At 36.9% G+C, this 69,744-nt stretch overlaps 2 protein-coding genes across 3 annotated transcripts in view; one reads left to right on the top strand and one right to left on the bottom strand.

Annotated features, from left to right (window-relative positions):
* LOC121431453 (putative N-acetylated-alpha-linked acidic dipeptidase) overlaps positions 1 to 7,225 on the top strand; it is a 12,109-nt gene extending 4,884 nt beyond the window's left edge. Inside the window, exons 7-12 of the mRNA XM_041629031.1 lie at positions 1,790 to 1,878; positions 2,910 to 3,000; positions 3,934 to 4,192; positions 5,538 to 5,619; positions 6,214 to 6,309; positions 6,998 to 7,225. Coding sequence (XP_041484965.1) covers positions 1,790 to 1,878; positions 2,910 to 3,000; positions 3,934 to 4,192; positions 5,538 to 5,619; positions 6,214 to 6,309; positions 6,998 to 7,181 — 801 coding nt within the window. The 3' untranslated portion in view covers positions 7,182 to 7,225. The remainder of the gene's footprint in view (positions 1 to 1,789; positions 1,879 to 2,909; positions 3,001 to 3,933; positions 4,193 to 5,537; positions 5,620 to 6,213; positions 6,310 to 6,997) is intronic.
* Positions 7,226 to 14,141: 6,916 nt separating this feature from the next.
* LOC121419746 (N-acetylated-alpha-linked acidic dipeptidase 2-like) lies at positions 14,142 to 50,199 on the bottom strand. Of its 2 annotated transcripts, XM_041614213.1 has the most exons (20): positions 50,094 to 50,199; positions 35,553 to 35,785; positions 32,776 to 32,935; positions 32,035 to 32,169; positions 30,939 to 31,067; positions 29,002 to 29,182; positions 26,518 to 26,611; positions 25,738 to 25,833; positions 24,171 to 24,256; positions 21,914 to 22,033; positions 20,444 to 20,526; positions 19,729 to 19,792; positions 19,111 to 19,178; positions 18,369 to 18,451; positions 17,767 to 17,857; positions 16,929 to 17,187; positions 15,791 to 15,872; positions 15,143 to 15,235; positions 14,335 to 14,568; positions 14,142 to 14,206 (listed from the first exon to the last, which is right to left on the bottom strand). In XM_041614213.1, exons 2-19 carry the CDS (start codon positions 35,753 to 35,755, stop codon positions 14,364 to 14,366), a joined length of 2,232 nt encoding a protein of 743 aa, XP_041470147.1. In that variant the 5' UTR covers positions 35,756 to 35,785; positions 50,094 to 50,199; the 3' UTR covers positions 14,142 to 14,206; positions 14,335 to 14,363. The 2 variants fall into 2 exon arrangements, with proteins under 2 accessions (XP_041470147.1, XP_041470140.1); XM_041614206.1 differs by lacking the exon at positions 14,142 to 14,206 and having other exon boundaries at positions 14,225 to 14,568.
* Positions 50,200 to 69,744: the final 19,545 nt, after the last annotated feature.

Here is a 69,744-nt window from a genome sequence, read left to right on the forward strand (position 1 = left end):
ACGGGAGCTAAATCGATTTCCACCCGAACAGATTTATATATATATATGTATATATATACATATATATATATATATATATATATATATACATACAGTGCGTATCAAAAAAGTTTACACTCCTGTAAAATCCTGTAAAATTATACATTTGTATTATCTTGAAGATATTTCCACATTTTAATATTGGTACAGATCCATTAAAGCAAATGACGATAACTGTCGAAAAATATTTCCGATTGAGTGAGCACCACTTACTTTTGAATAGTTAGTGAAAAATGATTTGTGCAGAACTTTCAAATAGTTATGCGAATAAAAAAAGACCTTAATAATAATAATAATAATAATAATATGTATATTTACCCAGGGAAGCCGCTTCAGTTCCGAAAACTGTTCTCCCAGCGGGCCCTGCTATTATTATTACCCCGGCTTTAGCTGGGCTGCCTAGGCGCTCAAAGCATTCAAGGAATTTCTTCCTACCGGGTACCCATTCATCTCACCTGGGTTGAGTGCAGCACAGTGTGGATAAATTTCTTGCTGAAAGAAATTACGCCATGGCTGGGATTCGAACCCACGACCCTCTGTTTCAAAGTCCGAAGACTAATCCACTGGGCCACAACGCTCCACAACGCTCCTTAATCAAGAAAAACACGTGGAATTTAGCTAGTAAAATTGATTTGAAGATATTTTTTTTACATTATTTAACCTGTTTCATTGTCCAAAACACTTTGAAGAGTTCATCGCACCCCACCCCACTCCCCAACACACCGAGGCCATAGTGATGATATTTGCTTAACACTGAACTGTGATTCACGTTAAATGGCTTAGGCTTGATTTTCATTTCGTTAATCATTGTCAAGCTTGGAAAAGTGTGGAGAAACAAGTATTGAATAAATATGAAATGTAAACCCACTTGAAATGATAAAAAGTTAGTGAAAAAATGCTGAAGATGTCTGATATAAACTTTTGTTCAGATTCAGTTATGTCCTCAGATCCAGCTGGCACTAAAAGGGTAAAGGTTGTGCTTGCAGGTGTTGAAATTTCAATTTGGGCGGCAAAATTGTTACAAAATGCTTGAATGTATTCGTTTTATTTCAAGTGACTAAAAAAGCAAGGGAAATGTATGAGAAATATTTCGCAGGGTAAGTTTGATTTCGCCCTTTCCCCTTGACACAGCGTGAAAACGAGCATTTCTGCACAAACAGATATCTGCGAACTTTATAAAAATGGACAGTGCTCACTCAAGTGTAATATTCTGTTAAAACTTTTACTTTCATTGTATAGATGAGACCTAGACCCAAGATTACATGTGAAAGAAATTACCCACATGTTGTATATTTTTTAATTCCGAGGGCTTTTTTAAATTGTAATTTTTTTTTGATACGCACTGTATATATATTTGTACAAATGTATGTATGTTAGACGTGGAAACTTGAATGTACCATATCGCATTTCAAAATATTTGGGAGAAGGTTAGCAAAAATTGATTTCAAATTTGAGTTTATCTTCAAAAGGAGATAAATCCAAAAGGTATTATTCCAAAAATGAGCTAAATCCACTATATTGTAATTTAAGGACTTATAGAATGATATCCTCGACGTATTCATGCACCTGAAAAAAAAGCTTGTTACCAGACATCAAGTTAAAACTAATTTGCTCTTGGCCTAGGATAAGTTTTAGTGGGGTCCATAACTGCTCTTTTGCATTTAGGGAGTATTAAGCAACAATTTCCCAAATTAAATTCCAATTAGCCAAGAGTCGGACTTGGGCCATTCTTATATTTATTTGTGTCTAGATACCTGATCCTGATCCTGAAGGCAATCGTCAAACTATTTATGATACCTGGAAAGCACGAGGTACACTGAATGAGGACGATGAGCCATAGTGAGTATCAACCCCGAATTCTGGGCCCCGTCTAACAAAGAATTACGATTGATCCAATAAACCACAACTATGGAAAGTCGGTAATGTCATAATCTTAAAAGCGTGTTTGTTCAACACATTTTCTAGATACAAATGTTGATGCCCATTCATAGATTTATGGTTGTTTTTAATATTCAGTGTGCTAATCTTCGTTTACAGAGGACATTGTGCAAATTTCCTGAGGAAAATTTATGACATTGATGGATTTCCAGATACTTGAGGTTGATCGGATCAATTGTAACTCTTTGTAAGACGGGGCCCTAACTCTGGCTTAATTTAAACCAAGGTTAAGTCTGGATTCAAGTTATAGATATTCTTCTCTTTCGAATTATGGCACAAGTAATATCAGCTCCAACACCCGAATACCCCATTTGGAGCCAATGAACGAACGCATGTTCTTTTACAGTTATGATTCATTACAATAATTGTGGAATTTAGCAACGTAAAAACAAAAAACCTGTAATAAATTCCAATTTATATATATATATATATATATATATATATATATATATATATATATATATATATATATATATATAACAAGGTAATGCTGATGATAATGCTTTGATTGGCAATAAAGTTTTTATTATTCACTCGAAATTTCGACGACCCTCCGCCTTCTTCAGGTGTTTACAATATGGTATCAACATGATAGTTCCTTGTAAAATTCGAAATTCCTCACTTTGCCAAAACTCCATAGAGATGCGTGTTGTAAGATAGATTTCAGTGGAAAATCAATATGATATTTCCTAAGTAAAATTCGAAATTCCTAATGTCTCCTGGGTAAAATTCAAACTTTGAAAAAAAACCTCATAGACATACGTGTTATAAGACAGATTTTGGTTTGAAAAAAACTGAAGTCAGAACCTTTGTACTCGATTCAATTAGAAAACGATTGAGTATGTGAAAAAGACGTACATAAACTCTATGCCTGTCCCGAGAGTCACTGCTATTACTACTACTTGTATGTATGTGTGTATTAATACTTTCAGTATCGGTACTCCCGGGTCAGGATCAGACCATGGTTCTCTCTTGCACATGCTTGGAGTATCTGCATTGGATGCTTTGTATGACTTTAATCGTGTGAGTATATCTACTCTAGGTCCGATTCCATAACATTTTCTCCGGCGACAATTGCTCTGATGGAAAATCTGCACGTTTATAATTTCAAACATAAAATCTAACTAAACCAACGCTGTTCCTTTACATTATCTTTATATTATTCTGAACCAGAAACTCTATTACATTCCAACACTTTGCCGTCTGGGATATTAAGACCGGAGCAAAATCGCAGGAGCAAATGTCGTTTCATCTTTGGTCCTCACAATGTGACTATCATATTAGTTTTACCAATAAACGAAATCTTTCAAACAAAAATAATAAATATTGTTGTTTGTGTACACGAAGTTTCATTCCCCAACCAAAAAAGACTACATTGTTGATTGATGTACGTAATATATATAGAGGAAAATACAAGAAATTTTACCCCGGGGTAAAATTTTGGGTGTACACCTTTGTTGGTAATTTTCTACTTTTTAATGTTACTTGTGTTTTTGTTCAATGAATACCCTCAGGGATAACTTAATTGCTTCTTATTACGGGCAAAAAAAACATACACAAAACACCAAACAAACCGACAACCTCTGAGAAAGAAAACATACATATATTATTACTTTGTGGTTTAATAGTATATTGAAATAAGTGGCGCGTGTATACAATATTTTTAGAAATCTATGCGCTTTTTTATATGTATATTTTATCGAATCACAAAGTCATAATCAAGGTAAAATCAGCACTTGGTATGAAGTCATCAGCATGATCAGACTATTAAGTGTTCGGTCTGTTTTGCTTTTTATATTTTACCCCGATTTCTCTTCTATCATATCCATGGTGGACTGGTGGTGACATTTGACATCTAATTTTTGCTTTGCACATCCCCCCCTGGATCCGCCCTGCATATGACCATGATAAAGGCCCATCTCATTTTCTTATTTTCTCATTTTCTCAATATCTTAGGAAGAAGTCCCTATTCGAGGGTATCCTATGTACCACTCTGTGTATGAGACGTTCGACCTCGTATCGAAGTATTACGACCCATCGTTCAAGTACATGCTCGCTATTGGTCAACTCATCGGCGAGGTCATGAGGCAACTCGCCGATACCGTCATCATACCCATGGACGTTGCCGACTACGCCATCGCGGTTGAGAAATATTTCATCCAGCTAAGAGATGGGGATATTGGATCAAGGATGACTCAACAAGGGTTATCCTTTGGTAAATCTAATGATGGGTTATTTCATGAAATATGATTGTCAAACGTCTGATTTGTATGACGGGCTGCATGTTCATGCCATAAGCCGTCATTCATTCATTCAATCACTCAAGCAAGTAAAAGCTTTGTACGTATTTTACCATCACTCACTCGCTAGAGTGAATGATTACACAGTTTTATCCAATCATAGAGCCGGCATTGGTTTTGCGGCCCCCGTCACTCGAGTGGATGTGCAACCACTTCCGTGAATGGGGTCTCGATAACGATTCTAGTTCTCTGATTGGATAAAACTATTCAATCAACTACTCTCTCGAGTGAGTGATGGTAAAACACGTACAGATCATTCACTCACTCGACATGCTCGAATGAGTGAATGAATGCGGATTATGGCGTGAACGGCCCGTCATAGATTTGCAGATAGCACTTTTCTTAAGTTCACTTGGCGAGATATATCGTATCTCGCTATGTTCATATACCACATTTCTTAAGTTGACTTGGCGAGATATAATATATCTTGCTACGTTCACATACCACTTTTTAAAGTTGACTTGTGAAGATAATAATGTATGTCGCCATGTTGACGTAAGAGTTTTCTTAAGTTGACTTGGTGAGATAACGTATTTTGCCACCGCGGCATGTCGATCGATGACACTTTAAAGCTTCCGTGGTGGCGGGACCGTCCTGGAGTTATGATTATTTTTTTTCTCTATTTTATAGTTCTTATATCATGATAATTTGTATTAGGGCCTACTTTCGAACGATCATGACCTGAGCAGTTCATGAACTATTACTAGGATGGAGTTATATGCGGATCAGACGTACAAAAAAATGATTATTTTATTCGATTGCCCTTTTATGACTGGAAAATACACCATGAATGAGGCCAGTATACGGGCGGACATATTTTTCTTCGGAAAAAAAAATTATATTCTCGACAGAAAGAGAAAATTTGGAAATAAGCTAATGTTCTCATTTTTCACCACTATTAATCAAGAAGGCATTAGTTCGATATAAGTTGAGTTTATAGCTATTTATAGCGTAACAAATTTATCTCTACAATATATTATATAAAATATAAACAAGGTTAAACAGTTTTTTGGCTCAGCCTCTATTGAAGTGCATGGCTCCATTCGCGCCGGAATTTTTGTCACCTTTCTTTGTTCGCTATTCAAATTGAAAAGGAGAAAAACCAAGAAAATGGATATAGTCTTATGCCAACTACAAATCATTTCTTATGTTCATGACAACCATTAGATAAAACTTTTGACTGTATTGTGCAAATTTATTTGACTGTACTCGAATGTTACTCAAAGGTAAACTTAGACTGTATCTATTCGTTATTCTCAGAGTACATGGAGTCGGCAGTAAATAATCTGACTATTGAGGCATATGCATTCAAAGAGAGATTAAACCATCTTGATCTGAACGAGTAAGTATGAAATCTCAAGAAATATAAAGTTACATGTCTTTTCATTCATGACTCGATTCATACTTGAAATGATCTTATCGGAAAGGGACAAATGTAAATTAGAAAATTATTTGAAGGATATTGTATTAAAATTCGATTTTCATTTTAGATGTCGAATTTCTTACTAGCTTGCTTTGCTTTCTTTATCCCACCCATAATTTTCTACTCATTACGTCTCTACCGGTGCTTAAATTGTTCTTTTCCAAATAAATGACGATAAAATGGCCACACAGACCGCTCTAATCATGCTGATCAAACTAACTTTAACACATGAAAGATTACTATTTCTTGACAGGTTTACCTCTGCTTATATGTTATTGTTATCCTTGATTTCATATAGGCCTAGCCTTGAAATAGTTCATGTATATTGTTGAGACGTAAACATATGAAAACAAACAGTGGCGCATTTCTCTGATTTCTATCTTATTTCTTTCCCTTTCTTTCGCAATTTCTATGGATGAATTTTTATTTTACTCTGTTCCATGTTTAAACGCATTCATCCGACATTGCCGTTTCTTACTCTATTTTCCCCCTTATTTATTTTAACATGTTAAGTATATTAGCGGTCCGAGCTGTGAATGACCAGATCATGTATTTGGATAGAATGTTCATCGATCCCATGGGTCTCAGCGCGGAAAGAAAATATGAAAAGTAAGTCACAAACAAACCTGGATACTGGCGTACAGATGGATGGAGGGGGGGGGGGTTGGGTAGGCCATGGAGTCTAAAATGTTTCACGAAAATGAAAAAAAAGGACGGGAAGAAAAGCGAGGGGGGGGGGGCGAAATAAAAAAAAATGGTGAAACATTAATACTATTATAATCTATCACGAAGTTAGACTTTTGGATTAAAAAGAAATGTTTTCCAAGAAATCTTTAAAAAACTATACCCTAAATTGCACGGATTTAAGATAAATCCAGATTGACTGTATTGATTATTGTTATTGTCAATCTGTAGTTAATTCAAATCCATGTAATTTAAATCATGGAATTCGACTTTTACAAGTATAAATTTCATTTTTCGTATCATTAGCATTATATCATTATCATCATTATTGATATTATTATTGTCATTACTATTCACATCATTATCATCATTATCATGATCATGATATGATCGTAATAATCATTATCGTCATTATCATTATCACTATTATCATTATTATTGTTATTATATTACATTACGCCAATGTACTTTTATTGTTTTTGATTGATATGGGTTTCCATTATCAGAAGTATCATCTTAGCTGTTCTACTAGTTTTATTTTTATTTCTATGTACCCACATCCTGTGTCTTTATCTCTCACCATTTTCACTCTATTTTTGTTATTTTTTGACAGACATGTCATCCTCGCTCCCAGCAGCAAGAACTCGTACGCCGGAGAAAAGTTTGCCGGTATCGTGGACGCCATGTTTGAAATTGATACCAATCCCGATCCTGAAAAATGGGATTATGTCAAAATGGAGTTGGCTCAGGTCACCTATTTCATCCAATCAGCAGCGTACATGTTGCAACCCGTTTGATAATGAGTAAATGTTTTTTTTTACTGCATTGTCATACATTATGTTTTAAAAATGTTTACACACTGCAAAAACTCCGGTGTTGATTTAACACCAGCCCGGAATCTAAACCCCTCAAAAAAAGTAACGCAACTCGACTTTGAGGGGTTATAAAAATCTTATTGGCCAATCACCATATATGAAAATGGTGTCAAATGCAAGCGGAATTATTCCTCTTTGGAATGATATGTCATTTGTTATGTTGATGTTACCATGAGATGCGCAGTCATGATAAATGAGCAGTAATGTCAAGAACAAAATATTGCAAAATTCACTGTTTTCAGTAGTGAATTCATGATTGTACTGAACAGACTTGGATTGGTGTTTAACTCTTTATTTCAAACATTAAAAGACAATGAAGACACAGAAACAAATTGTTTATGTTTTATCACTTTCTTAAATTTGATTGAGAACTTCATACAACACGAGTCAGTAGCGGGTAGATGACCCAAACACATTAACTACTGCATTACATCTCCTCATACTGCACTAATCTCGTCACACGAGCCTGTGGGATGGCGTTCCACTCTTCAACCAGAATCAGGCGAAGCTCTGCTAACGTTGTACGATCAGTCACTCTCTGCCTGACAGGCCTGCCAAGCTGATCCCACAAGTGTTCAGTTGGGTTGAGGTCTGGGCTGTTCGCTGGCCACTCCATCCTCTCAACGCCCTCATTCTGCAAGTACTCGTTGGCAATGCCTGCTCTATGGGGTCGCGCGTCGTCATCTTGAAAGATAGCGTTCGGGCCAAGATTACCGTGCAAATATGGAAGTACCACTGGTTGAAGAACTTCATCTCTGTAGCGCTGAGCTGTCATGTTGCCATCAACAAGGATGAGTGGTGTTTTCCCCATCGTGGAAATGACTCCCCAAACCATTACACTTCCTCCTCCAAATGCTGTCACTCTGTCGATGCAACAATCAGCAAATCGCTCACCAGGACGTCGCCAGACCTTGATCCTGCCGTCAAGCTTCCTAAGACAGAATCGTGACTCATCAGAAAAAAGGACAGATCTCCACATCGCCTGGTTCCATCGTAAATGGTCACGGCACCAGCGCATACGGGTACGACGGTGAAGGGCAGTCATGGCAGGTCTTGCAGCTTTACGGGCGCTCAAGTTGGTTGCGTGGAGCCGGTTTCTGATCGTCTGATCAGAAAGTCTTCTGCCGTATCTGCGTGCAAACCTTTCTTGGAGATTTCTTGCCGATAGCCTTCGATTCCTTAATGCAGAGAGGGTGATATAGCGATCTTCCTGTGTTGTTGTCTGCTTTGGACGCCCACTTCTTGGCCTATCTTTAACTTCCCCAGATTCAAGGAATTTGGCACTCAATCTTGAGATGGTGCTTTTGCTCACACCAAACCGGATGGCAACATCGTTTTGGGATACCCCTGCTTGGAGTTGGCCAATTGCTTGGGCCCTAAGGAGATTTGATAAGCGGGGCATATGGAAACCTTTTTCAAGCAACCACAAAAAAACACACCACAGGTTTAGCTCACACAAGCCAATTGTAAGGCTTAACACACATGATTCATGTCTTTTGACTTCATCAATTACAGCCTGGACAGCATTCAAACACATTTAAAGTAAGAACACAATCACATAAAACAACAATATTCATCGGGGAAAAATGTAAACCCATGTGCAGATTCAAAAGAAATGCAGACTTTAGTTAAGAAACAATGCATTTTGCAACATTTCACTTCTGACTTTGCCTTATTGTCAGGAGTACTGAAATTCCACGATTGCATAATCAGGACTATCCTTGTAATCATTGTAAAGAGGAATAATGGAGCTTTTCAATTACACCACTCTCACCTTTTATAGATCAATGATAAAAAAGTTATCCTCCCTCAAACTTGAGTTGCGTTACTTTTTTGAGGGATTTATATACACCAGAGAAGTATTAAAACAACACCAGTTTGGAATCGAACTGATGCTGTTTTAACACTAATTGGTGCTGTATAAACACCTAACTGGTGTTAGACCATAACGATGCTGTGTGTTCAACACTTCTCTGGTGTATATAAATCCCGGGCTGGTTTTAATTTTGCAGTGCATGTACGCTTTGAAAATAATCCCATAAAATGATCTGTTTATAATATCTTGCAATTTTTCCACATTTATGCATTGTTACAGGCCTCTTTAAGCAAATGACGATATGACCGTCCACATTATATTACCACTTGAGTGGGCACCACTTACTTTCAAAAGGTTCGTCAAAAATGATTTGCGCAAAATATGAAAACAGATGAATACAAGTAGATGTTTATCAGTAAGAGAGCATGGACTTTAGCTAAGAAGATTGATTTGAAGATATATTTTGTCATTTTAACATGTTTCCTTGCCCAAAACATTCCTTCGAGCGTCAATTCGCCCCCTCTCCGTTCCACACAGCTAACATCGTGATGATATATGCTTTACAGTCATGTAGCAGTGATTCGCATGAAATGGCCTAGGCTTGATTTTACTTCTGTTAATCATTGTCATGCTTGGGAAAGGTGTGGAGAAACAAGTATTAAATATATCATGAAAATATCTTTAAATGAAAAAAAAAACTTAATAAAAGACAATTCTGGAATTGTGTGAAATAAACACATTGTTTCGTTCCATGTTCTGAATTCCAGCTAACAAGAAAAGGTAATAGCTGTGCTACCTAATGGTTAAAATGTTGATTTGGTAGAAATGTTGTTTCTAAAAATAAAATGTTTGTACAGCACGGTCAGTTCGTTTTTCGAACTTTTTTCCACATGTCAGAGCGTGAAATTTAGCATTATTCGAGCAAAGCGATTTCTGCGAGCTTTACAAGAAATAGAACATTCTGTCAACATTTTTACTTCCATTTAAAAGATTTTTAAAAAATGAATGTATGGAAATACATCATATCTAGAAAATATTTCGAACAAATTTGCATTTTAGATGTTGACGTTGCTGGCCATCCATAGCTTTGGTTGATCGAATCAATCGGAACTCTTTGAAAGACAGGGCCCAACTATTCAAGGTGCTAGACATAACCATTACAATAATTAATATTGCAAGGGTGTCATCTGTCATCGCTGTTTTTCCTGTAATTTTGCTAATGTTATCACTCATTTCTTCTCATTATTACTAATATGAGAGTTTGTTACTTTGTACTAATGATTTTTTTTCGTTTATCTGTACATTGATGTCTAATTTAGGTTGCTTATGCAGGTCGACTAACATTTTTAAATTTAGAATTAAATGAATATTGCACTGGGTGTTTACATTCATTGATACCGACAACAATGGGAAACAATTCCGTACACGGCACAAATATAATTTTTCCACTCGACATCCATTCATCAAAGAGTTGAGTATAATTTTGAAAATGTTTATAGTGAAGAAATGAGAGAAAAAATGTATGCATTTGCTTAATATCGTGGATATCAGTACGACAACATTGTAAAAACGCAGTTAAAATATTTTAACACGTTGTTTAAGCCAACCACTATAACAGCAAGTTGTTCAAATTTGTGAAAAAATTGATTGAGTAGTGTTGGAAATTATCACATTTTGTCGTGTGCGGAAAATAATATTCCCTTTTTGTTGGAATCAATGACTGTTTAAAATGATAAAAACTTTTAACAACTTGCTTAAAACTCTAAACAATATTTTGTTAGATTGACGGGTTTACACAGAATACTATAAACTTTTAACGATGTTTTTACTAAGTACTGTTGCAATTTTATCATTATCATCGTTATCGTTATAGATACCATGTTTATTCCTCTAATCAGGATCACACCATTTTTTTCTTGAAAAGTTACTTAAAGAAAAAAAAGGAAAATTCAAGGGAATTTATCTTTTACTGTTTAACCCATAACAAGAGTGTCGCTAAGGCGAGCACAAAATAAACCCGCCTCTTACGCGGAAAATAGAGTTATTGGTCAAGCAAGAAAAGTGGAAGGGGGTGAATTCACCTTTGACCTTGTGACCTCAAAATGAATAGAATTGCTGGGATCTATGCTAGTATCATACACACCATATTATATGATCCTAGATTTAGTTAAACTAAAGTTATCGCGTTTACAAGGACTGCAGAAGGGTAAGATGGAAACATGTCAGTGTGACCTTGACCTTTGACCTTTTGACCTTAAAATTTATAGGCTTCCTGGGATTTATACCAGTATCATACACACCATATCATATGAGCCTAGGTTGAGTCAAACTGAAGTTATCGCGTTTACAAGGAAAAGTTAGCGGACGGACAGACGGACGGACGGACACCAAGCTTGGTACCATAATACGTCCTGTCTAGGACGGACGTATAAAAAATACATGATAGCACCAACGCAATGCAATGAAGAGCTTGTAGGTGACGATGATGAACAAAATTTATGTAGCGTCATTTATCTGTTAAGAAAATGTTACGAAATGTAACATTTGTCCCTTTGACAATTTGTCAGCGAATAAACCACAAATTACAGACTGAGAAAGGGTTTATTTATAATCATCCTTTTTATTATCGAAAATGCATCATTAATATACAGAAAGTAAAGATAAGTTTAATTTCATTTCGTCATTCAAATTCATCATTTTAGTCATTTGTTCATTTTTCCAAATACACATGGAAGCTTAATTACATGCATGGACAAGCAATTAGTAAACGTGTAGGATTAAGTGTTTGGTTGGTTGGTATATAACCGCAACATCAAAGATGGATTCTATTTAGAAAAAAAATCCGCTTAAATACTGTTTATGTATATTAAATTCATTTTTTCCGAAACAAAACAACGATGAAATGGAATAAAGTAAACGTTGTATGGTTACTGTGAACTTGATATAAAACATTTATTTGTACGGACATTGTAAATAACATTGAACTCTGGACAAAATGTGCTTTAACCTTTTACAAGACACTTAGATGAAGATGAATTTAAATAACCCGGTTTCCAACTAGGTAAAAGACATAGAGGACTAATGTTTGTTTCCTGTACAGACAATATATACCCACATCCCCATAAATCATATATACAGATAATCCTTTCCAAAATACAATCAATTTGTAGATTTGATTTACGTACTGCTTACTGTATTGCTTTACTGTACACTGCACATACACGGCGAAACGCTTTGCTATGTCAAATACTATTTGTAAAGTGTTATACCTTTTGCTAACGACTTCTATAGAACGGGTTCAAGGATGTAGCCAATTGTGGGCGCGTATACAAGTCACGTGTTCGTGCTTTAATTTTACACAACCTCCAAGCCGAGCATTTTTTTTAATGCAGCACTATTCATTTTTTGCAGCATCTCTTCACTACAAAGTTACAACGCTCACCCGTTTTATAAAGCAAATAATGCATATTTTAAAATTCCTGGTGTTATTTGCGATGCAGGTATCTCAGGTATTCGCAGTAACATGTAAAAACTCTCGAACGCACAGCATCTTCAAAACACATTCATAAATGTGCATTATTTGTAAAATATATCATATAGAGTACGTCGATATGATCGTTCGCGTTAATCAAGTACACAAAACTACAGACCTAGCCCCATGCGTCAGTCATGCAACGCGAAACACACAAATCAATAAGGCCTATGCTTTATTTTGTTCTGATAACAAAATCTCTATGAAAGAGAAATAGTGGAGAATTATTCTGAATGGAAAAATTAAAACAATACACTATTGCCCGTATTCTGAAGTCCAGTTTAACCTAGGTCATGGTCTAACTCTGAAAAAGTTATGAGAAGCCAAAATGTAAAAAAATGATTTCATTGAATATTTTTTTTGTGTGTATTTACTCATTCTTTCCTTCAGAGACTCGCGCGAAGGCGATAGATATGAATATTCATGATGAGGTATTGATGTCATTTGGTCTCAAGGTGGCGCTCTTTATTTTTTATGTCAATTCTATTATCTGCATCAACTGAAAGCTCACTCGGCAAAACCTCTCTTCTTTATATATTTTTTTTAGAACAAAAACAGTTCTTTCTGACCAATGCAATACATTGTATGGACTCAGAACTTGTTTACGAATATTGTGAAAAGCGGAGAGTGAAATCTAAAAAAAAGTTTTGAAATAAACAAATGTCACAATATACCTTTAATGGTGAAGACAACTATCATATTATATTTCGCAATACGTTATGAATAACTTTACTGTCAAACGAGCTGAAAGTCAATCTTTACTGTTAGATATTTGTGTCACAATTGGCTATCCATATCAAAACCATTACTTTAAATCAGAGTTTGAATTAAACCCGACAGCAGAAAACGGCCCATGTGTCCGTGTGAATATCTAGCGGTGGCTCATAGCTGTAGCACTCAGACTAATCCAGGGCCCCGTCTTACAAAGAATTACGATCGATCCAATCAATCGTAACTATATGGAAATCCATCAGTGCCATGATTTTTTCTACAGGAAATTTGCAAAATGTCCTTTGTAAACAAAGGAGAACACACCAAATTGTCAAGAAATCAATGAATTCTTGGATATACATTCATATCTCGAAAATCTTTTGAACAAACATCCATTTTATATGTTCACTTTGCTGGCTTTCCATAGTTTCGATTGATCGGATCAATTGCAACTCTTTGTAAGATGGGCCCCAGGTGGGTGTTTCACAAAGATGTTCATAAAATAAGAATGACTTGAAGACGGACTGAAAACCCTTTCTTACGTCATAATCACCAGGGAATATTTTGTGGTGAATATCACCACATGAAAAAAAGGATCACTGGTCGTTCTAAAATTTGTTCTTATCTTACGAACAGCTTTACGAAACGGCACCTGATTGGACTTTGATGTAAGGAAGGTCTATGTCCAAAAGCTAACAGAGGAATCCTAACTCCCAATTCCCTAACCCAGTGTCAATCCACTCATCTCTCATCCGAATGGATGCATCAAAGTCCAATATGGTTTACTTTCAGACATGCGCCGATTTATTTTTCATGGTTCCCCAAGTTATCATCTTCTCATCATAGGTCCAAAAAAGGAAAGCTACCAAATAATGCAGCGATGACGACCTTCCAGATTTTTTTAAAATCCTATTTTGAGTAATATCTTTTTAGCAACAAAGAGCCAAGTGGTCGCCGACCCAAAGGACTAAATGGTAACAAAATGTATTCTGATAAATATTCCGTTTGCATGACACTGTGAAAGTAATTTACTGAGTTGGCCGCTTTAATACTTGGGCTGAAACGCAACTGGTTTCAAAGAGTCGGCCGCTGACTGCACTAAGTACGTGACGATGGAGAGTTCTTTTTTGACGAGTTCCCATTGCTCCTGATCGGCGGGGAGATCTTGAATGTTGTACATGGCATCGACAATGCTGGCGAATTTTTCGCCTGCGTAAGCGTTGGCACTGCTGGGTGCAAATACAACGTGTCTGGAAATAAAAAGAAACAGTGACAGTGTTGAAATACTAGTTTTCGTTGATTAAAACATTTTTTTCTCCAAACTTTGTTTTTTTCACCCATTCCATATGCGCGCGAATTATATTTATAATTAATTTCTCCCCAAAAGTGTATATAACCGTGGAAATTCGTCATCTCTCTTTATCCGTCTTTTATTTCGAGGGAAGAAAACTGGGATCTCCTTTTTCTTAAAAATGCTCCCAAATTTCTACAATATTCTCTGTTCACTAAACAGAGACAGTGAGGATATTCTGTTTAGGCTAAGGTCCTGTAATATTTGCTTAAATTCAGATCTAGATGAAGTATATTTATTAGAAAGAATCATTATAAAAATGTAACCATTGCGATATCCCGAAAACAATTGTCTACTATTTTGTATCAAAAACTTGAAAAGCGTGACCTGACTTTTTGTCAGGCGCTCGACTTTTCTAGAACGGAGAAGGGCAATGATACCATTATGTTTATGCAGGATCTGCTTGAAGATCCGCTTGAGTTGAAGAGGCTATATATACCCACACTGGATAAATAAGAGTTATTGTGACTTACTTGGTTGTTGGTCTTCCAGTCAGACCCATAGGATCAATAAAGGCTCTCTCAAGGTACATCAACTGATCATTCACTCGACGTACAGCTAACAGACTAGTAAGGACAGGTAAAAGAGAAAAAAAATATTGATGGGTGATGCGTGACCGATTTGACTGACGCTAATACTATTATGCATTGGATATGCATAATGATAAAAACAATCCAATACACACTGGATTGACTAGATCGTTCACAATATAAGTATAAGAATTAGAATTATCAGAATTATCAGAACTCCCTGTATGACGCTATTGATCTTTGGGCCTTATAACATCGTCGGCTTCCCTCAAGCAGGGGCTTGGGGATTTTTAACGATTTCTTTCTTTCTTTCACATATTGAGAGAGGACGTCGTTGGCTATCCAATGATACAAAAACTAATTCGAAATTTCAAGTAAAACTCGAATATTTGCAGCAAATGAACAGGGAAGAAATACCCCCAAAAAGAATTTTTTGTGTGAATATGACATTATTCTTTTACCGGGTTTGTGTTTTGAGTCTTTACATTATGTCAGCATTGTGTCTTAAATCTGAAGAAAACAAAAATTTATAGTCTTGACATTAGACCAGGGGCCGCGCACTAGACAGCTTAATAAGTAAAGTCTACTTACTCATCTTTATTGATACTCTCAAGCTGAGTGTTGAAATCTGTTGCGGCCGAGGTAAAGTTGTCCACTGCCGAAAGCATATAGGCTAATAAGATAGAGAGAGAGAGAAGGTGGAATAATAATGATGATAATGAAATCAGTAATTGTAACTCTAAATAATAATACTAATAATAGTAATAATAGTAATTATGATAACTCTAACGATGTTGATAATTATAATAACTATAATAATGTTGATAATAACAATAATAATGGTAATAGTAAGTATTATTATTGTCATAGTAAAAGGTATTAATGAAAATAATACATCAATAAAAGAGCAAGATACAGAATTCTTGTTTCATAACAGCATAAATGATTGGTATAATTTTGTTTAGTTTGCTTCCGTAAATCCTGAATACTGCTATCACTACTGAAGCATCAAGAGCTATATTGATAAAGGTAAAGGTCAAATACTCCTCAACAAAATTATCTGAACATCCAGAAGAATTGAACATCTACTTGTATGCATATATATATATATATATATATATATATATAATGAAAATCAATCGAAAATCCACACAACGCAAGCCCGAACTTCAAAGCTATCCCTAGCTGCGATTGATTTACTCGTTTTTTTTAATTTTAAATGAACCATTTTGAATTGAATTAATCCTAATATATAATTTCGATCAAGAGCATTAGTACAGCCCTAACGCTCACTTAATTTTTTCAAAGAAATCAATGGAGATGTATATTGTGAAGGTTTAAATGTCGCGATACCTTGGGAGTGTTTCACAACAGTTTTCTCCGACATGCATATCTGAAATTTTTCCTTGAATTTGATTGGCTGAGAGGCACTGTTACTATGGTAACTGTCGGATAAAACATGATTTGTCGGATAAAACGTCTGACAAGTCCTTCATGAAACACTCCCCTGAACAATAGCCATACAATAATTATTGTACCAAACAATTAAACAACTTGCAAACTTTAAAGTTTAAATTCTCAACTATCAGCTTTTAAGCAGCTGTTACCATGGTTACTGTATTATGATTATTTCTTATGTTTTCATTGTATCATTGCATAACACAATGTTCATGTTAAGTGAACGAAGTTTACTAATTCACAGCATTTGTATAATAATCCAATAACTCACTGAAATCGATGCCGTTTGCTTCCATCTGCTCACCGATGCTTCCTGTTTGGAGGCTGTCCCAGTATCCAGCCACTGTCTTAGCGTAATCTAACGGATCCATAGGAAGAATGACATTATCTGCGAGTTGTCTCATCATCTCGCCGTAGAGACGACCAGCCGCCAGGATGTATCTGAACTGCGAGTCGTAGTAATTGTCGACGAGTTCGAAGGTCTCGTAGACGGAGTGATAGCAGGGATACGATGCCACGGGTGTTTCTTCCTGCAACCAGAAACAAGAATTTGATCGGTGGCGCATCGACAGTTACAGACCCCCAAGGCTAGTCTCTCCGTAGCAGTTACTTTTGGACATTCGTTTCAGATCAGGGGGTCTGTTTCATAAAACAGTTTAAAGCTACTGTTTTCGTTTTTGTGAAACAGGACCCTGATGGTGATAGGTCATGTACCATTTTACACGGACGACTGCTATATAGGGCATAATAATCATATAAAAAAAAATAACTTGGCGAAGCTAGTTACTTATCAGAAAATCAAAAACATGAACGTTTTAAAGGATTTCAAACCTTTCATCATAACCTGAAAAGAGAAGACTAACCATAAACGCTTCTAATTATTTCATAAAGCTGTCCGAAAGTTAAGAGCGTCTTTAATGAACAACGGGTGATATTTTCTTACGAGCTAAATAATCACCAATAAACATCTAATGGTGAATAACATTTACCACAAGATAGGGTCACCAGTCGTTCCTAAGGTCGCTCTTAACTTACGATCAGCTTTAAGAAAGGGCCCCCTGGTAGTAAGAAATTGGTCAACTGATATCTCTCAAGAAATGTATACTCACACTATTGTATGTGTACGTGAAGTCCATTGCCGATATTCCAGCTATCTGTAAGAATGGCGCATAATCAGAGCCAGATCCAAGAGTACCAATACTAATAAAATAAATGAGAAACGGGTTTTCAAAATCATTCTCAAGATTATTGGCAAAATCGATCTTACTTTGGAGATTACGGAAAAATCTTCAGAACATTTTTTTTCTAATCTTTAAGATCTGATGTTGCTATCAAAATATGACGAAAAAGCGTCCATTGCATTCAAATAGTCTGGAGAGGTGTAGGAGAACTGGTAATATAAATCTACCAGTTCACCCTCTTAATTATTGTTTTGTACGGCAACAATTTACATCGCAGCATGAACTCGTAACTCATTTATACACACATTATTTTGGAAAACATCACAAATTGATCACTTTCGTACCAGTTGATGCACCATGGTTCGTCATCGTACCAGTTGACTCGTGTTATGACTCACCTTGGTTTGCCATCCGTTCCAGTTGTCCCTTGCTCTTATTTCACCTTGGCTGTCCATTGGTGCCAGTTGGCCCAAGTACTTAACTCACCTTGTTTCGCCATTTGTACCAGTTGACTCTTGTTCTTAACTCACCTCGGTTCTCCATCGGTGCCAGTTGCCCCACGTTCTTTCCACAGATCATACATCGTTTTTGTGTCATCGTCGGGAGCAGGGATCTGAAAACAAAACAAACATGCATAAGGATAGTAATAATGTTGACTTCAATAATGTTGTAATACAGCTTTGCCAATGCAATAGATCCAAACAGTTACACAACACACTTTTCTACCAAAACTACCCTTTGAGGACACTGCGTATGATCGGACCTTTAAATGATTTTATTGTCCCATTACCAAAGAACCTATTATTACAATGGCAACGTAGAATATAATGGCCTATATTCTTACTCGGCCTTAATTAAAACTCTGGTCCAAAGACGTGGTGCCATTATGGATAGCGAATTGTGAACTGTACAGTTTCATTTGTCAGCTCATTTGACACTCAAATCATTCCTGACCATGATGAAAGTTTTAGAATAATCATGGAAATATTTCACTTTATCATATAAAACCGAAGAAAGAGCCATTTAAAGACAGGGAAAAAAAATGTGTTCGTATGTTCATAAATATGCATGTCTTGAAGCAAAATTCACTTCAGTTTTCCCAAGACATGAATATTCAAGGCAAAAATGTACCTTTGCATTTGGAAATCGGTCAAATGATATATGGCTCGAAAAACGAAGTTGGAAACAAAAGTAAATATAATGAACAAATTAATCAAGCTAGTACTACATTGGAGATCGTGATGTATGATTCGTGATATGTCTCGTGCCTACCTTCTTCATTGCTTCATAAATCAGTCTATTCAGATTCGGGGTGGAAGCTATATCAGGGACATACGTACCTAAGTTTAGGAAAGAAAATCATTACAAAATGACGAAAATGATGGTTATATTTAATTGTGTCAATGTGAAATACAAGTAATAAATCAAAGTCAAATTTTGTAAGAACATATATCTCTTAAAAAGACAATATGAAATAAGAAAATATTTAAATCAAAGATTGAAACAAACCGCTTCCCTTGGTCAGAGATAGGTAAATGCATTGCGGCTCAACAAAAATCAATAAACCTCCAACAAATAAACCAGGAATGATTCTTTGCATTTATTGACACAATACCTTAAGAAAGATGTAATTAAAATTATCAATCAAGCAATAATAAAACTCTTATCAATGGAAATTTTAAATGTAAGTTGGTTTGAAATTGTCAAGAATTTACTTTATGCATAAATATCTTCTCTAAAAAGTATTTATCTTTTACAATAAACATGGTGTATTCATTTATATGAGAGCGACTGATATCTAGCCCCCCCCCCTCCAAAAAAAAATACATCGTACTATTTGAACACCTGATAAAACAATAGTATTTTGTATTTTAAAAAATGATAACTCACCATCCATAGCAACATCAAGATTTAAATAAGCGACAGCTCTTATCCCCAAATTCTTAGCGAATTCCTGATGGGAAAAAAGCCCAAGAACGAAAATGTCGAATTAATGATTAATCAATTTTCCAGCGGGTCTTGCTTAAACATCCCATGGACTTGTCATTATCACCTATCTACGTTCTCACATGCCCAACACCTAGCTAGATTGTAGGCCAGGGATCTACCCCACGACCCCCCGTTCATGAACCACCACGACCGGTTAAATTCGGGGAAATATATTTCATTGAATAGGACAAAAAGAATAGTAGGAATGCATTGAGCATTGGCTACACTGTTAGAAAATTTATCCTGCAGCAGAGCCTCGAGAACACCTGTAATCTCACCAGATTGCGTAATCTTACAGGAAATTGATATTTGGTGTATGGTATCTTACAAATCTCCTTAAATAAAACACCCTTTTCCTCTCTTCTTTTCACCTGTTCTACTAAATTGCAGGAAAAAAAATCACGTTTTATGAATTTACAGAATGATTGTGTTATTGCTTTCTGCAAAATCTTCCTTTTTTTCTGTAAAATCACGTTTTTTCTAACAGTGTATAAATGCTAAGCAACACTATAGAAGATTGATGTTGATTAAACGTCAAGTATCTCTCATGTATAGCAAATGTTTAAATTGGCGACGTCATCATGTCTTTACTGGTTATGGAATCATGTAGACTTACCTCAACCCATTCTGTTGACCCAATCAAGCCTTGTTCTTCGGCACCCCAGCTACAGAACATGATGCTACGACGAGGTCTCCAGCCTACCGACAAAGCAACCATAAACTACGCATCATCTCATTTTCAGAATGAGTTTATTCTCCCTTTCTCTACAGATGAACGAAAGGTCTCTAGGACACGACTGGTATGCATTGAATACGATACTGGATGGCTTTTTGCATCAAATAGAGGACATTCTCAATGTTTTATGTGAAACTAGACTTCATATTATACCCCTTTCATATTGCGCTTTTCACCGGCGAAGTTCGCCAGCGAAGGGGAAAGTGTCCAGTATGAAAGGTACACAGGAGAACTTCACCGGTGAAGTTCGCCGGCGAACTTCTCCACCTCTAGAGGTGGAGAACTTCGCCGGTGAAACAGCCAGTATGAAAGCAAACCGGAGAACTTCTCCTCTTTAATGACGTCAGAGGTCAATTTTTTTCTCTCCCAAAGACCCCTGTACCGAGATTCCGCGCGCGATAAGTTGCAAGCTCAGCTGAATGCTATGGCCAAGTATATACCCTCGAAAATATTTTTTTTTTACTAACAATATTTATTTAAAAGCACTTTTTACATGTATAAAATGCGCTAAAATATAAAAACAAGGTGATATTGTTTGTTTTTCTCGTAATACTTCCAAAATATGTTGTAATTAATTTTTTGATACCTTTTTGTAAAAGGTAAGAAGTAATGTTTACAATTTTCTTTCGTTTTGTTCTGCAATCGCCCGTTGACTTTCGCCGGGGAAGAAATGTCAGTGCGAAAGGGTACATTTTTTTTTCGCCGGTGAAGTGAGGAATGCGAGGCGGAGAAGTTCGCCGGTGAAAAATGAAAAGGGCAATATGAAAGGGGTATAACTCCAGTGTAATATTTGATAATAAAAGTATACCCAGCTAATAGACTCTGAACTTTGATGGCTAATATTGGTTTACATAAAAATAAAATATTGGGTGTAAGATGATTGTGTATTGCATTCATCCATAAAAATACGGTGGTTGTACTATTGGGGTCATGGGGGTTGCTGGACTATTTGATTTTTCATTTAAAGTAGTAAAAAAAAAGAGGAAAAAAAAAAGAAGGAAATGTAAGAAATAAGAGAGAAATGCATCGAAAGTAATGTGTTGTTTAGCTTTTTATTTTTCCTGGGTGGAAAAGAAATTTTTACATCTACCACCTTATATACTACTACTACTACTACTACTACTACTAATGATGATGATAATAGTTATTATTAGTATTATTGTTATATTTGTTATCATTACTATCATTATTGTTAATTATGAAAATTGTAAGAATTATTTATCATGATTCAGATTACAGATTAATCTTTATCACAAAGATTATTATATCATTACTATTATTCAATGTTATTTTCATTCATTATTAGTGTTATTAAAATACCATGCTTCCCATGACCAGTGATATAGTTACCTTCTTCTACCAGTACACTCATGGCCCTGCTGATCTCGAGCATGGCAGTTGTACCGCTACCAGCATCAATGGCACCAAAACCCCAAGCATCACGATGGTTACCAATCAATACATAACGATCTGGAAAAATGAGAGATTGTTTTATCAATGACAAAAGCGATTCGATGAATAAAAGGAACTTATATAGTTATGTAAGTTATATAGTTTCCCTCCGTCCCTCTGCTCATCACCAAAAGGAGCAGCAGCAGTAGTTGTTCTAAAAGAAGTAGTTCGAGTAGTAGTAGTTCTAGTAGTAGTAGCAGTAGTAGTATTAGTAGTAGAAGATCTAGTAGTAGTAGTTCTAGTACCAACAGTAGTAGTAGCAGCAGCGTCAGCAGTAGTAATAGTAGAAGAAGTAGTAGACACGTAATCTTAGTATTAGAGTTCTAGTAGTAGTAGCAGTAGCAGTAGTAGTACTAGCAGTAGCAGTAATAGTAGGAAGAGAAGTAATTGTGGTGACAGAGGCGGAGATAATAGAATAGTTGGTAGTGATAGTAAGTGGTAGAAGTCATGGTAGTAGTAGTAGTAGTAGTAGTATTAGCAGCAGCAGTAGTGGTAGTAGAAGTAGTAGTAGAAGTATTATTATTAGTAGATAAGTAGTCGTAGCATTAGAGTTCTAGTAGTAGTAGCAGTAATAGTAAGAGGGAGAAGTAATACTGGTTATGACCAGTGACGGTTGTGGTGACGGAGGCGGAGATAATAGAAGAGTTGGTAGTAAGTAGTACAAGTCATGGTACTACAAGTAGTAGTAGTAGTAGTAGTGGTAGTAGTAGTAGTAGGTAGTAGTAGTAGTAGTAGTAGTAGTAGTAGTAGTAGTAGTAGCAGGAGCAGTAGTAGTAGTATAGTAGTAGTAGAAAAAGTAATAGTAGTAGTAGTAATAGTAATAGTAGTAGTAGTAGTGGTAGTAGTAGTAGTTATAGTAGTAGTAGGAGCAGCAGTAGTGGTAGTAGTAGTAGTAGTAGTAGTAGCAGCAGTGGTAGTAGTAGTAGTAGTAGCAGCAGTAGTAGTAGTAGTAGTAATAGTAGTTGTACTAGTAGTAGTAGTAGTGGTAGTAGTAGTAGTAATAGTAGTAGTAGTAGTGATAGTAGCAGTAGTAGTAATAGTAGTAGTAGAAGTAGTAGTAATAGTAGTAGTAGTAGTAGTAGTATTAGTAGTAGTAGTATTAGTAGTAGTAGTGGTAGTAGTAGTAGTAGTAGAAGTAGTAGTAGTAGTAGTAGTAGAAGTAGTGGTAGTAGTAGTAGTAGTGGTGGTGGTGGTGGTGGTAGAAGTGGTAGTAGTGGTAGCAGCAGCAGTAGTAGTAGAAGTAGTAGTAGTAGTAGTAGTAGGTAGTGTTTGTGGTAGTGGTGGAAGGAGTACTCTACACTCGCGTTACCCGTTTTAATAATGAGAGATAGGATTACATTGAATCGTTCTAAAGTCAATATGAAAAAGTAGTAGTTCAGTTCGCATTTTTATTCGCCCACTTATTAGTTTGTTTTTGAAAGTAAAAAAACCCACTAAAATATTCGTTTTCAGGCCAGTGTATCTACTTAAATTTAAGCATTTCAAGTCTGCATCATATATCTCATGATATACATATCGTAGGTATTCAAGTTCTCAATAGAATTGTTCAAGGCAATATACCAAAAACGTTTTTAGGTCGTGCTTCGCGATCGGTATATTATAGTTGAATGTATCTCCTTCACTGTCAGAAAATAATGCTTAAAATGCACCGTTTTCAGGTCAGCACATCAGCAAATTTTATTTCCCGATTCGTGCTCTAAATATATGTTTATTCATATGATAATCATGCAAATGGTATTCGAAATTTTCGGGTAAGCACATAAAAATATAAATTACTTTGTGAGTGCATTATTTCATCAGTGTTACCACGTTAATGAATTCATACACTGCTTAAAATGTTCCATTTTCAGGTCAGCATAATAATATGCATATCAACACTTTATGCTTGCTCGCAAATCAGTAAATCAAAATAGCCCGATACGCCTCCCAAAATCTGCTGTCCTAACTGGTAGTAGTAGCAGCGGCAGCAATAGCAGTAGCAGAAACAGCAGCAGGAGCAGCAGTTCGGTATGTCCTAGAGTCCCGCTAACAGTACACGATCCGTATGCTATCCGATTTTGGAATCAGGGAGAAAAATAGCCTTGCTCTCTCCCATCCAATATGGCTTCCCTCTTTTGACATGTTTGAGTGACTTAAGTGGGCAATGTTTTCTTACCTGGTTCAACGCTTCCTCTGATCACTCCAATCACATCCCATCCATATGCCATCTGGTTTTCGGTGTAGATACTCATTTCCACCTCCCTTCAAAGTATTGAATTTCACCAAAATTTTAAAAGATAAAGAAAGTGTGCATCTGATTCCAACTTGGTGGAATTATAGTTTGACTTGCAAATGAGAACGCTTTAAAAATTGTTTCTCAAACAGGATGGATCCTCGATTTGCTCGCGGTCACCAGAGGCGTCGATCCTGGGGGGCAGGGGGGCAATCGCCCCACCAATGAAAATATTGAGGGGGGGGGGGCAAAACGATATGTTTGCCCCCCTCAATATTTTCATTAGTTCCGGATGTACAAAAATAAAATAAGATTGTAATGTTCAGCAAGCGAAATTGAAATACACAAATCGTACTTTATTTTAAATCGTGCTTAAAATACTTTTCATGATTAAATAGGTGAAAATGTCCCGTTTTCAGTTGTAAACCTCAAAGGAACTCTCACTTCGATTTTCAATAATCTTTTGTTGGATAAATATCTTCTTTTTTTTAAATCAAAAACGTCCATTAAACTGTCATTGTTTTCAGATCGAAATAACAAAGTTTTCAGCTCGCGCTTTGCGCACGCATCTATTGTTCATGTAGATACCAATCTTAATCATTGCTACCAAAATGCTTACAATATCAAGCTTTCAGATCAGAATATAAAGAAATTTCAGCTTACTCTGGGAACTCGCATTATCTGTTTAGTGAAATATGTATCCTCCTCATGAATTACTACAAACAGTCCTAAACATGTACACTTTTTCCTGTTTTAAGGTCAGTATACTGACGTAAGATACTTGTCTGTATCTCATGAGTCATATTTATATATGCCTCTGTGTGTATGTGTGTGTGTGTGTGTGTGTGGGGGGGGGGGTGTTTTGTACGATCGAGCGCCTTTGGAACATTGATTCATGATTTTGCCGCCCAAATCTGAAAAAATGGATCGACGCCTCTGGCGGTCACACTTTATGCCTCCCCCATTGCGAATGAGATCAATAATATGTTACACAACTAACTTCTGAAATTTAAAAAAAAATCTTCTGACTTCATAACCTCCAAAATCTAGTCTAGATTTAATCTAAAATATATCCATTCCAATATGCATACATCATCCATGTATGATTCGATCGAAGATATTGTATATGAGGAATTGATCAGTTGGCCTGAAATTCACGATCGGCTTCACTTGAATACCATTCATGCCCTATTTCATGAAGTAGGTCAAATATTTTCTAAATTATGATGGCAATTAAAATACTGACATTGATTAAGATATCAGTACACGTAAGTCATAGACGTCTATTTTGTTGAAAAAAGTCAGTAACCATAAGTTGTTGACATTACTGGAATATTAGTTTGTCAGAAAAGCATCGTGGTACACCGTGTTTTGAAATAAACATTTTGAATTTGACGAACCACGCTTTTTATTGAAATTTTTCACCTGTGCGAATGTTAGAATCCAACATTTTTTTTTAATTTATCCATCGACAAAATAAGTAGCCACAAGTAGCCATGTTTCAACTTACATTTGTTCGTATTCATCTCTAAATCCTGGGCCATATCTGTAGGTCAAGTCTAGACCACCTTCCCAGTCCTCTCCTACGGGCACTCCATCCATATTCCTGAAGAAAGACATGATACAAAGACGCGACTGATATCGTTATTATTTTTTTTAATAAACACTTGCCTACGATTATCACATTATAGATAATTATAGTGGAAAAGCACGATTGGATATCTAAATCCAGGACATTATCATTGCCGGGACGATTGATCTTATCAAGAAATTGACGAGAGAGATCCTGAAGGTTGGTTTTGTGTGTAGGGGATTCATAATTGTGATATGCACTATACAAGAACTATTTTTATTATTAATATTAGGGGATGTGTGTGTTTATAATAGATCTGACAACGGACAGCAAGCGAGTATGCATGTCTCCTTTATGTCTTAGTAATGTTATAAAAAAATATGAAAACGGGATACTACAGCCTTTGAGCATGCGCAGGAGTGTTCTTCGGCATCAGGTTGGCGATTCCTTCACATCTGCCAGTCCGTCGGGATATTGTCACAAAGCTTCCCGCGTTGATAGCAATCTTTCGGCACCACAATACGTTCAAAACGTTGTTTGACTCCTGGGTGTCGTTTCATAAAGCTGTTCGTAAGAGCGACTTTAGGATCGACTGGTGATCCTTTCTTACGCGCTAAACCATCGCCAATGAATATACCATTTACCACAAGAAAGGATTATCAGTCATTCGCAACATATGAACAGCTTTATGAAACACCTACAAGGAACAATACTCACTCAAGCAATATTTTGGCATCGTCGTATCCAATGGGATGGATTGGGATGGTGGGGAGCATGGTGGACTTCTCGATAGCTAAACGATAGGCACTGTCTGTCGGATAAAGGAAATCACAAATCACTATGAGCCAATATGGAGGTAAATGCGACTCCATCCACACAACATATCCCCAAAGCGCAATACAAACTCATCAGTCACATATTCGCCCACACACATGCCTCGACATCGCACACCCACACCACACCACATTCATGTCGCTTAAAAACATATCATAATCAGACATCGCACATTAACAACATATGTCTGCCTTTCCCAAACCAAATAATCAGACCTCGCACACCACATGTCTGCATCTCCCAAATCTATGATTATCAAACATCGCCCATCCACACCACATTTCTGCATCTCCAAACCAAACCCATAATAGTCAGACGTCGCACATCCACACAACACGTCTGCTTCTACCAAACCTATGAGAATCATACATCACACACCCACGCCACATGTCTGCTTCTACTAAACCTATGAGAATCATATATCAAACACCCACACCACATGACTGCCTCTACCAAACCCATGAGAATCATATATCAAACACCCACGCCACATGACTGCCTCTACCAAACCTATGAGAATCATATATCAAACACCCACACCACATGACTGCCTCTACCAAACCCATGAGAATCATATATCACACACCCATGCCACATGTCTGCTTCTACCAAACCTATGAGAATCATATATCAAACACCCACACCACATGACTGCTTCTACCGAACCCATGAGAATCATATATCAAGCACCCACGCCACATGACTGCCTCTATATACTACCAAACCTATGAGAATCATCTATCAAACACCCACACCACATGACTGCCTCGACCAAACCCATGAAAATCATATATCAAACACCCACGCCACATGACTGCCTCTATATATTACCAAACCTATGAGAATCATATATCAAACACCCACACCACATGACTGCCTCTACCAAACCCATGAGAATCATATATCACACACCCACGGCACATGTCTGCTTCTACCAAACCTATGAGAATCATATATCAAACACCCACACCACATGACTGCCATTCCCGAACCCATGAGAATCATATATCAAGCACCCACGCCACATGACTGCCTCTATATACTACCAAACCTATGAGAATCATATATCAAACACCCACACCACATGACTGCCTCGACCAAACCCATGAAAATCATATATCAAACACCCACACCACATGACTGCCTCGACCAAACCCATGAGAATCATATATAAAACACCCACGCCACATGTCTGCTTCTACCAAACCCATGAGAATCATATATCAAACACCCACACCACATAACTGCCTCTATATACTACCAAACCCATGAGAATCATTTATCAAACACCCTCACAACATGATTGCCTCTAGCTACCAAACATATGAGAATCATATATCAAACACCCACACCACATGACTGCTTCTAGCTACCAAACCTATGAGAATCATATATAAAAAAACCCACACCACATGACTGCCTCTACCAAACCCATGAGAATCATATATCACACACCCACACCACATGACTGCTTCTAGCTACCAAACCTATGAGAATCATATTTCAAACACCCACACCACATGACTGCCTCTACCAAACCTATGAGAATCATATATATAACACCCACACCACATAACTGCCTCTATATACTACCAAACCCATGAGAATCATTTATCAAACACCCTCACAACATGAATGCCTCTAGCTACCAAACATATGAGAATCATATATCAAACACCCACACCACATGACTGCTTCTAGCTACCAAACCTATGAGAATCATATATCAAAAAACCCACACCACATGACTGCTTCTAGCTACCAAACCTATGAGAATCATATATCAAACACCCACACCACATGACTGCCTCTACCAAACCTATGAGAATCATATATATAACACCCACACCACATAACTGCCTCTATATACTACCAAACCCATGAGAATCATTTATCAAACACCCTCACAACATGATTGCCTCTAGCTACCAAACATATGAGAATCATATATCGAACACCCACACCACATGACTGCCTCTACCAAACATATGAGAATCATATATAAAACACCCACACCACATGTCTGCCTCTATCAAACCTATAAGATATTATATCAAACACCCACACCACATGACTACTTCTAGCTACCAAACCCATGAGAATCATATATCACACACCCACACCACACATCTGCCTCTCCCGAAAATTGATAAGATATTACACATACACCCCCCACACACGCCCACACCCATACATACACGCCCACATTCACACACACCCAATACCTCCCTAACCTACTGAATTTTACACGTACACATAAACGCATCCACATAAACGTATACTCACTTCTAAACGCACACAGATCTCACACCCACTTTTCCTCCTCCCAACACTCACATAACCATAATCTAAGCGAAACGTACGTACCTATAGCAGGATAGCTTTGGGTTAGAGGGTCACCGTTACCATCTAAGCAGCTACCCCTCTGTGTTCCAGTTCCAGGTAGGTATAAGCCATCAGGATAGGTTTCAGCACCCTCAACGGCATAATCCTTGGGGTCGGAATACAGGATCAAACCTGCTGCTCCAAACTGTGCAGCGAACTTAGCCTGGATGGAATTTATTTAGAAAGCAATCGTATGTTGTGTGTGATGATTAACAACAATAGATGTATATACACAAATGTATCAAATCACTATTCATGATTATATACAGTTGTGCGAAAAAAAATTGGTGAACCCCACCACAAAATGCATTAATTAATGAATGAATTAATTCATTCATTCATGCCGAGTGTTGAAGGTAAACAACACTAAAATGTTAGGCGAGCTCAGAAAAAAAAAATTATATTGAATGTAATACATTATCACCTGACTTTACAACTAAATATCTAAAACATTTGGCAGAACCTGACTACTTTAAATATTGAGTACCACTGTGTACAATCTTGAGATAATCCATGTTTTAATTGTGTGTGTGTGTGTGGGGGGGGCTCATTTATCTAACAGCAGACATGATTACCAAAAGAGAGGGCACATAATTTTCTCACTCCAAAAACCGGAGCCTGATGCAATGACTGTACATAATATATCTACATCATCATATTCACCAGTAATGACTATAAGAACTCGAGGAATTCAACTACATGTACGTATGGCAAACTGTGACACAAATCTTTACCGACACCGATTTAACTTTATGCTCATTATGATAACCGATCATTCATAATTGATTACTGTTTGGGATTGATGACTCAAACAGTTTTCTCAACCATTAAACATTTAGAAAGGATAAAGTAAACTTAAGGAATATACAATGTAAGAAAAAATATTGACCTTTTCAGCTTGCCATAATTTTTGCTGAGAAATAAACCATTGCCTAAAATAAATTTGACTTTAGAATACCGGCATATGATGATTTCTACCATAAAACGAAATGATACTTCTATCAATATTTTGTTTAAAGTTTAACATGGTAGCATACTACTACGTGTGTTGATGCCCAAGCAAATGTGTGTAATATACCAAATAATTCATATTGGATTACATGCATTGAACATGTTGAAATGCCTACTATTGTTGGGGGAGTTTGAAATGAAAACTTTCAATATTCCTTATGGAGGATAATCTTGCAACCTTGCAGAAGAGTGAGAAAATAAAACCTCTCGTTGATTGATAACTACTCCACAGCCATTCCATCGTGACTCGAGTGACATTCACACAAAATTTCAACTTCTTAAGATTAATTACTTGAAAATTGTATATTGCAGACTTGTGGTAGTTGGAGTACATAAAAACTAGCACGAGTATCTCTTAAATGTAGAGAGATGATGATACAATATATTTCCGGAGAGGGTAAAAACATATATACACCATATAACTACCATTTAGAGCAATTGTTATTAACGACATTTGCATTAAGATATGGTGATTATGAATACATGATTTATGACTAAATGTATGAATACATGAATGAACAAATAAATATGCCTAAGGACATCAAACAATGAATTTATAAATGAGTTAACAAGAATGCACAAATGAATACATCAAACAGATGATAACAAAATTGCTTTAAATCGGATAATCCATGTAATCAGGATTGTACACTGCAAAAACTCCGGTGTTGATTTAACACCAGCCCGGAATCTCTGCATGTCCACACCAGAGATGTATTGAAACAACACCAGTTTGGAATCAAACCGATGCTGTTTTAATACTAATTGGTGTTGTATAAACACCTATCTGGTGTGAGACCAAAACGAAACTGGTGTTGTTTAACACTTCTCTGGTGTGGACATATAGAGATTCTGGGCTGGTGTTAAATCAACACCGGAGTTTTTGCACTGTATTAAATTGAACTTACCTTGTCTCCTCTGTATAATTTCCCATATCTTGCAATAGCGATCTTGCCAGTAAGGTTGATGGGAGGATTAAGGTCTTGCAGAAATTCAAAGTCTGCGAGTCTAGCATAATTCACATACACAAGATCGCCCTGAAACCGATATAAAAATACACTAAACATAGAAATAAGGATAAATATTAAAGATAATAAGGATCAAAATAATGGCATTCTTTGTTCTAATTTCATTGACGATGTCTGAAATAGTTTCGTTTCTTTCATGCTCTATACATGTATGTATACTCCAACGACGGAGTGATTTTTTTCAATATGTTTCCAGAACTGCTTGAATTTAATAAAACATTGAACCGAATTGAATTGAAAGTCTTATGGTATATAATGGGGAACTTTATTATTGTTATAATGTCATCGTCATTATTATTATCATTGTAATTATAATTAAAGAGAAATTCCAGTAGTTGCAGTAAACACTGATTTCGTGAGAAAGTCTGTAAAACAAGGCTTAATTGTCAGTATATCATCGAGGATCTAGATCTGGTACAGTTACATTAACTGAACGTTGTGAAATCTTGAAATCTACGCTGAAAAATGTTCACACCGGAGATCCCCAACACAGATAAGCGCACGTGGGACAATGTATAATTATTGCTTAGGGCGTCGGGCCCGACGCCCTACCCGATTCCTGTGCTTATTTGCTGATTTCTCAGCAATTACACAATTTCTTCCAGAATTCTTTGGCACATGCGTTTTATTTATACAAACAGACACTTTGGTGGTCATTTCATTGGATTCTGTACGAACTCATTTTGATATCGTTACCAAAACTAGCATTTACCTTTAATATTATTATTATTAGTATCATCATCACCACCACCACCACCACCACTACCACCACCACCACCATCATCATCATCATCGTCATCATCTTCATCATCATCATCACCATAATCATGATCATTACCGTCACCATCACTATCGTCATCATTGCCATTACCACCACCACCACCATCACTACCACCACCACAACCATCATCATCACCACCATCATAATTTCATAATCATCATTATTCTCCTCATCACCATGACAACGTAACCATACCGAGTGTACGCCCGAGGCAGAATAAGCGTTGAAGGGAGGTAGAATAAGGTCCTCTTTTTCCCGGGATAGCTCGTCTAGTGGAGCCTCTTTTAACTGACTCTCGAAGATCACATCGCTCCCGTTCAAGACTCGGATCTGTATGGGATGACGAGTTGTAGATATGTATTTATTCCATGAGTACAGATCTTAATATACATGAACGTATATAGCTGAATCCATATCTATGAATTCATATAAAAAAGGACTGGAAAAAGTACAGAAAATGTTATGCTGTTGTGAAGAAATTTTGAATTTTATAAAGACACTTTAGGGAACTAGCAAATGAATGAATTAGTACATGTATGTTTAAATGAATAAAATAGTTAAACTGAATCATAAAAACTCAATTCAAATTAAAGAACGAGAATGAATGAATAAGAAATAAATAAATGGATGGATGGATGAATAAATAAAATTGATGAATTAATAAAACAACAATTGGTAGCCAGATAAATTTCAACACTGCTATATTGAATCGATATACAAATAATGAATCGATATACAAATTAATCAAAACTGAATCCAAGAATGAATAAAACTGAGGATCATCACTGATTTATCCTAACCTAATAATAAAAGACACCTTTTTTATTATTTTAAAGTTTGCATCTCCTCTTTTGTTCAGTATAATAGTTTTCAGTCCACGTACGATTGAGAAAAACAACTTTAAAAAGTCTCTTAGATTTGGAAGAAAAGACATACCACGTTGTCTTCTCCCTCTACCGTTGATGGAAATGAGAGTAAGACGTTGTAAGCGTATATATTCGCTTCAAATCCATAGCTTGTCCAATTAGCCAGGATGTCGTCAGCTAGTTTCTTGTTCTGTGGCGTTCCTGCAACGTGGGGGTCTCGTGTCAATGCCCTTTTGTATAAGACAGATAAGTAAAAAAAACAACATGAAAAGAGACATTGTCGAATTCAGGAACTTGGGGGGGGGGAGGGAGAAGGAGGGTGTGAGGGAAAGTTAGGATGCGGGGGTACGATAATTACATAAAACAAACCACGGTGTTAGATAATAGGGTATTTTCGCAATCACTACGTAGACGCTTTCTATAACGCAGAAAACATATTGTCAAAATATCTTAACTGACCAAACAGCCGTGTCGTCCTTGAATCTAGACAAAGGACATATTTGCATTTTTTTCGTCCGGTCCGAATCCTCGGACGATCTGCTGTCCCGGTCCACCAACTTTCGACTAAAACCTCCCAGCTGTCCACGGTGATTTGAATTGTATTTTCAAAGGAATTGGTGCGTTGTAGAACGCGTCTGCGTTGTGATTGCAAAATGATGCCAATGAAAGTAGTTTGAGTAAACACTGATTGCATCATGTGATCGTCTGTAAAGGTTGTCACCTTAGATCTAGAGTAGATGTGGAACACTTACATTGATTGAACTCTGTGAAACCATGATAGATTTAAGCTGAAAATCAATTATACCGAAGATCACCGACATAAATATGCACAGGTGGGACATTGTACTGAAATTGTTTGGAAAAAAACACACGACATCGGGCTGGGAATTCATACTTGGTTTTGCTAATTGCTTAGCATTAAAGAAATTCTTTCAGAATCCTTTGGCACATATATTTTTTTATTTCACGAAGACCCCCCATATACATACAATTGGATGGTCATTTGATTGGATTCTCTACACACCCATTTCGAAAATATTATTACAAGTACCATTTATCTTTAACACCAGCCCGTCAGCTATATATCCATGCAGTAAATTAAAAGGGAAACGTTGAAACATCTGTTTGTGTAGCTTATGAGCTCACACACGTTCAACATGTTTAAACAACACTAGTCAGTGTTAACAACTCCTAATTGGTTATAAACTGGTGTTTTAACAGTGACAGAGGGAATAAAAAAGGGACGATAATTTCGAGTTCAGTTTATCATTCCATCTCTAAAAACAAGGAGTATAAATATGTATGTACAGAAATATAATATTAATGATAATAATAGGAAATTATATTGCGCCAACTCTCGAGAAATAATCTATTTAGAGTTGCCTTGTTATTACCATTGCCCCAATTTTAGCTCAAGCAGCCTTCAGTGCATTTTCAAGGTAGTGATCATGCTGGGTACCAATATTTTGAATATTGCGATCACTAATGCTAGGGAGATCCTCAAATTGGCAATGCGGCAAAGATGTGTGATGTCACTTGTGAACAACTCTCCCCATTACTTAAATTGTCTATTCTATCACATCTATCCGTAGATTATGTGTTCTTTCTAATACAGAATTTTAAAGAATACTTCATGGATAAAGAGTTTGTATCACCATAAGAAAAAGCAAAAAGAGACATTTTGGGGGTATTTTATAGTCCATTAAAGGGAAAGTTGTTCACATGTGACATCACACATCCTTCTCGCATTGCTGATTGGAGGATCTCCATAGCATTAGTGATTGCAATATTCAAATGTTCATAACTTTCTCATTATCTGTCCGATTTTTCTCAAACTTTCTTTGTTCTTATTCTTTTATTTTTCTGTTTCGACACGATCCTACTTGTTCCAAAGGTTTCATTCCCCTTTAAGAAGGGCAACAAGAGTACTTGACAATTCATTTCAAGTTTGATAATGGGAGATGCACAATGATAGAGACAAAACATTATGTGTTTCATGCCTAATTACAACAATAATGCATTCTTAATTTCATTCCCTTTTTATCATTATCAAATGGGCTCAAATGAATTCACTGTGCCCTTTTGAAAGAAAAAATATCAATTTTCACAAGTAATGTTCGCTTTCGCAAAGTGTGATGCACTTGTGGTTTGCTCTTCATTGTTCAGCTAATTGTACTTATCTATCATTCATATTATTAAAACATTAACCATCAAAACAATCATTTTTTTATGGTTAGTACCCTTCTGCACATGCTCAAGTTTATGATTTGATGAGCCTGGATTGGCCAGGGAAATGCTCAAATCCTCGATGTTAAAGTGCCGGGGTTAACGTGTTAAAGAAAATGCAGAAATACAGCAGTGTTGCAAACTTCGAATTGCACCACTTGAAATGCACCTGAAATGCACCACTTTTGCGTAACAGGGTGTGTATTCAAAACCGCTGAAGCGAGACCAATGAAATTTTGAAGGAAGTTAGATAATGAAATAACCTTTCTGCTCACGTGCATTTGATTGAAAATACTACATTTTGGTATTACTACAGCCATATGTCAGTGGGCATTTTTCTTGGACGCACTGTATAGCTGTCAAATTTCCGTTTTTATTGTCATATCATATTGACTATAACAATAATGTTACATCGTAACAATTTATATGTCATGTCAATGGATGCATACTGTTCATGTTAATGTTACTTTTTTTAAAATAAAATTGAATGAAATGAACTGTATCATTATCATCAACAAAGAATTGAAGTCACTGGGATACATTAAGAATTCAATGAGTGTGGACAAAATGAATAAAAAAAATAAACTTTAACAAGTTTTCTGTCATATCTACATTACCTACCATAACACGTCCTTGCAGTTCTGACCATTCATTTCGTTTATGAGCTTACTCGAAATTGCTTCATTGGCCTCTCTTCGGGCATTCTCGTATGTATTCGTCACTCGATCGGGACCCGAGTACCACCCGATTAGAACACCGACTCCGATTCCCACGGCAATCGCTGCACTCACAGCGACTGCTAAGACCACTCTCTCGTTTCCCATCCTTGTCTGTGCTTCCTATTGAGACGATAACTAGGAAAAAACAACAACAAAGAGAGTACAGGGGTTAAGTTATTAATTATAATGCATTAAGTCGAAATATATAATACTATTTGGGAGGGCAAAATCCCCATATCACTTTATAGTTGCATGAGGCAATATTTTATCACAAGGCATGCGAATATTAAAGATCAAGTCCACCCCAGAAAAATGCTGACTTAAATAGAGAGAAAAAAAAACTAGCAAGCATAGTGCTGAAAATTTCATCAAAATCGGATGTTAAATAAGAAAGTTATGACATTTTAAACTTTCGCTTATTTTCACAAAAGAGTGATAATGCACAACTAGGTGAGTCAGTCGATAATGTCCATCACTCACTATTTCTTTTGTTTTTCATTGTTTTAATTATACAATATTTAATATTTTTTACAGATTTGACAATAAGAACCAACTTGACAGAACCATATAGTATCAAACAGTGCTAATTCCACATGTTCAGGTAGGAATTAATCGTTGTATTACTTGAAAATGAGGAGAAAATAAGAATATTTCATATTTCATATAATAAAATACAAAATAAATATTGAGTGGATGATGTCATAGTCTCCTCATTTGCACACCAGCCAGGATGTGCATACTGTTTTGTGAAATTAAGCGAAACTTAAAAATGTTAAAACTTTCTTATTTTACATCCGATTTTGATGAAATTTTCAGTGTTATGCTTGTTGGAATTTTTCTCTTTTTATTCAAATCAACTTTTTGTTGGGCTGGACTTGTCCTTTAAGACGGAGAAGATATAGACGTAGTGGAATGTTTTATAATTTTTTGGGGTCTTTTTCCATATAAGTAGTTCACTTTGGGGGAGAAGGCAAAACTTCGGTTTTTGCTATGTAAAACCAGTGTCGATTTGTCACCGAAATAAAATAAAGGACAACCCTAAAAGTAATGGAAACGATTATTTGAAAATAAATATGTTTGATTATTTCACGACTCTTTGATATCCTATCCTATTCTGATTGAAATTTTCACATTTGATAGGCTGTTTGATTTGTATTCTCAAGTAAAAAGCACTATATTAATCCAGCTATTACTATTATCATCATCATCATCACCATCATTGATTTCTATTATTTCATCTAAATCATCCCATTTTGAAGGGGTGAAATTCTTCTCTTTATACTTACATGGGTCTTACCCTAATCAGTACGAATGACCCTTCACCGAATTTTAAGAAATTGACTCTCTTTATGACCATTTTCCAATATCACTACAATGTCATAAAAAGTAGTTTTATTGTGAGTTATTTGGGTTTCTCATTTTTGTGTTCGACACATCACTTTTTTATTCACGCCTTTAAAAAAAAAGTTGTTTATTGTCGCAAAAACTTGAATGTATTCCCATTGATACAATTATGATTGAAACTCATCATCAACTTTATACACTATTTTGAAGAATGCACGTAAAGACGTGATAAGATTGGGATCGGCTGTTTGGTTCATTTAGGCCGCCTTGAGAATGATACAGCCTCTTCTTTTATATTAGTATTTCACGAATTATATAAACCGGTTGAACCCAGATGATTTCTAACATTATACAGTATAGTTATATTGTCGGACATTACCCCTGATCATATGTCATGAACTATTAATGACAACATTATTGATATTGACGTCATATTTGGAGTTGTCTGGACAATGACCGGGAATATACACGCAGATAAGGAGTTTGACCAAATGAATTTTACAGGCGTTGTATTCAAATCCAGCAATATCATACCACAGCAAAGATACAATGATGACATACCTTTGGACTAATGGATCTACATTTATTGTCTAATCATGTATGTTAGGTACAAAATACAGGGGTCAGGATGGAATGGTCAATATTATATAAAGTGCTGGAATCCGACATTGATATTTCAGGTTTTTAATATGAAGAAAAAAAAAACGAATAGCGAACGTTTGAAGTAACCAAGAATAAGGAAGTTATGACTTAAAAATAATAAGATCTCCACGAGATTATTAATCACGAATTGGTGAGCAGGCTGTGTAACGTTCCAAGGACTGCTCTTTGGAGCAATAAAACAACTTCTCATTGATTTTGAGTTCCTCTTTCTTTAAATTCCCCCAGAAACAAAATTAAATAATTAAAAAAATGCTAACTTTGTTGTTCCCATTCTGTAGTTCTTTTTTAAGTGAATTTGATTCGGACTGCGTTCAGTATATCAAACATTACAATTCTGCCATCGATATTTCGTTCCAAGCAACATAACGGATGTCTGTACATATACTGTTTGCTTAATATGATAAGTAATGTATATATACTTGAGGGTTTTTTTTCAATATAGAACCGGGTTCAAAATGTTGTTACTGATACTATAATACCATAGAGCTATTACTGTGGAGCGTCGTGGCCCAGTGGATTAGTCTCCGGACTTTGAAACAGAAGGTCGTGGGTTCAAATCACAGCGATGGCGTAATAATTTCCTTCAGCAAGGAATTCACCCACAGTGTGCTGCACTCGGCCCAGGTGAGGTAAATGGGTACCGGCAGGAAGTAATTCCTTAAAAAGCTGTGTGCACCTGAATAGGTAGCCTAGCTTAGCCGGGTATTAATAATAGCAGGGCCCGCTGGGAGAACGGTTTTCGGAACTGAAGTAAACTGGGTAAATATACCATTATCAACATTATACTATAATGAATGGAGAAGTAAAATCAATCTCAGTTTTCTCATATATGTAATTTATAATGTCACATGGCGAATGAGGGAGCTGCTCACATATTACTTCACAAAAGAAAGATTTTTAAAAATCCACAAAAAATGTATTCATATTCATTTCCTTCCTTCCTTCGTTTGGTTTACATTAGACCAATATCATGCTAGGATGAATTTCCCTTTAATAATTGTGGTGGTCCGCAGATCTCCGCTTTACCGGACCATGACACATAGGTTAGCGATTGATTTCTAATTTGAAAGAGCAATTTTGATTGGTTCCTTGTCAGTCTACTGAACGAAGTGCACATACAAGGATGATCTTGATAGGCCATTTCATTTAGCGATCAATCGCTAACTTTTTTTATACGAGAGCCTGATGCACAATTGAATGATAATGGCCTCATGATTATGGCGCATTCGATTTCAATGATTCTTAAATAAATCAAGATCGGCTGTGAATAGTGATCAGTCAAAAATTGAATTTAGCCTTAAACAATTGTATAGATTTGAATTTAAAGCCAAATTAGTTTAATTTAAGCCAACATATTTTATTTGAGATGCAAAAGATAATCCTTAGGATTAGAAATACATCGAATGTTCTGCTGGTCATTATAAATTGCCGATGTGGATTTATGACAAATCCTTGAAATTGTGTAATATCCAAAATTAATCTAACGTTATATTACTTGAGTCACTGCAGCTGCACGATGTTGTAGTTAGAAAATATGATTAATAATTAAACATACGTAATAGGAAGAGCAAAATTAGGCTGACAAAGAAATGATTAAAGCGAGCATGAAATGGTTACGTTGATATTAGGTGTCACTTGACCTTTATCATAGCGTCTATTTTCAAGTTTAGGTTCCTTGATAGATTACAAGGAGGATGCCATTCGCATTTCAGTTTAATCAATGCGATTCAAGACTTGGACATTCATATTCCACCCATGTGATCACGCTAAGACAAATAGAAACAAACCAGGTGGGAAATAATCATTTTCAAAAGCGCCAGGAAATGTCTAATGCTGGTGTATAATATAATCTTAATGCCCATCTGACTAATTTCCTTCAAAAGTTAAGTGAAATTTTAATATAATGGTATCATACTCGTTATTTTCTATTTTACTGTAATTCTATCATCTAGTATCATAGTTAAACCTTTCTAGTTTCACCGATTCCTCGTAAATTTATCATGTTATGTTGAAAGATTTATTTAACTCAAATTTTTCCGATTTTAACGTAGTCAATTCATTACATCTGTAGAACCTGACTTATATCTTTTATACTGTTGTTATTTTTATGTTATCAGGACCATGGTGAAGACAGTTAATCTGAGCATCTTTTCCTGCAAAAAGATATTTTAATAACAAATAAAGAAATGAAGAAAAAGAAAGAAATATATAAAGTAATAAATGAAAAAATAAATGAATGAATAAATAAATCAAATGAATAAATAAAATTTAGGTTAAAATTGTGGTGAATATTCAATAATACTGGGAGTACATTTCAACATTCCAATGTTACAGAATCGCCGACAGGATGGGGTACTTGCATGGCGCCGATCGAGGAGGGGGGGGGGGGCAGCTTGGATTCCCAAAACATACACAGCCGAGAAAGAGGACAAATAAAGACAAGGAAAGGAATAAAGATGAGATATATTGTTTAATTTCTTGAAATCTATCACAAATATTTTCCTTTTGTATAAACGAGGTCGAATTTCTTCTCGGTCGTTTTTTTTATTCCGCCATACGCCATATCTGGCTCCCTCAATTTTTTTTTCCAATACGTCACTGGCCAAAACAAATTTTTCGAGGCAAGGCATCACTCCTACGTACTCTCTGTAAGATATTGCGTCCGTGATCGTGGAATGATCACGGTTCCCTCAGTGGCGTACAGTTAAGGGGGATGGGCCTAAGGGACGCCGGACGCTTACCCCCATCCTCCCAAAAGAGGTAACAATAAAGACCAAGAAAAGAAAAGAAAAGAGAGAAGGGTGTAATATGTTATTTTCTAAAGATTATGTAAAATCTATCACAAACTTGAATATTTGTAATAAAAATCTCAAAAATTTGTCTTGCTTAAAACTAAAAAAAAATTTTTTTCGCCCGATACGTCATATCTGGCCTCCTCAACTTATTTGGCTCATTACGCAAGGGTTCAATTGAAATGTTTTAACGGATTGAATTAAAATGACACACATTTGTAGTGTGTTGTATTCAAAAGGCTTATTTAGACCATCTCACAAGGTTGAACTCAGTGGCTCAACTACGGGAGGGGAAGCACGTGCCCCCCTCCCTCCCAGCGACCGGCAAAAAAAGGAACAGAAGAGAGCGGGAGGGGGATTAAAGATGAAATACTAGAAAGATTTTTTTCCCAATTTGATAAAAAATACATTTTGTTCATAACCAATGTGTAAACCCCTTCCTGTATTTCTCTCCCACTATGAGTGTTCAAGATGACAAACATATTTACTAATGCAAACAGATTCATTTATAATGTAAATGCTTGTTGTTGTAAAGGCTGGTTGTGACTAGAGTAGTTGGTTGGTTGTCTGTCAAGCTGACAAGACGTGTTTTGTTCGAGCTCCGCTAATTTGGACTTAATTTTGGTGTTATCGTTCGAGTTTCATTATAATTTTTATATCAGTCTACTGGACTTATTGCGTACAACATGAATATGCGGTTATCTTAATTCTTCTATCATCATCAAAAGTGTTAAAACGTCGAATTCGTCGTAAAATTTCAGTTTTTAGAGAGATTTTTCTTCAATATTTGCATCTTCTTTCGCGTAAATTGCTTTGACAACGGGCATGCGCTACGCGGGGATCATCTCTGCGCCCACTGCATCAACACCTGCGCTCATGTGTGTGTCTGGATTTACGCGGACATCGACACCTGTTGTCAGTGACGTCATAATGGAATTCTTCCTGTCAATGGCCCATATCCTCTATTTTTAGCAACTTGGACCTAGTATTATGAAGGCAACTTATCATCGTGTTTCTGCATGACGATTTCAAAGACGTTTCTGCCAAAAGAGATCAACTATCAAGTAAGATCTTTCCATTTATTCATCTTCATGTTAAACTTTTAATGCTTCATCAAATTAACTGGATACGTGAAAACATCCGTCATTATCGTCATCATCAACAACATCGTCGCCATATCCTTGTCTATAGACTATACCAAACTCTTCCATTATGCCTATGACCTCATTGCTAATATGTTGCTTCGCTACATCTTTCTCTGCCTTATTATTGTATTTTCGATAATGCTACCCAAACCAAAGTTTCCGTGTGGCATCTGTGATAGGTCTGTCACCTGGAAGGCGCCAGCTATTGCTTGTAATAGCTGTGGTATATGGTACCACAAGAATTGTGTCAATATCAGTACCGCGGTCTTCAATGCCTTGGAAAAATTCAACGCAGACTGGATATGTTGCTCATGCGGTTTACCTCAATTCCATTCAAGTCTCTTTGAATCTTCAATACCTGACAGCATCTTAGACTCGGTGAACTCCGGTAGAGAGAGTCCTGTACCTGGTCATCCCCAGGCCTGTTCAACACCGCTACCAGATGCCCCAGACACGGTGCCCATGAGTGCTCAACAGAAAAACATTAGTGTGTTAGTAATTAACTGTCAAAGCATCAAGAATAAACTGGCCGAATTTTGGATAATCATTGAAACAGCAAAGCCCGACATCATAATCCTTACTGAAACATGGCTGAACTCGAACATCCTGAGCAGTGAGATCTTACCACAAGGTCTGCATTATGAGCTTTTCAGAAGAGATCGATCAGATGGCTATGGAGGTGTAGCAGTCGCTATCTCCAGGAGTTTTGATGCAAAACATCTTCACACTGCAGATGACTGTGAAGCACTGTTTATCGAGCTTAATATTACAGCCAACAGGAGTCGGAAGGAGTCCATCATTGTTGGAGCAGTCTACCGACCACCAAGCTCTCGGAATGACTACATGGAGAGTCTCTGCACCAACATAAGAAATGTGGCTCAACAACACAGAAAGTCTGTCTTATGGATTGGAGGAGACTTCAATTTACCAGACATCGACTGGAGTGACTATGTGGTCACTGGCCACCGCAACACGCAATCAGTGAATAATGACATCTTCACTACAATCGTCGAAGCAGGTCTTGAGCAGATTGTCACCTTTCCCACTAGACTGGAACATACTCTCGACCTGTTCCTGACAAATAGACCAGCCTTCATCAACAATTGTCAGTCGATGCCTGGAATTGGTGACCATGACATCGTGTGTATCAATACCGACATCATACCACGCAGACGCAAACCTGCCAAACGCAAGATCTATCTGTGGGACAAGGCCAACATGGAGGGTGTCCGTAAAGGAGGTGAAAGGATGGCTGAAGAATTCTTTAGCAAATACGACGCGTCCTCATCGGTAAATGAGATGTGGTCATCCATTAAAACAGAATTACAGGAAATACTTGACAAACATGTTCCATCAAAACTCACCACTCAAAGATACAATCAACCCTGGGTCAACAGGAAAGTTAAGAGGTTAAGTAGACAGAAACAAAGAGCCTACAACAAGGCCCGCTCATACTTTGGTCCGAGGAAGGCACGGATGTGGGAGAAATTCATCTCACTGAAGAGGAAAACGCAGAAAGCTTGTAAGGAGGCCTACGAGACATACATAAACAACATCATTTGTCCTGATCTTCGATCTAACCCCAAAAGATTCTGGAGCTACATCTCAAGCAAGCGCTGTGATAGTAATGGCATCTCCCCCCTTCGTGGACCAACTGGCGCAACTTTCACCAGCAGTAAGGACAAGGCAAACCTCCTCAACGACCAATTTTCATCAGTCTTCAACAACGTTGACGAGGACAGGGAGCCCATCCCCAACCTTGGTCCTAGTCCGTACCCCCGCCTATCGCACATTGACGTCACTTCAAATGGAATAATCAAACTCCTTAAGAAACTAAACCCACACAAAGCATCTGGACCCGACAACATTCCTCCCCGACTTCTGAAAGAACTCGCAGATATTCTTGGTCCCGTTCTTGCCACTCTTTACCAAGCATCAATTGACACTGGCATTCTACCAGAGGCATGGAAATCTGCTAATGTAACACCCATCTATAAGAAAGGGGACAAGAGTTTACCATCCAACTACCGCCCGATCTCTTTGACCATCATATGCTGTAAGATCCTAGAGCATATCATCCACAGCACCATAATGGGCCATCTTGATGTTCATAAGATTCTCACTGATGTGCAACATGGCTTCAGGAAGGCAAGATCTTGTGAGTCCCAGCTGATCCTAACCGTGGACGACCTTGCTCGCAACATCGACGCATGTGTCCAGACTGATGTGATTCTGCTTGATTTTTGCCAAGGCTTTTGACAAGGTGCCCCATCCTCATCTTTTACGTAAGCTAGAGTACTACGGTCTCTCCGGCAGCCTCTTGACGTGGATCAGAAATTTCCTTCATGGCCGTACTCAGCGTGTAGTAATTGACGGGGAAAGTTCCGACATTGCACCAGTAACCTCAGGTGTACCCCAGGGCAGTGTACTTGGGCCGCTCCTTTTCCTGGTCTACATCAACGACCTTCCCAACTGTGTCTCCGATGGCACCAATGTCAAGCTCTTTGCCGACGATACCATGGTGTATAGGGCCATCAACAGCCATGATGATGCAGTTCAGCTGCAACAAGATCTAAATGCACTACAAGAATGGGAAAGGAAATGGCTAATGGAATTTCATCCCGGGAAATGCCAGGTTCTTCATGTCTCCAAACGGAAGAAAAAAGACCGACATAGCCATACATATACTATCCATGGAACTGAACTAAAGCCTGTTGAATCTGCCAAGTACTTGGGCGTTGAGATTTCGAGTGATCTCTCCTTTGACAGACACATTGACAACATTACCAAAAAGGGAATGAAGACACTTGGCTTCTTAAGGAGAAACTTGCCCGGTAAGTCATGCTCCAAGGAAACCAAAGCTGCCTGTTACAACACACTTGTTCGGCCTATCGTGGAGTACGCAAGTTGTGTGTGGGATCCCCACACCAGCAAAGCCATTTCCAAGACAGAATCTGTGCAACGGAGTGCAGCTCGCTATGTGATGAACAATTACTCAAGACGATGTAGCGTCACAACCATGATTGATGCGCTTCAGTGGAAGACCCTGCAACATCGTAGAGCAGTGTCAAAGCTTACTATGATGTACCGAATCACCAACCATCTGATTGACATCCCCGACGACCAGTTGGTACCGCTCAACACTCCAACCAGAGGCCACAGCAAGAGATTTCTAATCCCACGATCACGCACATCACTACTGAAGGATACGTTCTTCCCAAACACCATCCGTTTGTGGAACGGTCTACCTGAAAATGTGGTCATCTCACCATCGATCGACATCTTCAAGACACGAGTCAGAGATGTCGTCTTAAACTAACTCAAAATATGAGAACAATTTGTATATAGTGTATATGCGTTCGTTTTTGGACTTATTTTTATCGAGCTTTGCTACGAGCAACACGTTTAATTAGCCGATAGACAACCAACTGTTGTGCGACGATACTCCGTGGAGGTTTATGCACACTACTGGAAGAAGAAGAAGAAGAAGAAGAGTATGATATTACGTGCTACAACCCACCAAACACCCCCGAAAAACCATAGGCGACGTGGATCCAGAATGCAGGGGGGGGGGGGAGGGAAACCAGGAATTGCCTGTTTAATGAGAATATACAATCCGGTTCAAGACGATACGATGGCACTGAAAACTTTACGCTTTCAAAATGATATACAAACAAGATTTCTACTAACACTTCCAAGCATCATGACTCTATTTTATTGAGATACGTGAATATTGTTCATGATATAAAAAAGTGCTTATGATATTTATCTTTTCTGGTCTGAATATATATTAAAAATGGTATCCTGTACAAGGTTATACATTATAAAAAGGTTATACATTATAAAAAGGTTATACATTATAAAAAGGTTATACATTATAAAAAGTACCTCGAAATTCCCGTTTTAGGTCTAAATCTTATGAAATTTAAGCTCGCCCTTGATTTTTTCCGGAGGTACGTATCCCCTTCATCACTTTCAAACATGTAAACAAAGTTGAAAAAAAAAAATGTTAAGCACGCGCTTTGCTCTCGCGTTTTTGAGTCAGTGAGATAGACATCTCTTCATAAATTCCTATCCATATAAAAATTGTCGATGTTTCAGGTCAGTATAATTGGTTATCAAGCGCGCTCTGCGCGTTCAGCAAGTAATTCCCAATTTTAGTTCGTGCCCCAACCATGCTACGAGCCAGGTTACAGGCTGGCTTAGCTAAATTGATCGGGAGGCACCGGTTTTCCTATAATTTTTTAAGAAATCGAAAAAAAGGGCAAGAAAGAAAGAAAAGGGGAGAGATAAGAAAAACAACAGACTCGTAGAGCAGGAAGAATGATTGCATTTTAGCGTGTATCATCGAATTATCAATTATGGCAATTAATTAGAACTTATTCAATGACAAAGCATCGAGGATTTCAACACAAAATGAATATGAATAGCTTGGAATAGATCCGAGTTGTGGCGTAATGGTCAAAGATTTTGAGGGTCACCGTGGCGTAAAGGTATAAGTCGCCAGCGAGCAAAAAAAAAACAATTCTAAATTTAGGATAGATATCAACATATTAAAGATGAAATCATACTTTTCCTTTTTTCTTCCCTTTCCTTTATCTTGTCTTCTTGGTCAAAGATTATTTTTTTGGTGGGGAGGTAAGGGGGGGGGGGGGCAAAACCCCCATTATGCCCTTCTACGTGCGTAATACTTATCTTGAAAATCCTTCCGTATCAACATGATATAGCACCACTGTTGTGCGCACTTCGACTTAACGATCAATATATTTGCAAATAGAGATAACACAATCAGTCAATGGCCTATCCACTCGAGGTGACTAAATTCTCTCCGATATGACTGAAGTGTCCACACCAGTGATGATAAATCAGATAGGAAATATGTTTCTGAATATTGTTCACAAGTGATAGTGTAATGTACCAAAATGAATGGGTCAGACATGGCGTATGGGGGGGGAAGCGAGCGAGAGAAGCGAGCGAGAAATCATTCGACCTCAATACAAAAATATGTGTTTTGATATATTTTTGACAAATTTTAGAAATATTCATAGATGTCATCTTTTTCCTATCCTATATTTCTCTTTTTTTTTTGCTTAATGTTAAACTTTTTTTTTGGCCCCACGCCTCCATCAATACGCCAGTGGTGGTAGTAGATACTGCTCTTGATCAAATAAATGAAATAAGAAAAAAAATCATCATCGTCCTATCATTAAAAGAGATGAGATGTCTGACCTAACGGTGGGTGTGGTTTAATAACAGCAGGAAAATTTAGAGAAATAATAAATTTGGTGAACACCTATCAAATATTAACAGATTAACAGACCTGCAACAGGTTCTCAATGCGTATACTCCGATCATACAGCTTTGTTCAAGTTCTAGGCAGGTGTTTATCCTCTTATTGTATTATCATCATAATTATGATTTTCATTACTATCACTATTATTGATATTATTGCTATTATTCATTTCGTGTATTTCCATATACAACAAACATATATAATTCAAGTAACATAGTATGCATAGTTCAAAGCAATAAAATTAATCAAACAATGAGTTCACAATGTACACACGATACAGCCGCCAGTTTATACATGTATAACATGTTGGTTATGTAGAAGACTGCCGAAAAGAAGTCATTTTCATTATTTTAATTATCATTATCATCAAATCTTGAGCAAATGTATTCTTTTCTTGATACTTGGACCTCTAAAAAGGAACTTGAAAGATGAGTTTTCCATGGTTCTAATCATCGTTTCAAGCTGTAGCTTGCCTCTCTAGATTTAGATTTTTTTTTGCAAAAGTGTATTTTTACAAAAAATATGTTTATATTTTAAAAGAGATAATCAGCAAGACAACTCTTACAAATGGAGTTCAATACATACTTTATTTAAACTTCGAAATCGCGCCGTTTTGAAAGCAATGGTGCCATTTAATGATATTACAAAGGAAGAGACATTCATTATCCAATAACTGATTCTTTAACCAACTTTTCTGAAGGTTTCGATTTATACATTTAAAGAGACTGATCACACCCTCATAAAACATGTACAATCTCTGTTTGTACATGTAATTTGCACGTTATACATCTGGGTTTGAACTTATAGTCGGAAGTGAGGAGGTCATCGCATGCAACCGTTTATCCTTCTTACAGGCCTATGAACATGTGCGTTTATATGGTCTATATCGATGTGAAAATCATCGTCACATGCAGACAATCAAGAACTCATATTTCCCCATGTTCACGCCCATATTATTCGCCTGACAGCCAACTGTTTTAAAAACACTCTCCGGATTGACAGCGAAGATATCATAATGGAAGACCTGTCGTGGTTGCGAATAAGGCGTTAAATCCCAGCCTTTTGTAACACATCATTAACGTATTTTTAGCATCCACTTCCGAGACGCTTTCTGCAACGTTAATAATCTATTGAAATACCCGTCAAATCACAATGAACAGATTAGAGGTTATTGTCGAAGGTTGGTGGACCGGGACAGCACATCGTCTAAAGATTCGGACCGAACCAACAAAATGCAAATATTTATTTATTCATTATTTATTTATTCATTATTTATTTATTTATTTATTATTTATCTATTTATTATTTATTTTATCTATTTATTATTTTATTTAAATTATTTATTTATTCTATTTTATTTATTATTTTATTGAAATTATTCATTTATTCTATTTTAGTTATTCATTTATTTATTTATTTATTTGTTTGTTTGTTTCTTTATTTATTAATTAGTTGATTAATTTATTATTTTATTCATTCATTTACTTATTAATTTATTAATTAATCAATTAATTAATTTATTTACTTGAACAGATTCCTATAAATCGGACGCATTCATTGAATATGGTGCGTTCATACAGATACAAAGAAAAACAATACATGTACAATCAATAAAAATAAGCAATTGAAACAGCCTAAAAATAACAAAAGATCAATCCCTTTACACCAATTGTAACACGATTCAGACTAGGGTCGAACAGAGAAGGGGACAGCATCCATCCCCTGCACGCAAATCGGCAATGGAGGACCCCCCTTCGACTGTGGGAAGTTGCAGCTCAAAGAAATCCCTTTACGTGACATAACTACCATGTGAGAAGAAGAAGTAGAAGAAGAAGGAGAAGAAGAAGAAGAAGGAGACGAAGAAGAAGTGGAAGAAGAAGAAGAAAAATAATAAGAAGGGGGGGGGGGCTCCAGGACGACACCGATTATCGACAAAGGCTGCTTTGTTGTGAAGAGCTTTTGACGAAAGATTCCCTGCTTCATAGAAAGCGACTGCGATGTGAAAGCTAAAATGTCCTAATTACCGATAAACACTCCGGTACTTTCATTCAGGACGGAAACTTGTATTTACCTCAAGCAGAAAAAAAGGCCTACGTTAGAGTTCAAGGTCAGGGATCCGTTACAGAAACAGTTACAATCAATCGTAACGAAAAAATAATCTAACGTAGTTTGCTTTTCTACCAATCACACATGCACGTGTTCAGAACTTGCGCTTGACTTCTTGAGTTGCATTTAAATGCAAATCTTTCTGCAACGAGACCTAGATGGATTGTAATCACTGCAAGATCCACTGTGACATTCCCATGGGAAACAGTGCTAAACTGAGCGTCTTATAATCAATCCATTGAATGAAATCATGTTTCCAAAATCTATTCAACGGGGAACTTCAACAAAACAAAATTCATATCGATTTTTTTATTCAAAAATAGCGAGCAATAAATCTAACAAAACAAATTTGCTTACGCTAACTGAATATATAGATATATACATGACTAAGACCTGTCCAAATTTAGACTTAGATTATTGATCCAAGGGCGAACTTTGATTTCTATATTCAAAGATATGCAAAAATGAAATTGATGATTTTGTAACACCAAACGTAGAGTACTCATTACTACTTTGCTAGAGAAAAAAGGGAAATGGGCTTTGAATATGAATAAACCAGACTGTATATTCATGATGGTAGACTTAAGATATCTAATTATACATTCACGATCTGTGGCTTTACCTGGCAAAGATTAGCAAGAGAGGCAAAAATTCCATGAAAAATCTGTCACCCCACCCCTCAAGTAGGCTTGTGTTCAATATTTCATTGAATTCCGTCATATTTGGTCAAACTCATTGCTAGCTGGTACACAATACAGTTTATCATCCCTCCCAACTCCCTAAAAAGACCCCGATAACAAAGGGAAGATCAGTATTGCTATAAATTATTGGCATATGTTGAATTCACGTCTTCCGGTAGATACTACGTGTTCCGGTGCTCTACCTTGAAAATCTACTCCAAAGTATTTCTACAAGGGCCTCGATTCTTTAATTTTCTCAAGACACCTTCCGCAGATATCATTTGAGACCTCAGAAAAGGGTAATAGAGAAAACATATCTTTCGAAATCACAAAGAATACATACAATGTAAAGAAAAAACAGATTCAATTTTTCTCATCACCATTACAACATTTAATTAAGCAATGAAAATTTTGACTTACCCAATAATTACGCAGGCTATAGGTTAGCCTGAAAGGTAGCCAGAAATAAGCTTCTGGTGATCGAATCCTATTAGAGTAAGGTGTAGAGCATTGAAATGCAAGGTAGGTAATGATAAACCTTATTGTGTTATTTGCCGCGCGTTGATCGGCTGCGTACTTTGAGCGGAGAAAGCTAGGATGGGGTGGAGACGTTACACTATTTATTAGGGTCTAAAGGTTAATCGAGTTTATGTTCCTCAGTTCAGATTCATAGAGAAAAAATACCCCACGTTTCGTTCCATGGCTTTGAAAAAAAAAGGGTGTTGTCATGCATCTGCAAGGGGATATGGATATAAAATGATATAAAAGAAAAAAGGATACAGACATAAAAAAAATTGTTTGTCGTTATAAACCATAATTGCCTCGATAAATTTATTAAGATTAAAGCATGGATGATAATTAGATTGCCCACCATGAAAGGATATACTGGAATAAGTAAGCAAACGTCCGAGACAATAGGCACTGAATTGAACACATTTTGAAGGTAGCTAATACTTGGGCCCCATATGAGATGACGAACACCCCGACAGTGGATCCTCCTTAATGGTGGTGTCACACCTTGGCGTTTTACACAGCGTATGCCCGACGTATCAAAATTTCTCTAAAACGTCGGCATACGCTGAACTTTGTCGAACGCTTCGTTTACTTATAAGTAACGTATTCCAACGAATGCTTAGCGTATTGCTGGCGTACACAAATTATGCCCTACGATAGCCTAAAGGCGCTGTCACACCTTGGCGTTTTAGACAGCGTATACCCGACGTATGAGGAATTTGGCGAATACGCTAACGTACGTCGAATACGTTACGGGTAAGTTTTGCATACGTTAAGAGTACGCTAAAACACGCTGGTATACGTCGTCATACGGCGAGGTCGTCGAAAAATTTTGTGCAAGCACACAATTTTTCGACGTATGCCAGCGTATGGCTCATACGTCCCGCATACGCGGGCCATAAGTTTTAGGCAAGTTACGCGATCGTTGATACACGTTGACACACGTTACTCGTAAGTTACTCATAAGTCGATGTACGTCGAGATAATGTCCAGCGTACCCTAAAACTTACTTCTAACCTATGAGTAACGTGCTTTGAACGTATGCGTAACTTAACTCCAACGTATATTGACGTATGAAGACGTATGAAGACGTGCTCCGGACGACCACAAAACTTACTGAACATGTTTATAACTTACAGCTACCGTATAATGGCGTATTGACAACGTTTATCATGTTTATAGGAATTGGTATATAAAGGTGGGGTTCACAGGAGTTTTCTTCGGCATGGCGGTGGTGTTGATAGGTGATGTATCGTGCGGTTATGATTTGAATAGTCGAGCGGCAGCCTTTTTATAGGCTACGACAAGTGTTCGTCAGCGATACGCTGCCGCGCGCTATGCGTAAGTTAGGCTATCGTAGGGCATAAGTTGTGTACGCCAGCAATACGCTAAGCATTCGTTGGAATACGTTACTTATAAGTTAACGAAGCGTTCGATATAAGTTACTAATACGTTATGTATACGTCCAACTCGTTATGAATACGCTAAGTATACGAACAGAGTTGAATAAAAAATATAAATGTTCAGCGTTTGCCGACGTTTTAGAGAAATTTTGATACGTCGGGCATACGCTGTCTAAAACGTCAAGGTGTGACACCACCTTAACTTACGCATAGCGAGCGGCCGCGTATCGCTGACGAACACGTGTCGTAGCCTATAAAAAGGCTGCCGCTCGACTATTCAAATCGTAGCCGCACGATACGTCACCGTATCAACACCACCGCCATGCCGAAGAAAACTCCTATGAACCCCACCTTTATATACCAATTCCTATAATCGTTGTTAATACGCCATTATTCGGTAGCTGTAAGTTATAAACACGTTCAGTAAGTTTTGTGGTCGTCCGGAGCACGTCTTCATACGTCAATATACGTTGGAGTTAAGTTACATATACGTTCAAAGCACGTTACTAATAGGTTAGAAGTTTTAGGGTACGCTGGACACTATCTCGACGTACATCGACTTATGAGTAACTTACGAGTAACGTGTGTCAACGTGTATCAACGATCGCGTAACTTGCCTACAACTTATGGCCTGCGTATGCCAGCGTATGGCTCATACGTCCCGCATACGCAGGCCATAAGTTGTAGGCAAGTTACGCGATCGTTGATACACGTTACTCGTAAGTTAGGCGATGTACGTCGAGATAATGTCCAGCGTACCCTAAAACTTACTTCTAACCTATTAGTAACGTGCTTTGAACGTATGTGTTACTTAACTCCAACGTATATTGACGTATGAAGACGTGCTCCGGACGACCACAAAACTTACTGAACGTGTTTATAACTTACAGCTACCGTATAATGGCGTATTGACAACGTTTATAGGAATTGGTATATAAAGGTGGGGTTCACAGGAGTTTTCTATGGCATGGCGGTGGTGTTGATACGGTGATGTATCGTGCGGTTATGATTTGAATATGTGTGTGTGTGTGTGTATTTGAGTTTCGTCAGACGTGTATCAATCAATAGTCGAGCGGCAGCCTTTTTATAGGCTACGACACGTGTTCGTCAGCGATACGCTGCCGCGCGCTATGCGTAAGTTAGGCTATCGTAGGGCATAATTTGTGTACGCCAGCAATACGCTAAGCATTCGTTGGAATACGTTACTTATAAGTTAACGAAGCGTTCGATAATCGATATAAGTTACTAATACGTTATGTATACGTCCAACTCGTTATGAATACGCTAAGTATACGTCCAGAGTTGAAAAAAAAAGTTCAGCGTATGCCGACGTTTTAGAGAAATTTTGATACGTCGGGCATACGCTGTCTAAAACGCCAAGGTGTGACACCACCATTAGGGATATCCCAAACTATCCAAGAGTCACGTAGTGTTGAGTGACGTGTAGGCACTGATAATGTACTGGAATTTATCTTGATTAGATGACGTGCAAAATGCGATTTAGATAGGATTTACTTACATGGTGTTGTATGTACATTGCCATCTAGTTTACAATCGTTAATATCGTGATCTAAAGGCAATAGATTATAATATGAGGTACAACGGTCTCTGTAATACCCCCCCCCCCATTTTACAGTGATCAGGGTTGTGGGAGGGTTATTGTTATCACACTTGTGCTTCCTGTGTCATGAATGTTGTGTAGAAGAAAAAAATCAACTGCAAAACCTAAAAAAAAGATATGATGAAAAAGGAGCAAAATATTTAACATCGTTGTGAAATTAGAACCGAAACTTAGCTATTCTACCTCTAATTAATTGATTTTAATTATTACCAGATCTAATCTTCAAGTATATTTACAGACAAGTATGGGGAAGTGGGGGTAAATATGGACACTTGTTCGCTTTTAGCTCACTGCTAAAGAATGGTAGGGTCAAATGGCTTATTGTTTGAGACAGTTCCTGAGCACAGATTTTGATAGAGAACGTCTCACAGCCCAGTGCACATGACCAGGAGGAGCACAAACCCAGCAACACCTTAAAATAAAAATTTTGAAAGTAGCATTATATTGCCAATTTAGAGAGGCGAGGACTGTACCTACCCAGTAGTGTGTATTAACTTTTATCTTAGTTTACTCATAGAGCTATTATAGCTCCATGGTTTACTTGTGTAAGGTATTATTGTGCATGCCGGAACTGTAGTAGTAAATGTCACCACTTTCCCTCTTTTTTTCTGACTGGATGTCTATGAACTGAACATGTCCGATGGGGCAAATGAGGCCTCGGATTAATACATAATGAAAACTCTATAGTTGCATCTTACTAGGCATCTTCACACTTGATTATATATAATGTATGTGTAAACTATCAATAAAACACGTAGATACACGATGATGTAACTGTGACATCAGAAAACACAATCCGAGAATCTTTTTTCCCCCATAATATTGGATAGGATTAACAAATTATTCCTAAAATGGGGGTCATTTGGTAAATAACTAAATGTTAATAATATGATTGTTACTAGTAAATGTTTAGTAATTGTATCAAACCAACTGAACTATTTTTACTTCGAAAACAGCAACATATAGAATAGGTTTTAATCAGGCGGCCTCATTTGCCCCACTAGGTAGGGCAAATATGGCCATCCGGCATAAATGATTAGTAATGACTTATTAATATGCAAATAAGGCTGATTAGTTCTACCATTTACAATGGATAATTTCAGTATAATCTAGATTTAGTAATTGACATCTAATCATGTTTCTACTGCTTTACATTAAAAATATATAATTGGAATTATATAAAAAAAGGCGGCCTTATTTACCCCACTCCCCATATGCCAAAAGAAAAATAAATGAGCAAATGCTGATCGAGGTTAGCCTGAAATAATTACAATTTCAGTTATCACGAAGCTATATATCAGGAGCAGGTGGCTTTCTGTACGTCCGCTACACCCCAAACGAATAAATATTTATCAATTTCAAAATTTTCTAAGAAAAAATTGTATTCGCATATTTACTCCTTGTGTGTCTCGTTCGTTCATACCTAAAATGGGGAAAGACAAAATCTATCGCATACTCATCAGACATGCAATGAAAAAGAAGGTCATGTCTTATATGAATATGAATACTATTTTTATTATCTTCAGAATAAACAGTGGCTTCGCTATCATTGTTTGGTTCCATTCAACGAGTCATGAAAGGTGACTCTATATCGAGATTATGCAAACATTGAGGTGCCGTGGCCGAGTGGTCTAAGGCGCCTGGCTATACATGAAGAAGTACGGGGTTCGATCCCCGGCCGCGGCAGCTATGCCCGTGAGCAAGGCATTCAATTTACAATGCTCTTTTATCCGGCTTTCAAATAAATGGAAATATGCTACAGGTATATGCATTATTGGCAACTAGATGTGAACTTTTTTTTTAATGACAACAGGGGGAATTAACCAATTTTTATGACAACAGGGGAATTAACAAATTTCCCAACTGTTAAAAATATAGAAAATGTTTTGCAAACTAATCATGAATTAGTTTGAAGATACCCGTTGCCATGGTTAGATATTTATTTTGAACGCTTAAAATTTGCATTTATTCTATAAACCAGACCAAACCTATGTATTGCATGTATCCCATGTATCCCATGTATGTTTCGTTGTGGGAGAATACGGGAACGCATAATTTGCACACCTTCTTGAATGACTGATAAAGAAAACCTGCCCTTCTACCCAACTTTTTCACTGATTCGAGGTCCTGGGATTATGTAAGTGATTTTCTATAGAAACCATGTGCATAATTGTAATATTAACCACTTTTTTTAATGCAAATTTGATTGACATAAGGCGAAACACGTCAATATTGTGTCTCACTACATTTGATGGATCAATAACATAGCTCATTTGCCATGAAGCCTTAGACAGATAGTAGTTAAAAAGAGAATATCATTTAAGAAAGATTGTTAAAAGGAGACAAACAACGTAGGTATCAATCTTGTGTTTGTAGTGTTGACAATGCTGGCACAAGTCATATCATTTGAACTTTCTAAAACAGTATAAAGCACACATGTCTTTTATATCAATTCAATTGAAACACCAATTGAATATGGGAACAGTCGGAAATTTTCCCTAAAATCTTGATCATCGCATCATACAGATGCAATCTGGTTTATCATGGGATATGCGTGCGATAAACAAACTTAAAAACGATATGCTTGCGGTAAACAAACATTTAATTGTCCGAAGATGCTTCATTTGGTTTTCGAATCAGTATTAAGCTTCAAGCCCTTAATTCTACATGCAAAAAGATTACAATAACATTTAGTCGAAGTGTACCTCAGTTCAGATCTTTTCTCAATATACAGTGCGCCCTACAAAAAAGGAAACCCGTTTTCAGAGATATATTTCACAATTATTAAATATTTTTTAAAAATAAATTTGATACTCATGGCACGAGTGGAATCTCATCTCTTATTTGAAACCAACAGCTAAGCAATTTGTTCAGGCATTGCAGATTACAAACAAATATTGAGGCATATGATCAGAAACGATTTGAGCAGAAACTTACGTGTGAATCTGAATCCACTCTCATTTCACGGATCAGTGAGAGAAGCGTAACAAAAAAAATACAAAAGAATAAGCCAATAATATGATAATACAAAATAATAAGCCATTCGTCGAATATGCACGGACGTCCGATCACGAACCAATCTCGTCAATTTTTTCTACACAACCTGGTTTTAACATTAAAATTTCAAACTCGTCTTGCTCATTAATGCGTAAAACGTTTTTTCTCATATTAATAAATTTTGAATTATATGATTATAGAAATGAAATATGATAATCTATTTGCCTTTGAATTAAAAAAGACATGGGAATTCCGGTTTCCTTTTTTCTGGGACGCACTGCAAAGCTAAATATCCCTCTTAATCGAAAATAATTCATTTACTGTAATGATTATAACCCTTATCGCAGGTAATGGAAGTGAATTAAACACACAGAACCTTTGGACCAGTTCTCGAAAACCCATTGATCGAATTGGATACGTTTGGTTAACAAATAAATGCTCTTGTGATCAAGCTGATTTTTCGTGCTGTGTGACAATAAAGAATGTATACACATTCGATGCAGATGCTGTACTATTCAAACGTGAGTCGATCTATCAATTCAAATGGTTGAACAAAAAGTTTGAGTGTGATGTATACTAAAAACACGCCCCTGAGGTACTAAGCCGTTTGTGGGGCAGAAGAGGAATAGGGGGGGGGGCGTAAATCCCAGGGAGGACAGGGGGACGTGCCCTCCTACTCAAAATAGTAGGGGGACACGATATCAAATAACCCCTACTATTTTTTTTTTATGATGGTAAGAAATACATCATTCAAAATCGAAATAAAACATGTATTTTTGGACGAGATGACCTTACTCTTGCTTGTCTGACCTTAACTTTGAGGTGGTAACCCTTTTATATTTTTGCTTGTCAAATTTTCCAGCCCCTTGTCCCCCCTACATTTTGGGAGAGATATCCGCCCCTGGGTGGCAGATATGACAGACATGAGATACGTTAGCTCTTCATAAGTTTCCTCTTTGTCGGACTGCTGTAACATTCTTTTTTTGATCAGAGCATTCAGGTCACATTTCGTGCTCGCATTACTGTTAATTGAGTTAAGCATCCTGTCTGTTATTACGAAAGGTCATTAAAATGTCCCCCTTTTTACGTTAGAATGTCAATATTGTTTTAGCATTGATTAGTGAGACATAATATTGATGAGTTCATACAAAGATGTTATTTTCAGGTCAGCGGAGTAGAATTATTTTGCTCGCGCTTCGCGCTTACATTTTTAGTCTAGGTTACACGAGATATATCTTTTTATAAATACAAATAAATTCACATTCTTGGCGTTATTGAATGGAAAATATGCAAAAAAATAAATTATGTGGGGTGAATAACAATATGACAGCAAAACTACTGACAGCAAATTAGCCACATACTGCTTTACAAGCTATTGGATATTCACATGCACGTGTAAGAATATACTTTTCCAATTTGCGACCTTGAATAATTTGACCCCCCCCCAAGCTCTTGTTTTCTATTATTGCTGAAACATCGAGCATATCACAGTTGAATGTTATACAAGTCAATAAATGTTTTCATTATTCATTTAACATATGTGTCTATGGTTTGCTCTTCCAGATTTAACAGTTTGGAAAAATGTCGAAATTCTCGATTTTGCACCAGCCTGCCTAAAATTCTGAAAAAAATGATTAAAGTGGTGTCAATTTGTAGGAAATGTAATGTTGATTTACTATAGAGTATTTACTTACTAAGATTCTTTACTGCCCTCAATAAAGGGTAGGCTATCGGCGGGTAGACGTCAAGCCTTCTGTTCAGGGCTGGTCTTAATCCATCTGTCGACTTCTGTTGTTTCGAGGAAGACCTCTCTGTCCTAATGATAATGGATAATGAATGCAAAATAAAAAATACAAATGATGAGTCAAAATGGGGTCTTTCATTTGAAGTCATCTTATCTTTATATTGAGGTATTCCGAAACAGGGACAGACCTACTTTATGATAATGGTCTTCTGGTTTAAATAAAGTTGGATTAACAGGCTTAATGCAACGTATATTTATTTTAATTTAAATTCAATTTTCAAGAAATAAAGTTTATTATGTATCTCTGAAATGAAATGCATTTGACCATAGCCTTTATTCACATTGATATTATTTTGTCTGTTAAGAACATAAAGGATTAAAATTTCATATGCTTTTTAAGTAGCTGGAAATGCAACAGATAATCTGCCCCCCCCCCTGCGGCTCAAGTTCGGAGCGAAGTCAATGATAACAGCTGAACGTGTAGAAATGACGGAATTCATCTTATCCTTAAGGATTTAAATATGACGAGGTCCGAGATATCTTTATCTGAGCTTGGCACTTTTATGATGTACAGTTCGCTGAAGTGCTGTGAAATGAGTTTGAATTTTAATAAGAAACATGAGAAAAAAAAAAGAAATGGATAAAAAGTCAATCACGTTAATGGCTGCTTTAGTTGCTCAAGGACGTCACCAGATTTTGTGCAATAACTCATGCATCTGGATGAGTATTCTGTTTTTAGACAATTTCAATATATGATTCTTTGTATTGTGTTTATGTAAACAAATAAAATCTTCATATGCCTGTGGGCAAATACTAGTTGACTTTACCCTTTCATAAACCCAATTATGCGGCTTATAGCAGCATAATTTGGTCGTAAAATCGGAGGAGGACCAGAGTTATCCGCATTATTTTGATGCTGCTATTATCCGCATAATAGCAGCATCGGGATAAGATTTTGAGTTTATGAACGCATTTCCAAATAATGCGGATAATTGCCATGGTGCGGTCACAAGGTCACCCTTTTCCAACACCACCGCATCGGAGGGGGCGTGTCCAGTTGTCATGACGATTATCCGCCTTTTTTCAGGACGGGCGCTCGTAAAAATAATGCGGATTATTTTTCGGAGTTTGTGAACGCAATCTAGGATGGGTTTATGAAAATAGTTGTCTACCTCTGGCATCCACCAAGATGGTATTACTAGTGACGCCCTTGCACATAACAGAGTCACCACGTGAAGGTAGCAGCATGACCCCGGGTTAGTAAAAAAAAAAGTGATCCAAAATAAAAATGAACAAAAGTATGCAATGAAAAATAAAGTTAATTAAAAAAAACCCAATGAATGGATAGCGAATAAAAAAGTAATACATGTATAGCAAATTTCACAAACATATATATAAATACACAATTGTACACAAATATACACAAATAGGCACTGACGGGCACAAATAGGCACAGCTACGCACACATATAAACATTTAAGCAACAGACAGACACATGTATACAAAAATATTCACAAATATACACAAACATTTTTGTACTAGTACATAAAAATGATTAAAAAAAAACATGATACGCGAAAACACGAAATAATTAGAAGCAAGCAAATCAGCGGGCACAGCGGAAGCGCCGCTGCGACGAGAGAATGCATGCCGGGGGGGGGGGGGGGGACAAGAGCAAAGGCAACCGGCGAAAAGGCCTTTATCATGTCGGTGACTTGCAGATCATGCAGGCCGAAGACAGCAGGCGAACACGGCTGAGGGTGAATGCCTGTATGCTGAAAAGGGAGATAAAAACGATTAGTTGTTCAATTACAATATTTAATCAGGAAACATGTCAAACGATGCTGACCTCCATTATGTCACTGGATGTCTGTAAAACAAACGCAAAAATGAACAGTAGCACGCAAAATAATGATCAAAACGATATTAAAGTCAAAAGAGAACAAATACTAACAGGAAGGTACACTTGGTTCAAACTAGCCAGAGCAGCCACCAAAATCTCTGCTTATAAGGTAAAAACAGAGCTTGGGGACTGACAAAGAGCTAAAATGAGTAAAGAATGGTTATTAAGGATGAAAGTATAATTATATTTAATGAGGCCAGATGGAAGGCCACCATTAGAAACCGACTTGGACATCCTTCAGAAAATGAAAATAATGACCGTGACGTACTTGTTATCATGGTTATATTTAGCAGGATCAGCTGGGTGCGTTGACTACCAGTAAAACACGACTGTTTACCTTAGGTGAATTCATTCATTATTTTAGGAAATAAAATTATATGTTCAGCAATTAGGCATGCTGGAAGACTGCGAATGAATGCCGAAAGTACCTAGCCTGGATTTGGTACGGATATAGAAATAGAATTATAGAGTCGTTATGAACTAGGACACAAAATAATCAAACAGTGGCTAGCGAACTCAACTGGAAGACCGCTAGAGGCTGAATTGTCTATCCTCGCTAAAAAAAAATTTTCCATTTTTTTTAAAATCATAAACACATGAAGTAGAGCCCTCATACGACCGCTACTTAAATTCAAAGTGAATATTAATTAAGGACCTTTATCATTAACAATTTAATTTTGTTCGTCGGCTGAAATCCAGATAGTAAGCAAGATGTTTACCCTGCATCAAATCAAAAGAAAATGTATATATTATTGGACCCGTTTGGAATGCTGCTATCATGGGGATTCATAATATTGCGGTGAAAGAAAATATTTCAACGAAATGAGTAAAAAAAATGCATTACAAAAATACCCAGGATAACTATACATTTCAGTAATATCGCATTATACGGTATCAAACCGGTTGTCTGTGTATCACACTATCTCATTTTAAAAATGAAAATGAAAATAAGAAATAGGAAAAAGGGATATATTAGAAGACCTTCGGTAAAACGGAACGGCTCCCCTGGAAAAAGAGGGGTCATAATTAAGAATGAAATCATTTTGAATTCCGTTAGCAATACAGCTGGAAGGTCGCCAATGAAAATCTGAAGTGGCTCCCTGAGAAAAATAAGGGTCACTTTTAACAGGAATAAAGAAAATTGTCATTGGGATGTCGCCTAGATTTAAAGTCACAGTTCCTATACTGGATTAAAAAAAAGGTGATAAAAAAGGTTACATAACGGTAGGGCAAAAAATGAAGTACTGTGGACAAACATTAAACAAAGCCTGCTCGGCGACTGCTACTAGCTGGAATTGATTCCTTTATGATAACCTTTATGGATAATGACTTAATTTTGTGAAAGGTAAGTACGCAGAACGCCCGAGAGTAAACACTGAAGTCGCAACAGGTCATTTGCGTTAAGGGTACCCAATCCTGAATAAATCGAGAATAAAATTTTACATTTCAAGAAGTATATTGAATCATATGACGTTGAAATGGATCTTTTTGTCTCCTTACCACCCTCCAAAATGACAAGGAGAAATGATCATGTTAATCTCCATTAGAAAATCACAAAAACCCATGGTGGCTAATTAAAGAAGTAATTACGTTTCATTTTGTTAGCAATACAGCTAGGAGATCGCCAACGAATATCCGAAGTGGCCACTTGATAAAAGATAGTGTTACTCTTTAACTGGAAAAAAAAAAAGTTAATGTTAAGCAGGGCCTGGTGAAAAACGGTCAAGAACACCTCGAGGTGCCTTCCTGGGGGAAAAAGACATCGATATGTTTAAGTCGCAACCTGCCTGAAAAGAGAACAATGATCACAATTTACATGGAATTCCACATAATACTCATCAAAGTAGGACCTCTGCCTTAAAATATTGCAGTGTCATTGAGTTGCAGCCTGAAATGGCAAAGCTGCGACATTGGGTAAATAAAAGCCATCATAATCAAGCAATATAGCACATTACTGGCCAATTAGAAGTCAACCGACAATAGAAAGCTAGAATGGGTATTCGGGACAAAAATTAAGTAGAGCCCGGTTGCACTAGCTGTAGTGGATTCCCTCTGTAAATAAGAACCTTTTTAAACAATGGTAATTATTATAGTTTGTGAAAGGCGAGTACGCTCAAAGTCCAGTAGTAAACCTGCATCCCTAAAATGTCTTTAAGAAGAGCGTGTTTAAGTGCTGCCACCAACGGTGATTAATTGCACTGCGTTAAAGGTATGCAATCCTGAAAGAGAATGAGATTTCGGTGTAAAAGTGTAAAAGAAAATGAAATGACGATTATCCAGGATGATTTTACACTTCAATAAGTATACTGCACCAGATGGAATTAAAATGGGGCTTTCTGTCTTTTTTTATCACCATGTCCGCTTTATAAGAATGAAAAAAAAAATTATTAACATTAGAAACCACTTTTAATACTCGAAGTGGCTTCATACCTAGGATAAATAAGAGTTCTAGATTAATGAACAAAACAAGTGGAAGATCTCCAACAAAACCACGGAGAGGCTAACTTGGGTAAATAAGAATCACTATATACGGGAAATAACTTAATGCCTAACAGGACCATCTGAAAGACTAACAAAGGCTAGAGTGCCTATCCCGGGCAAATGAGAAAGACACACTTATGATGTTTAAAACGCATCCAGCCTGAAAAGAAAATGATGATTATGCCATTGAAGTCCACATAATAAAATTGGAATGTTTTTTTTTCTTAAACGTGCCACTGCCTTTTTATGATGCAGTATCACTTGATGTCGGCTAAAATTCAAGTTGCTATTAAACTAGGCAATTGAAAGTTTGTTAGAGCCACTGGAAGACCTGCAGTAAAGCCTAACTGGCTACTACTTGATTGATATGAGCCATGATGAATGTCATACTCATCCAGCCTGAAAAAAGAAATGTATCAGAGGCTATGAGAAACGGAAATGCAAGCGAATTACAGCTGAAATAGCATCCAATTATACCATTGAAATACATGTTTTGAAATCGGACTTCTGTCTTTTCTCAGCAACTCTCCTTTCGAAAGCTGAGCTGGCTATCAGAGGGGAAAAGGACGTTATTAATAAAGGATACAAAACAAAACAAAACAAAAATATCCAAAGCCGATCCACTCTCGAGGAAGATTGCAAATAATGCTGGAGTGAAGTGGTTACCATTGGTAGATAAGAATTATTATTAGGTTCAGTCACATCTAGCCTGTAAAAAGAATGATGTATCAGAATGAAATATAAATTTAGCTCTTGAAACTTTTAAAGGATATTTTCTGTACATCAATATTTTCAGTGGCCATGGTCGCCATCATACCAAATATGTTGTCACTATTAAAAGCTCCCCTGAATAAAAAAAAATATTGTAAAATTTATGAAACATTAAAAAGTGATTATATATGACTCCTATTCTATCTGCTAAATAATCATCAAATAACATATATAGGCATTTTCATTGTAAATTGGCCCGACCAAATATATTTTTGATCTTCCTTCCAAAATCAGGGACTAAACTTAATAAATGAAATGTTAATGACGATACTTTGACTTTCTCATTCAAATTTGAAATATCTGAGAATGCTATTCAAATTTACTGAAACGTAAAAGATTTTACTTTTTCATCTAACATCATTTCGTTCCAGCTCATATTTGTTGAAAATTGACATCATTGAACAAGTTAAATATGTGTTTCACATGTTGTACTCTTTTATAGATTTCATTAATGTCAAACCAAGATGTATCGTTCAAAACTATCAATTATAACATACCTTTTTCACTAGAGGAAGGATGACACGATGCTTTTTGACAAAAGGGTGACGAAGGGCGACTTGATATTCCTTTTAAAAAAGGGTGACGAAAAGAGAGTTGGTGCTCTATGATTAAAGGATGCCGGAAGTGAATCGATGCTCTCTTATGATGAAAGGGTGACGAAAGTGAATTGTTGCTCTTTGAAGGGAGACGAAATGTGACAAGTTGCTATTTGATGAAAGGGTGACGAAAAGTGACTCGATGCTCTTTGATGAAAGGAAGATGAAGAGTTGTAAAAAAGCAACTTGATGATCTTTGATGTAAGGGAGACGAAAAGAGACTTAATGCTCTTTCGTGAATGGGAGACGAAAATGACCTAATCATATTTGATGAAGAGGTAACGAAGGGCGACTTGATGCTCTTCGATGACCGGTAAACGAAAGGAGACTTGATGTTCTTTTATGACAGGGGGCGAAACAAGACTTTATATGCTTTTTTTTAAGATAGGGTGACGAAAATGACTTGGTGCTCTTATATGATATGAAAGGGTGACGAAGGGCGGCAAAGAGTGACTCTTTGATGAAAGGGGGATATAGGGCGATTTGATGCTCTTTGATGAAAGGGAGACGAAAAGTGGTAAAGAAAGCGACTTGATCTTTGATGAAAGGGTGACGAAAATGACTTGATCATCTTTGATGAAAGGGTGAAGAAAATGACTTGATCATCTTTGATGAAAGGGTGACGAAAGGTGACGAAGAGTAACTTTGATGCTCTTTGAAGAAAGAGTGACGAAGGGCGACTTGATGCTCTCTTATGAAAGGGATACGAAGAGTGGTAAGGAAAGCGACCTGAAGATCTTTTTATGAAAGGGTGGCAAAAGTGAATTGATGCTCTGTGATGTAAGGGAGATGAAGAGTGATAAATAAAAAGCGACTTTATGATCTTTGATGAAATAGAGACGAAAACTGACATGTTGCTATTTGATGAAAGGATAACGAAAACTGACTTGATGCTCTTTGATGAAAGGGTGACGAATTGCGACTTCATGCTCTTTTATGACAGGGGGACGAAAAATGACTTGGTGTTTTTCTATGAAAGGATGACGAACGGCAACGAAGAGTGACTCGATGATCTTTGATGTGTGACGAAGGGCGACTTGATGCTTTATTTTAAAGGGTGGCGAAAAGTGAATTGATGCTCTTTGATGTATGGGAGATGAACAGTATAGATGAAAAGTGACTTGATGTTCTTTTATGAAAGGATGACGAAGGGCAACAAAGAGTGACTTGATGCTCCTTGATGAAAGGGAGAGGAAAACTGACATGCTGCTCTTTGATGGAATGGTGACGAAAAGAGTCCTGATGCTTTTCTTACGAAAGGGTGACGCAAATGACTTGATCATTTCGATGAACGGGTGACGAAGAGTGAAGAAGAGTAATTTTATGCCCTTTGATGAAAGGGTGACGAAGGGCGACTTGATGCTCTTTTTATGAAATGATGGCGAAAGGTGAATTGATGCTCTTTGATGTAAGGAATCAAGGTACATGCGGATAATTCGTTTTTCTGTTTCCGAAACGGAAAAAGCAAAAACAGAATATTGAGTGAAAACCGTTTCTATTTTCATTGTTACAAACAGAAAAACGGTCGTTTTTTTGAAAGTTTGGGTCAGAAATGAAAATATAAAAATAAAAATATTGAGAAACAAACTGTTTTTTCATTTTACTGTTTTCTTTAAATTGTTTTTCCCGTTTTTTTTCTTGCAAATTGAAAAATAAGTAACTTTTATCAATTCAGTTTATCGTTTTGTCATGTGAAAATTAAGAAATTAAATTAAACATTTTAAAATTTTGTTTTGTGTTTCACAAATTGAGAATTAAACACCTTTTCTGAATTCGTTTTTCCGTTTTATGCTTTGGAAATCGAAAATTGAACACATTTTCAGATTTAGTTTTTTCGTTTTCGCTTTCACAAATTGAAAATTGAATGCGCTTTCTTATTTCGTTTTTCCGTTTTTGCTTTTGCCAATTGCAAATCAGAAAATTGAAGAATGTCCTCAACATTTAATGAAAGGGTGATGAAAATGAATTAATCATTTTGAGGAAAGATTGACGAAGAGTGAAAAAGAGTAACTTTATGCCCTTTGATGAAAGGGTGACGAAGGGCGACTTGATGCTCTCTTTATGAAGGGGTGGCGAAAGGTGAACTGATGTTCTTTGATGCAAGGGAGATGGAGAGTGGTAAATATAAAGCGACTTGGTGATCTTTGATGAAAAGGAGACGAAAAGTGACTTTATGCTATTTGATGAAAGGTTGACGAAGAGTGACTTGATGCTCTTTTATGAAAGGGTGACGAAGGGTGACCTTATGCTCTTTGATGACGGGATACAAAAAGAGTCTTGATGCTTTTTTTTACAGAAGGGTGACGAAAATGATTTGATCATCTTTGATGGAAGGGTGACGTAGAGTAACTTTATGCTCTTTGATGAAAAGGTGACGAGGGCAACTTGATGCTCTTTTATGACCGGGGGACAAAACGAAACTTGATGCTCTTCTATGAAAGGATGACGAAGAGTGACTTGATGGTCTTTGATGAAAGGGTGACGAAGGGAGACTTGATGCTTTTTTTGAAAGGGTGGCGAGAACTGTTTTCATGACGGGATACAAAAAGAGTCTTCATGACCGGGGGACAAAACGAGACTTGATGCTCTTCTATGAAAGGATGACAAAAATGATTTGATTATCTTTGATGAAAGGGTGACGAAGAGTAACTTTATGCTGATGAAAGGGTGACGAAGTGCGACTTGATGCTCTCTTATGAAAGGGAGACTAAGAGTTGTAAAAAAAGCGACTTGATCTTTTTATGTAAGGATGGCAAAAAAGCGAATTGATGCTCCTTGATGTAAGGGAGACGAAAGACTTGATGCTCTTCTATGAAAGGATGACAAAAATGATTTGATTATCTTTGATGAAAGGGTGACGAAGAGTAACTTTATGCTGATGAAAGGGTGACGAAGTGCGACTTGATGCTCTCTTATGAAAGGGAGACTAAGAGTTGTAAAAAAAGCGACTTGATCTTTTTATGTAAGGATGGCAAAAAGCGAATTGATGCTCCTTGATGTAAGGGAGACGAAAGCTGACATGTTGTTATTTGATGAAAGGGTGACGAAGGGCGGTTTGATGTTCATTGATGAAAGGGCTACGAACGGGGACTCGATGCTCTTTGATGAAAGGGAGACGAAGAGTGGTAAAAAAGGCGACTTGATCTTTGATGAAAGGGAGATGAAAACTGACGTTATGCCATTTGATAAAAGGTTGACGAAGAGTGACTAGATGCTCTTTTATGAAAGGGTGACGAAGGGTGATTTTATGCTCTTTGATGACGGGGAAACAAAAAGAGTCTTGATGCTTTTTTTATGAAAGGGTGACCTGATCATCTTTGATAAAAGGGTGGCGAAGGGTGACGAAGAGAAACTTTATGCTATTTGATGAAAGGGTGACGAAGGGCGACTTGATGTTATTTTTATGAACGTGTGGCGAAAAGTGAATTGATGCTCTTTGATGTAAGGGAGATGAAGAGTGGTAAATAAAAAGCGACTTGATGATCTTTGATGAAAGGAAGACGAAAACTGACATGTTGCTATTTAATGAAAGGGTGACGAAGACTTGATGCTCTTTTATGGAAGGGTGACGAAGGGTGACTTTATGCTCTTTGATGACGGGATACAAAAAGAGTCTTGATGCTTTTTTTTACAAAAGGGTGACGAAAATGACTTGATCATCTTTGATGGAAGGGTGACGAAGAGTAACTTTATGCTCTTTGATGAAAGGGTGACGAAGAGCGGCTTGATGCTCTCTTATGAAAGGGAGACGAAGAGTGGTAAAGAAAGCGACTTGATCTTTTTATGATAGGGTGGCAAAAAGTGAATTGATGCTCTTTGATGAAAGGGAGACAAAGAGTGGTAAAAAAGGCGACTTGATGATCTTTGGTGAAAAGGAGACGAAGGTGTCGAAGAATGAAGAGGAGTTCCTTTATGCTCTTTGATGAAAGGGTGACGAAAAGTGAATTGATGCTCTTTGATGTAAGGGAGATGAAGAGTGGTAAATAAAAAGCGACTTGAAAATCTTTGAAGGGGAGACGAAAACTGACATGTTGCTATTTAATGAAAGGGTGACGAAGAGTGACTTGATGCTCTTTTATGAAAGGGTGACGAAGGGTGGCTTTATGCTCTTTGATGACGGGATACAAAAAGAGTTTTGAAGCTTTTTTACACAAGGGTGATGAGAGGGTGACGAAGGGCAATTTGTTGCTCTTTTTATGAAAGGGTGGCGAAATGTGATACTTGATGCTCCTCTAAGGGTGATGAAAATGACTTGGTGCTCTTTGATGAAAGGGAGATAAAAACTGACATGTTGCTATTTGATGAAAGGGTGACTCGTTGCTCTTTGATGAAAGGGGGAGAAAGGGTGACGAAAGGTGACGAAGAGTGAAGGAGTAACTTTATGCTCTTTGATGAAAGGGTGACGAAGGGCGACCTGATGCTCTATTTTTATGAAAGAGTGGCGAAAGGTGACTTGATGCTCTTTGATGTAAGGTAGATGAAGAGTAGTATAAAAGCGACTTGATATTTGATGAAAGGGAGACGAAAACTGACATGTTGCTATTTAATGAAAGGGTGACGAAGAGTGATTTGATGCTCCTTGATGAAAGGGTGAGAAAGGGTGATGATGGGCGACTTGATGCTTTTTGTTGAAAGGGTGACGTAGGGCGACGAAAGTGAATTGATGCTCTCTTATGAAAGGGTGACGAAAATGAATTAATGCTCTTTGATGAAAGGGGGATGAAGGGCGAGTTGATGCTCTATTTATGAAAGGGTGGCGAAAAGTGACTTGATGCTCTTTGATGTAAGGAAAATGAAGAGTAGTATAAAATCAACTTGAGGATCTTTGATGAAGGGGAGACAAAAACTGACATGTTGCTATTTGATGAAAGGTTGACGAAGAGTGACTTGATGCTCTTTGATGAAAGGGTGACGAAGGGTGACTTCATGCTCTTTGATGAAAGGGTGACGAAGGGTGACTTCATGCTCTTTGATGAAAGGGTGACGAAGGGCGACTTTATGTTCTTTGATGAAAGGATGACGAAAGGTGGTAGTGTTTTTATGAAAGGGTGACGAAAAGTTACGATGCTCGTTGATGAAAGGTTGAAGAGGAGTGACTTGATATTCTTTGATGAAAGGTTGACAAAGGGTGACTTTGATGCTCTTTGATGATAGCCCGACGAATAGACTTGATGCTTATGATGAAAGGTTGACGAAAAGTGACTCGATGCTCTTTGGTGAAAGGTTACGAAAAGTGAACTGATGATCGTTGATGAAAGGGATATGAAAGAGAGATTGGTGGCTTGATGCTCTATGAGGAAAGGGTGACAAGAGTGGTAGATGGAAAGGTGAATTGTTGTTTTGTGATGAAAGGGAGACAAAGATTGATAGATATTTGATGAAAGGTTGATGAAGATTTGTAGATGAAAGGTCCGTTGCTTTATGAAGGACGACAAAGAATTGTAAATGAAATGTCCCGGTTACTCTATGATGAAAGGGCGACGAAGAAAGGTGACTAGTTTCTACAAGGTATAAAACAAAATAATCAGTATATCATGTGTTCTATCATGTTGAACAAAATAAATAACCTAATTTCAACCATACTCTAAATGTAATGTAGTTGCTTTACTTAATACCCTTATTTCTAATTCATCTTGAAATATTTCATAAAATGTTCAGTTATATGTGCGTTGCTGTGACATTCCTTTTTTGTTCCATGGGCATGTGGCTTGCGCAGAGCTTGGTTTATATTTACGAGGGTTTTTCCTAGTCAACATTGTTGCGGAATCTTCTCTCCAAAACTGCGCTAAGATGTGTTTATCTTCCATTACGTATCTGTAACAAAAACATAAATATTTTTTCTGATGATTGAGTGGCATTTTGATTATACTTGAATTATAATTACATATACCATATAGATCTAGAATGTAAAATAATCTTTCATAGAATGTTGTCAGTTGATGTTTTCTAGGCCTACTCGTTATTTCTATTTGTAAAATAGATCTGATATCAAATCAAGACAAAGTTTTTACTATCATAGTTTCATAATGACCATTATAAAAT

Source organism: Lytechinus variegatus, chromosome 1 (genome assembly GCF_018143015.1).
Source record: "Lytechinus variegatus isolate NC3 chromosome 1, Lvar_3.0, whole genome shotgun sequence".
NCBI classification, from domain to species: domain Eukaryota; kingdom Metazoa; phylum Echinodermata; class Echinoidea; order Temnopleuroida; family Toxopneustidae; genus Lytechinus; species Lytechinus variegatus.

Excerpts from the sequence above, each read along its gene's own strand:
- LOC121419746 (XM_041614213.1), bottom strand. The coding sequence starts at position 35,755 with ATGGGAAACGAGAGAGTGGTCTTAGCAGTCGCTGTGAGTGCAGCGATT. Across the intron at positions 31,068-32,034 it reads CTGCCTCGGGCGTACACTCG|GGCGATCTTGTGTATGTGAA; the intron begins GTATGGTTACGT and ends TATCGGTTTCAG. Across the intron at positions 17,188-17,766 it reads TCACGTACACATACAATAGT|GAAGAAACACCCGTGGCATC; the intron begins GTGAGTATACAT and ends TTCTGGTTGCAG.